We start from the raw sequence: 72,089 nt of genomic DNA on the forward strand, positions 1-72,089 counted from the left end.
GCTTTCCTGATTCTCCTTTTCTTGTTCAACTTCCCCTTTTAAAAAACACTGATAATCATTGAATGCATTAGGTTCTTCAAGCATATATTATACTTAGTGCTTGCTTTCCTCTCTATCTGCTAGAAGATAAGCTTCTTTAGGAAAGAAAGTTCTCTTCAATTTGGTTTATTCTGCAGTATCTTGCAAGTAATACCTAGGAGAGTATATGGCACAGAGTAGGTACTTAATCAACATTTTTTGAATGGATATGAAAAAACATTTATTGGCGAATATACTGAAAGGTTCTTGATCCCTTTGGGAACATACTACTAAACCTTAATCTCCACTCGTTGCAGATAAAAAGGAGGACAGTATTGGACTTTTTTTTTTTTTTAAACAGACAAGTAACAGCATCTATAAAACTAGCCAGGTATACCCCAGCATATACTGTATCAAACCAACTATACAGGCATAATTTGTTTTATTGCACTTTGCTTTCTTGTGCTTCCCAGATTATGTGGTTTTTACAAATTGAGGATTTGCGACAATGCTGAATCAAGCAAGTCCATCGATACCGGTTTGCAAACAGCGTTTTCTCACCTTGCGTCTCCATGGCTCGTGTTGGTAAGTTTCACGGTATTTCAGACAGTTTCCCTGTTGTTGTGGTGGTGATCTGTGGTCAGTGACATTTCATGTGCGTGTCGGTGTTGTTTTGGTGCACCAAGAACGTGCCTGCGTAAGACGACGAACATGACTGATACACGTTTTGTGTGCTTTGACTGCTCCACCATCCAGTCACTCCCCATCGCCCTCTCCTCAGGCTCCCTATTCACAGGACGCAACCATATAGAACTTAGGCCTGTTAATAATCCTATAGCGGCCTCTAAATGCTCAATAAAAGAAAGAGTGAATCCATATGGGCAACCTTCACCATTCTTATTTTTAAGAAATTGCCACAGCCATCCAACTTTTGCAACCACAACCCTGATTAACTGCAGCCATCAACACTGAGGCAAGACCCTCCGCCAGCCGAGAGACCCTCAGTGAAGGCTCAGACGATGTTTAGAAATTTTTAGCAACAAAGTATTTGTAAATTAAGGTTTGTATGTTGCTTTCAGGCATAACTATCGCACACTTAATAGACTATAGCAGAGTGTAAGCATACTTTTTATATGCACTGGCTAGGAAATGAAACAACTCTTGTGACTGCCTTTATTGGGATGTTTGCTTTATTTTGGTTGTCTGAAACCAAACCACAATATCTCCAAGGCATAATTATAATTAACTTTCAAAAATCTTTGCCTTCTTTATGAGTTTTTAATGCTTCATTAAATTAGGCCACCTTACTAGGAAGTTTAGTCTTATATAATTGCCTTTTCAACGTCGTTCTTTTTGTTTTCATATGGAATATCAGATTTCCTTGCTATAATTTTCTTCTTTGCATTGTCTAGTCTCTTTATTTTATGGCTGCTTTAAATAATCCTTCTGTTCTTTTTAATTTCATATTGAACTTCATCTGCCCACTGCCTGGGTTCTTTCCTCTGATGGTATTAGGTCTTCAGGACTCTGCCTTTCTCCCTGCTCATCTCAGTTTTCAGTTCAGTTCAGTCTCTCAGTCATATCCGACTCTTTGAGACCCCATGGACTGCAGCACGCCAGGCCTCCCTGTCCATCACCAACTTCCGGAGGTTGCTCAAACTCATGTCCATCGAGTCATTGTCCAGATTAATGGATTAGATACCTATGGTACAGATATCTTCTGTGTATCAAACTCTGTCTTAGACTTTACAGGACTTTCCAAAGGTAACAAAACACGTGATCCATATTTGCTAGGCCTTTCTTAATTGTGCTTGCTCGCTCAGTCGCTTCAGTTGTGTCCAACTCTTTGTCATCCTATGGGCTGTAGCCCTCCAGGCCCCTCTATCCATGGGATTCTCCAGGCAAGAATACTGGAGTGGGTTGCCATGCCCCCCGCCAGAGAATCTTGTCAACCCAGGGATCAAACCAGTGACTCATGAGCCTTCTGCATTGTGGATTCTTTACCACTGAGCTACTGAGGAAGCCCTTCTTAATTCTAAGTGATACCAAACCCAAAGGAAAGTTGAATAATCAGTTGATTGCAGGGTAGTGCTGGGACTCAGAAACAATTAGGGACTCCAGTACCATCAGTCTTCTCATCTTTTACCATTCCTGGGAATTTTGCTTCATTTTCTTTCCCTGAAGTTTTGCTTTATTCACATGGTAGGAAACCTAGTTTTTGACGACTCACAAATTTTATATTATAGTTTTATGACTGAAAAGAGAGTATTCTGCTGTTCTCTGTGGCTCAAATACTATGTACACCTGGAGGAAGAGTCTTATCATCCTAGCCAGGGTCTGCAGTTTAACTCTGTGAAAAATGTGTTAGTATGATATTGTACAGAAATTGCTGCTTCCATGGAAGCCAAGTGGATGGGTGCTTGCATTTCTCATAAAAGCTGGTGCTGTTTAGATGAATCAATATATCCTCTACTTGAAACCTATAATCTCAGAGTTTATGTTAGAAGAAAAAGACCAAATGGTAATTGAGGGAAATATACATTTAGAGGAAAGTTTATATTCAATCAAGCTGCGTGGAAGGGTTGCTTAAAAATAATGAAGCAGCTATGAGCTGATGGCATCAATTTGAAGAGTTTGGGGAGGTTAGTATTAAACCAGTATCATGTAAAGTTAAATTTTTGAAAGATAAGGGACCCAAGATTATTTACTCCAGTTATTCACATAACTGGAGTGTCTGACCCCTTCAGAATCCTGGAAGTGGAGAGAGAGTTTTCTGTGAACGATTTCTTAAATGTATTTTTCCTATTAAATTTCTTGCCCATGGTACAAAACAACAGCCAGAAAGTCAACAACAAAGCTTTATTTACTGAAACTGCTGATATAACATAAAGTTGTAAAAAAACAAAATCTTCCCCTACCCCATTTTCATTGCTTCCACATCACAGAAAGTTATATAATTATAGAGAGACACATGGGGATTATTCCATTTGATGAAACAGTATCATATTTTACATGTTACTTTGAAAATTGATTTTTCTCTCTTAATGTATTGTGGCCATCCCTTAAAGTCAATAACCATAACCCTAAAGCATTATATTTTCAAGGAGCTGCATAAGTTTTCACAGCAATAAACTAGTACACTTTTTGAAATTAATTGTTACTGGAGTGTAGTTGCTTTATAATGTGCTACTGTACAGCAAAGTGAATCAGCTATATGTACATGTATATGCCTTCTTTTTTGGATTTCCTTCCCATTTAAGTCATCATAGAGCACTGAGCAGTTCCCTGAGCTATACAGTAACTCATTCATTATCTATTTTTATTTAACCCTTCATTTATTGATGTTGCTGAGTATTTCCAGTTTTTTCTCCTTTTCAAACAGTGATCCAGTAGAACGTCCTTTAGTACTTTGAGTTGACAACTTGTACTTTTATTTCAATATGACAGAGACCTAAGACTGTTATTTCTGCATCAAAGGTTATATCTATTTTAATTTTAAAGGATATTACTATACAATTTATAAGGAAGTTGCAGCAATATACGTATAAGAATAGCCATTTTTTCATATCTTCAGAGGTGTGATAGTGTGTTCCATTTTAACTGTGGAAATATAATTTCATCATTTGCTTGCTTTGTTCTGATGATTTTTTCAGTTGGATATGTTATTATGTTTATTGCCAACTGAGATTTTTCTTTTGTGACCTGCAAATATATCTCCATCACTTCATGGCAAATAGATGGGGAAACAATGGAAACAGTGACAGTTTTTATTTTGGGAGGGTTCCAAAATCACTGCAGATGGTGACTGCAGGCATGAAATTAAAAGATGCTTGCTCCTTAGAAGAAAAGCTATGACCAACTAGACAACATATTAAAAAGCAGAGACATTACTTTGGCAAAAAAAGGTCCATCTAGTCAAAACTATGGTTTTTCCAGTAGTCATGTATGGATGTGAGAGTTGAACTATAAAGAAATTTGAGTGCTGAAGAATTGATGCTTTTGAACTATGGTGCTGGAGAAGACTCTTGAGAGTCCCTTGGACTCCAAGGAGATCCAACCAGTCCATCCTAAAGGAAATAAGTCCCAAATATTCATTAAAAGAACTGATGCTGAAGCTGAAACTCCAAAACTTTGGCCACCTGCTGCTAAGAGCTGACTTATTAGAAAAGACCCTGATGCTGGGAAAGATTGAAGGCAGGAGGAGAAGGGGACGACAGAGGATGAGGTGGTTGGATGGCATCACCAACTCAATGGACATGAGTTTGAGTAGGCTCTGGGAGTTGGTGATGGACAGGGAGGCCTGGAGTGCTGCAGTCCATGGGGTCTCAGAGTCAGACACGACTGAGCGACTGAACTGAATTGATCAGTTGTCCCTTGATTTGTTTGTCAGTTTTCTGATCAGTTTGGATGAGTTACTTGTATATTGTGCAGTAATAATTATTTCTGTTACATGTATTGCAAATTTTCTTTAGCTTAATGTATGTAATATGATTTTTTGTTATTTTTTTCTATACATACAAACACACATATTTTGCTATCATATATATACTTTTCCTTTATAACATTTGAGTTTTTGTGTTTTGGAAAACCTAGCAAAAAGATCCCACATAGCTCATTACAAGCTCTCATTTCAAGAGTACAAATATAATTTTGATGAATAAAAAATTATGAAATGAGATAGCTGCTTAATAAATGGGGTTTTCTTAATAGTGTTCATCTTTCAAAAAATGGAGATTATGGTAACTTCAGCAAAATCTTTCCTCAGCTAAATTGTTTGGAAGTTTCTGGTTTGATACAACTGACTCATTTTAAGATAAAGCAAAAAAGACAAAAATAGCAAAATGGCTTTTATCAGTCTCTGTTGGTGAAAATGAGCAAATTTAATGAATCTGTGAAGTAAAATATCTGAAAATACACTTAATGAGAAGAAGGTGAAACTGGCTATGTATACCTTCCAACTGACGTTTGCCTTGCCACGTACGTCTTTCTACTAATTCCTGCATGGCTTTACAGGAAAAAAAAAAGCTAATTCAGCAAAGTGGGTGGGGCGGGGGGTTAATGCTATACAGGTCTTTAAGGGCACACTTGGGAGTTAAGTTACCTTCACCAGATAGAGACAACAAAACTAACTTGACAACACCTGGCAGATTTCTGGCAACAGGGGGACATGAGTGTTATAGGCATGATTCAGAAGAAAGGGAGACAATTTATTTGAACAGTAGAAGTAAAAATCCAAGTCCTTAAGAGACATAGTACTTAGCTTTAAAGTCACATATTAACTGCACAACAGTACTAGCAAGCAGAATATTTTTGAAATTTTATTCTTTTTGTCATCTTTGACAGAGCATAGCACTATGAACAAGTCAATAGGGCCCACTTTCCTTGCCAGCATCTGGAATGTTTGAGTCAAGTTTCTAAGAGTTTCTTATATACAAGTGTAAATGTAAAAACAGCTCAGCATGTCCCAGTGGAAGGGTCTAAGATTTGAGTTCAGTAGGAAGCAGAACTTGAAATAAGATCTAATATCAAGTATCTAAGATCGTATCTTAGATATGATCATATATAAGATCAAATATGAGTCCAACACTAATGATCAATTTCAAAAGTAATCTGGAGCCTGCTCAAAAATTCACCTGAGTTATGAGTTACTTCCCTATGATAACTTCTTTTCCTTGATGCCATCTACTCGATGCACTGCTGTAATTGTCAGAGACTCCATTTTCAAAAATGGTCCATAGGTTCAATCTTTTCCATGTTAAGGGGCCTTTTTACCTTATGCTACTTATTAAACTTTCTATGGTTGTTTTGGCAGAATCCAAATCAGATATGATGTTGAAGAAATGTAATCTGGTAATATAATTTTTTCCCACTAAGGATTGCATGATGGGCCTCCCACCTACCAATGCAGGAGACACAAGAGACATAGGTCTGATCCCTGCGTTGGGAAGATCCCCTGGAATAGGAAATGGCAACCCACTCTAGTATTCTTGCCTGGAAAACTCCATGGACAGAGGAGTCTGGCAGGCTACAGTCCATGGGGTCCAAAGAGTTGGACACAACTGAGCGACTGAGCACACGAGGACTGCGTGTCTCTCGGGTTTTCCCCTGTGCCTCTACACTGTCTTTTCAGAGCCTCCAAGAATCTCTGTTTTAGAGCTCCCGTCATCTCTACCTGTGTCACTGCAATAGCCTAAATATTCTCCTGATCTTCTGTGTCATGCTCCTGTTACTTTTCTCCACACTGCAGAAATCATTATGCATTTTGATTCTGCAAATATTGAGCCAGATCAATACTTCTAAAATATAAATCTCATCATGATTAAAATACTTCAAGAATCTCCCATGCACACCTTTTAATACAGTTTGAACGCTTTGGGATGACTTTCTGCTATAGAGTCGGGCTCCAGTTTTTAGTGCTGGAATTTCTACTAAGTATTAATCCTCATCCCTCCTTCTTCTCATCTGTTTATATCTGGTCAAGCTTGTAGGAGAGCCTGGGTGAGGAGAGCCTGGGTGCTGCCTCCCTTGGTTGACATAAGATTGAATCCGAGTAAGCCGCAATTCACATGTGAGAATCCTTACCCAGCACTGCATCCCAACCACAGTGAAAACCCCCACGTGAGTCCCCTGACCTTGGTCTCTCAAGTCAGTTTTGGGCCAGATTGGGAACCCTTCTCTGTTCCCTCTCAGAGGTCTCATTAGATCATTAATAAACATTTTCATACCCACCTGGTGTATGTGGCATCATCCGTGGTGACATCTGAAGCACATTTTGGTTGAGGGTCCATCTTGTTTATCAGTGTGACTACAACATATTCCAGGCTTTTCTATCTAGTGCTGGCCCACTACATTTTTCTACATTTCATCCAGCAAATGCTTGTTGAGGACCTCCCTCCTATATGCTGTATACTCTCTAGGCATTTGGGAAATGATGGAAAACAACATAGGCAAGATTTTGTATTCTAGCACAGTGAAACAAGCAATAAGCAAATGAATTAATAAATGAATCTCTATAGTGGTAATTACTGTGTCAAAAAGGAGGGTGATGTGATATAATCTGAGCAGGTAAGATTAGATTGAATTGTTAGATAAGGATTCATTGAGAAGGTGATGGGACTTTTCATACTACAAGTAAGAAGTTCTCACTCTTGTGAATGTTTAGGATAAAGGCATTCCAGGCAAGGAAAACAATACGTATAAAGTCCCTATGGTGTGAAAGAAAGGATATATTGTATTTTAGAAATAAAATACAGATTATTTGTTCTGAACATACTGAACAGGGGAAAAACAAAAAAAAAAAGAGGAAAGGCCCAGATCATAGCTTCTGGTAGGTCATGTCAAGAAAGATGAATTTTATTCTAAGTTCAGTGGATAGCTAATGAAGGGTTTGAGCATGATCTGATTTGCTTTTTAACCAATAATCCTGGCTGCTAAGAGGAGAATAAATTATCCTTAACAAGAGTGGGGACAGAGAACAATTAGTATGCCAAGGAAAATAATTCAGGTTAAGAGATGGTGAAGGTCTGGACAACAGTGGTCATATTAGGAAAGAGAAGTGGATAGGTTTTGAATATATTTAGGAAGTAAAATAAAGAAGGTTTACTATTTTACTGAAAAAGGAAGGGCAAGCACCCTTTCCCTGGACATATGAAACACCATGCAGGTCCCGAACACCCCTCTTCCAGGATTTGCACTCGATGTGCCCTATGAAGGGCACACAGCTCTGCGAAGAGTCCTTTCTTGCCTGGCCCTCTCCTGTTGGGCTTCACACAAAAGCTGGTGAATGCTTTTATCACAGCACTTATCAGGGCACATGGTAATTGTTGTTCTCCTCTCTCTAAGTGGGAGGCTTGACACTGTTGGCGTTTAATAAATCTCTGTCAGATGAATGAGTGAGAGCGTCTTATGAGGCACTGCACTGGCAGGGTATATATAAGGCTCTGAGCCTCGCACCAGTCCTGAAGCATTTGATGAGAACTGCCCAAGGCCTGGGACCCATCCGGAGGATTTCTTTTAATTACTTCAGGAGTTCTCAAGAAGAATTATCAGAACATCTTAAATGGTAATGATCTGGAAAATGGAAAGGGGCTTACAAATTGGAAAATGAAAATAGTAACCTCAGAAGCTACAAAATTAGCTTAAAAGGCAAACTAACTGGAGGGAGGAAAGCAAGTCATCCCAAGAGAAAAGATTAAATTCCCCTGAGTACAGGTCAAGTCCTATTTTCTAGTACATTAATCTTGCAGGGTTTTTTTCATTTCCAAAAATTACTTTTTAAACTCTGACTGATGTCCTATTATTTCAACATGTATTTCATACTACAACAGTCCCATGGGGGGAAAAAACCGTATTTTTGAATAGTATGTTAGTTGAAAGTTACACAAAACTGGTATTTCTGATTCAAGTCATGTTTTTACCTTGCTCTGTTGAATAAGTGGATCTCTGGGACTCAATCTCCTCATACATTATAGAAAAACATAAAAATATATAAATAGTATTTTTCATTCTCTCCAACTCTAATACTCCATAGGTTTTAGGAATTCACTCTTTTAGGATGTGCCTTATTGACTTGGTGATGATGTGATAAGAAGCAGAGAACAAAATACCGCTTAAAATATATATAAAATATTAGTGTAGGTATAGTAAATATAGAAATGTAATAATTGGATTTCTGGTGAGAACACAGACGTTAAAATATGTGTCTGCTGAATAGTCACTGTCCTTTGCATTAATGTTACCTTGAATTTGTGGCTAACACTTTTACAGTTTACAAAGTACTTCCATATCCATCATTTGAATATATTATCAAAACCATTGGCTACGACATAAAGCTGCTGCTGTCAGTTCCATTTTAGAGATGTGGACACTGGGGCTAGGACTTCCAGATGGTGCTCGTTGTACAGATCCCCCCTGCCAGTGCAGAAGTCATAAGAGAAAGAGGTTCAATCCCTGGGTCAGGAAGATCCCCTGGAGATCTTCTGGCAACCCACTCCAGAATTCTTGACTGGAGAATCCTCATGGACAGAGGAGACTGGCAGGCTCCAGCCTATAGGGTTGCAAAGAGTTGGACACAACTGAAGTGACGGAGCATGCACACACACACTGAGTCTAACAAAAGTAATATCATAAAACTAGATAACTTTCATGTTGCATAACCAAGGCTTGAACTCAGATCTTTTGGTATCCAGTCTGGATCTCTTTCCCTAACTCTAGAAAATCTCAATGGCTATGATTTTTCCCTGTAATACATTGTGAAATCCTATGATGTAGGACTTATGTCCAGTCCAGTGAAGTAGGTATTTACAGTTCCCACTGACAAATGAGGAAACCATAAATCTGAGGATTCAGGTAGCTTGCTCATAATCTCAGAGGCATCAGGTAACTGAGTTGAGGTCTAACTTTAAAGACTTCCCTAAAGGACCATCTTTCCAAATGCTTGGGAAATAAATACCAAACTTCAAGGCATTTTAAAAAAGACTAAGTAGACTTGCCCAGGTAGGGACAGTAGTGTTAAAAAAACCCATAAGTTAAATTGTAAAGTCAGGATTTTTCCTAGGATGATTCAGATGATGCCATTTTGTGCATGCACCAGACATAAAATCCCATCTATTTATCTCCATGTATCTATGGAGCAAAGATATCTAAGCCTAATTTAGTGATACATAAAAGTAATGGCCGTGACATAAGGATTCATAATATTTTATATTTAGAGACTGCATCATTCCTTCTAGGAAAAATCTGTAGGTATGAATGATTATGAAATATGATGATGTTCTCCAGGCAAATGTTTTTTTTATATCCTACTGCTTCACTGATAATGGCTTATCATATTCTTATACAGAGTCCATGAACTCTATCCCATAACTATGTAAGTGTTGATGTTATACCCAATTTCTCCCTTTTGCTGTGTATCAAGATAACCTTTTCAAATTAATTGCTAGTGATTTGTGAAGTTCATTAATTAAGTTCTGAAAAGCTCAGAATCATCTCCGCCAGACCAGTTGCTTCTAAATCCTCTACAGTTTAGTCTTATAATGTCTACAGTTTAGACATATAAGTTTGCTCTTTTTCGGTAATACAACTTTTTTCTTTTGAAACTATGTTATTCCAAAGTGTCAGTACTGTTGTTCCTTTCCTATTGAGATTGTGCCTTTAAAGAAAACAGTTTAGAAACAGTTTTTGTCTGTTAGTCACCCTTCTTTTGGGGGAGTGTCAGGGCAATCCCTTACCTTCAGTTCAGTCCGTTCAGTCACTCAGTTGTGTCCGACTCTTTGCAACCCCATGAGCTGCAGCACGCCAGCCCTCCCTGTCCATCACCAACTCCTGGAGTCCACCCAAACCCATGTCCATTGAGTCCGTGATGCCATCCAACCATCTCATCCTCTGTCGTCCCCTTCTCTTCCTGCCCCCAATCTTTCCCAGCATCAGGGTCTTTTCCAGTGAGTCAGCTCTTCTCATCAGGTGGCCAAAGTATTGGAGTTTCAGCTTCAACATCAGTCCTTCCAACCTTATTATACTTTAATTCCTTCTTCAGTCTTTCTGATGATGTTGTCTCTTTTTGCTGCATTTCTAGACCTTCTGTTCTCCCTTTCATCTCTAAGGGATTCAAGTTATAGAATCATTTTCCTTGTATGCTTACTAACCTCTCTCATCATATCTTAGAATATTCTAGAACAAATAAAAGGTATTGCATAGAGGGAAAAAATTTCTTTTGTTTATGGGTTAGATTTATAAATTTATTTTATAACTGCAGAGATCATTTAAATAATAAATAACATTGATTAAGCAAATATATACCCAGACCTTTAGATTATCAGGAAGATATTTGCAGTTGTTGTTTCTGCTTCCAAGAAATGAAAATTACAAAAGGAAATATGAGTCACCTACATGGGATTTCACATTCCTCACCTTGCTGAATTTGGGGAAAATAATAGGCTTTGGAGTCAATGTTGTCTGGATTAAAATCATAAATTGATCAAATGTAACCTCGAACACATTCCTCCTTTGCAACCCAGTTTTCTCCTCCTCGTGTTGACCACAAAGGTTTACAGTGAGAATAAAATGAAATCTGTATGTGAAAATGTCAACTACCACAGTCTTTTTGAAAGACTTTTGATGTTATCCTTTTGACTGTTCAGCATCCAACCCTTGGCCTATTAGCTACCTGATCTCCCTTTCTCTTAATGTGCTGCCTAAGTGGGAAAGGAGAGGTGGACCATAAAGAAGGCTGAGTACTGAAGAATTTGATGCTTTTGAATTGTGGTGATGGAGAAGACTCTTGAGAGTCCCATGGACTGCATGGAGATCAAACAATCTATCCTAAAGGAAATCGACCCTGAATATTCATTGGAAGGACCGATACTGAAGCTAAACTCCAATACTTTGGCCACTTGATGCAAAGAATGGATTCATTGGAAAAGACCCTGATGCTGGGAAAAATTGAAGGCAAAAGGAGAAGGGGACGGTGGCAGAGGATGAAATGGTTAGAGAGCATCACCAAGTCAGTGGACATGAATTTGAGCAAACTCTGGTAGATAGTGAAGGACAGGGAAGCCTGGCGTGCTGCAGTCCGTGGGGTCGCAAAAAGCTGGACAGAACTTGGAGACTGAACAACAGCAAAGTGAGAAGGGATGTCCTAGTCCCTGTCTCTTCCCGATGTCTCACTCAAAGTAAATAACATCCTCTACATGTTTCATTGTGGGAATGAGCAAAGGGCATAAGCTTGGCCAAGCAAACTGTTGTCTGCTACTGCTAAGTCACTTCAGTTGTGTCTGACTCTGTGCAACCCCATAGACGGCAGCCCACCAGGCTCCCCGTCCCTGGGATTCTCCAGGCAAGAACACTGGAGTGGGTTCCCATTTCCTTCTCCAATGCATGAAAGTGAAAAATGAAAGTGAAGTCGCTCAGTCGTGTCTGACCCTCAGCAACCCCATGGACTGCAGCCTACCAGGCTCCTCCATCCATGGGATTTTCCAGGCAAGAGTACTGGAGTGGGGTGCCATTGCCTTCTCCGAACTATTGTCTATAGGATAGTAAACATTGAGTTAGTGAACTCAATGGAGGAAATGTTTGAAGTTTGAGTGATTACAGAAGTAGTGATGCTTTATCAATCTTTCTATGGCATGATGGCAATAGAGTGTCCTATTCTTTAAAAATAATCTATATTATGGATATTTCACAGTAGGTGGAAGTTAAGTGTCTTTCAGTAGCTTGACTTAAAATGTCTAGTTTATAAGCTGCACAAAGGACTTGTACAGAAAGCAATGATTCTGACACCTTGACTCCTATTTTCTCTTTGAAGGGGGAAACAATAATATATATCATATTGATGTGGAATTTAAATAAAAAACAGAAAGACTGTGTTCCATATAGGCCTAACAGATTGTGCCATTCCTGCTGCTATTTCGTCGCTAAGTCACGTCTGACTCTTTGCAACTTCATGGACTATATCCCACCAGGTTCCTCTGTCCACGGGATTTCCCAGGCAAGAGTACTGGAGTGAGTTGCCATTTTCCTCTCCAAGGGATCTTCCCTAGAGTTTATGTTGATGAGGTGAAAATGAGGGTCTAAGGGTTGAAAGGAGTGATCGCGTCCCTGCCATTGCAGGAGGCGTATCAAATACGGCAAAGCTTTAAATAAGGATCTAACCTGAAATAATAGAAAGAAGTAGTTTTCTTTTTTCTTCATATATGAAAAACATTTATAGAAAGAGTAAAAGTGTAATGATACATTTTATAGGACAAATTTGAATAACACATGCAACTAAAAGATAAGGTAGCTCTTGGATTTTGATGACACCAATTAATAACATATAGTTATCATGTTTAATTTCACTAGTTCTCTTTTTCTCCTGGATGAAGAAACCATATATCCTCTTTCCAATGCCCATTCCCCACCCAAGCCCATTGCAGTGCTTTCTACTATTGGGATTTCGTCACTAGCTGTATATTTGCATACTGAGTATTGCCATGTTCTATTCTTTCTCATCAGTAAATTTATCAGCACATTAAGAGCAAATTAGAAAGGAAAAACAGTGAAAGGATTCCCACCTGGTTTTCTTCCCAAGAAAAAGAAGTGACACCAATGAGATATTTTTCAAAAGTAAGAATTAATTGACAAAAAAATCTGATCTGGGTCTCTTTGGGCACAATATTGTTATTAGTCTTGGGAAGAATAACACTCAGTTTTGTGTAGATGGTGTAGTCTGAAATCACAACTGTTGACAAGTTTGGGGAAATCATATGCTTTATGAGCAGATTTCACTTTGCCACCTTCAACTGTAAGCTCGATGGAAAATGGTGAATGAAATCTTTCAAGGTGGCAAAGTTGTGTGTAGACTCAGGTGAGCTTAGCAATTTAGACCTGTTTAGGAAGAGTCACTTCCATCCTAACTATCAGAGCATGTGCAAAAATAAATTTGTATTTCAGTGGTGGTCAAAGGTTGTATTCACAAATACAGCCTACTGCTGTGGATGTTCCTGAGCAGTCAGCTGAATGTGCATGAGTGTATACACACACACACACTGACACACACACACACACACAAGTCAGGTATTGGAATATGTGCTTTTATGGTGAGAAAATGTATAGCTTCTGTTAGATTCCCAAACAGTTGTCATGCGTATAAGGTTAAGAACTGTTATTCATCCATGTTTATCTCCCACTTACTAAAATATATAAAAATTCAGGTAAATAATAGTTGACATAATGAATGGGATGCCTTTGAACAGATTTGAAATGTTTCACACATATGCAGGTTTAGCTATTTCTAATAAAACCCTCAGAGTTCATTGTTAACCACCACTGTGTAGCTAGGTTGAGAATCACTGCCCTAGGAAACTACACAAAATCAGAGAAGCCCAGACTTTCAGAGTTGGGTATTGCCGGTGTCCAGCCCCGGCTGATCTAGGGTATTCGAAGAGGGGACGGCATCGGCGAGGATCAGGATACAATAGCTTCAATTAGATATTAATTAGAGATATAAAGAGTAATAGAATGAGGATAGCTCAGCAGGAAAATTCAGTGGAGAAAAGAGGCTGAGTAGCTTGGTTTACACGGGAGACCAATAAAACTTCAAGACAAGAAGTTTGCATCACTTACGTAGGCCACAGGCATCCTTCCGTTCTCCCGAAGGAGAGGAGACACTGAGGCCTCCCCGGTCGGATCTTAGAAGCCCAGGCATAATTAGTAAGCATGGCGGGTTCCACGCTCCAGATGGAGACTCAGCCAGAGTTTGAGAAAGAGAGAGACATGGGGAGACCAGTCTTTTGAGGAACTGATCCCAATTCTTTATTTTCCACAGTCTACTTTTATACACTGAGATGTTATGCAAAAGTCACGTGGGGTTAGCAGTCCTGACTTTTATCAAAGTCAGGTGCTTCATACAAATATATACAGAGGTCTTAGGGATGTTACATCATCTTCTGGCCAGGGAGCCTGCTGACAATTTATGACCCTCTCCTTGTGACAGCGGTCAGTCAACCAGGGCATTTATTTCTCCAGGAGTGATTATTCTTAAAACAGACGCCACCCAAATAAAGTTACATTCATATAGGGCGAGGGTATAGTGGGTTTTAATTAAGGAAAGAATTTACTTAGCCTAAGGTCTAACGTGATTAATATCAAAGGTTAATACTTATTTCTTCTATATATTCATTAATGTGTGTAAGGGCAGGAGATGTGGAGACTTAGCAGCAAACATTGGCTCAACAAATGAAAAACCCTTCACCAATACAATTTCTAATCAGCCCACTATACTTATACTAATGGTTTTCTAACTTTTCTAAGGAACCTGTTTTTAGAAGGTTTAAAGCATCTTGTGCCTCTCATGGTTGGGAGACTGTGAGCAATCACATGTGGCCGGGCAAGCCTGTCAGGCAGGCTAGAGAAACTTCAGAGGAGTTTGTAGGTTAAAACACTCCTATTATGCCCAGGAATTATTATTAACTGGAGCTCTAAGTTAACTCCTTCTCCGAAAGAGGTGGTGGGGGGCAGCCCTCCGTAAAGTCAGAGGTGTAGGTGAGAGCACAAAGTAGTAAAGTAGGCAGGCTCTGGTTTTGGGGGTAGATGCTCGAGAACTTCCAGGGGGACTCCTGAGGCTCGATCCCGCCTTTGTGTATGTCGAGCCTCCTTCCTCATGACCTTTGCCACGGGCAGAGTGCCTCATGCCGGCCCCCAACAGCGTATCACAATTCATTTATTGCAAATAATTTCCAAAATCATTTTGTGCAAAAAAACATAATACAACCCCCTTCTCAAGTAAAATATGCAAAAATCTCAATACATAAATCACACAGAAAAGCAACCATTTTGGCTGAAGTCTGTGGCCTTGGATTGTTCCAGTTCAGCCTCCTCTACACTTCACACAGCACAACTACAGAAGCTGCCAAAGTTCTATTTCCTTTATAATAAGTTATTTTCTACAGTCTTCAACCCAGATAAGCATGATGGTGTGATCACTCACCTAGAGCCAGACATCCTGGAATGTGAAGTCAAGTGGGCCTTAGGAAGATCACTATGAACAAAGCTAGTGGAGGTGATAGAATTCCAGTTGAGCTATTTCAAATCCTAAAAGATGATGCTCTGAAAGTGATGCACTCAATATGCCAGCAAATTTGGACAGCTCAGCAGTGGCCACAGGACTGGAAAAGGGCAGTTTTCATTCCAGTCCCAAAGAAAGGCAATGCCAAAGAATGCTCAAACTACCGCACAATTGCACTCATCTCACACACTAGTAAAGTAATGCTCAAAATCCTCCAAGCCAGGCTTCAGCAATACATGAACTGTGAATTTCCAGATGTTCAAGCTGGATTTAGAAAAGGCAGAGGAACAAGACATTAAATTGCCAACACCTGTTGGATCATTGATAAAGCAAGAGAGTTCCAGAAAAACATCTACTTCTGCTTTATTAACTATACCAAAGCTTTTGACTGTGTGGATCACAACAAACTGTGGAAAATTCTTCAAGAAATGGGAATACCAGACCACTTTATCTGCCTCCTGAGAAATCTGTATGCAGGTCAAGAAACAACAGGTAGAACTGGACATGGAACAACAGACTGGTTCCAAATAGGGAAAGGAGTACATCAAGGCTGTATATTGTTACCCTGCTTATTTAACTTATATGAAGAGTACATCATGTGAAATGCTGGGCTGAATGAAGCACAAGCTGGAATCAATATTGCCAGGAGAAATATCAATAACCTCAGATATGCAGATGATACCACCCTTATGGCAGAAAGTGAAGGGAAACTAAAGAGCCCATTGATGAAAGTGAAAGAGGAGTGTGAAAAAGTTCGCTTAAAGCTCAACATGCAGAAAACTAAGATCGTGACATCTGGTCCCATCACTTCATGGGAAATAGATGGGAGAACAATGGAAACAGTGACAGACTTTATTTTGGGGGGCTCCAAAATCACTGCTTCCCTGGTAGCTCAGACAGTAAAGTGTCTGCCTACAACATGGGAGACCTGGGTTCGATCCCTGGGTTGGGAAGATCCCCTGGAGAAGGAAATGGCAACCCACTCCAGTATTCATGCCTGGAAAATCCCATGAACCAAGGAGCCTGGTGGGCTACAATCCATGGGGTTGCAAAGAGTCGGACACGACTGAGCGACTTCACTTACTCACTCACTCAAAATCACTGCAGATGGTGATTGCAGCCATGAAATTAAAAGACGCTTGCTCCTTGGAAGAAAATCTATGACTAACCTAGACATCATATTAAAAAGCAGAGACACCCAAGTTCCATCTAGTCAAAGCTATGGTTTTTCCCATAGTCATGTATGGGTGTGGCAGTTGGACTATGAAGAAAGCTGAGTAACAAGGAATTGATGCTTTTGAAATGTGATGTTGGAGAAGACTTTTGAGAGACCCTTGGACTGCAAGGAGATCCAACCAGTCAATCCTGAAAGAAATCAGTCATGAATATTCATTGGAAGGACTAATGCTGAAATTGAAGCTCTAAAACTTTGCCCACCTGATGTGAAAAGCTGAATCATTGGAAAAGACCGTGATGCTGGGAAAGATTGAAGTTGGGAGGAGAAGGGGACAACAGAGGATGAGATGGTTGGATGCATCACTGACTCAATGGACATGAATTTGAGTAGGCTCCAGGAGTTGGTGATAGACAGGGAAGCCTGGCGTGCTGCAGTCCATGGGGTCACAAAGAGTCGGACATGACTTGAGTGACTAAACTGAGTGATTTTCTACAATATCTGTTGTAATTGTTTCAGTGTTGAATTGAATGCCCTCAGTATTGATCTTGGAGTCAGGTGAATTTTAAATGGAATAATGGTTCTGGGCTTCTCAGGTGGCGCTAGTGGTAAAGAACCCATCTTCCAATGCAGGAGACATGAGATTCAGCTTTAACCCCTGGGTCAGGAAGATCCTCTGTAAGAAGGCATGGCAATTCACTCCAGTATTCTTGCCTGGAGAATCTCATGGCCAGAGGAGTCTGGCGGGCTACAGTCCATGGGGTCACCAAGAGTTGGACATGACTGAGGTGACTTAGCACTCAGGCACACCATGGCTTTCTCATTCATTAGCTGTGTGATCTTAGGCAAATCCCACAACTACTTTATGCTTCAGTTTCCTTACCTGGGAATAGTGATAAAAATTAATTATGGTGATGATGGTAATAATGCCAATGGTGATTAAAACAATAATGTTGATAATGGTAATACATCCCTATGAGGTTGCCATGAAATTGAACTGAAAGGGCGCTCAGAACAGGTCATTTTCTTAATAATCTAAATTCATTCCTGATGACCCTGCCTGCAGCTGAAAACTATTAAATATAAATATAGTTTTATTAATTTCAATGGGAAAGTTATGAAACTTTTGCTCCCAATCTAAGATGATTTTAAAAAATAGAAGAATATATCAATTGCATAATGAAAAAGTGATAAAAAGTATATGCAAATAAATTACCACGATTTGTAGTTAAAATTTAATATAACATAGATTTAGTTACTGAAGAAGTCAGGGAAAGTTGGATGGGTAATGGATAGTTGTAAAATAAGGTGCAGAGAGTTGTTCTTTACAAGTGCATTATATTTGTTTATATTTCAGCTTTTTTCAGGTGTAATTGGCATACAATATGGTAAGAAATTTCAAGTGAATGTGTATGATTTGATATACATAGACATATTGAAAGATTCCCTTGTCAAGTTAATTATCAATAACACATCGTTCACCTCACAAACTTACATTTTTGGGGGTATGAGAACTTTTAACTTACACTCTCAGCAGATTTCAGTTAACAATATGGGGTTATCAACTGTAGTCACATGTTTTACAGCAGATCTTCAGTCCTTGTTTTTCCTATAGCTGAAAGTTTTCACCCTTTTATCAATCTCTCACTATTTTCCCTACTCCTCAGCCTCTGACAACCACTTTACTCTGTATTTTTATGAGTTTGACTTTTTATAAAAAGATTCCACATGTAAGTGATACAGTGTGATATTTGTCTTTCTGTCTGGCTGATTTCACTTAGCATAATGCCCACAAATTCCATCCATATTGTTGCAAGTGGCAGGATTTCCCTCTTTCTCATGGTTGAGTTTTATATGTCAGATCAGTTCAGTTTAGTTGCTCAGTCGTGTCCGACTCTTTGCGACTCCATGAATCGCAGCACGCCAGGCCTCCCTGTCCATCACCAACTCCCGGAGTTCACTGAGACTCACGTCTATAGAGTCAGTGATGCCATCCAGCCATCTCATCCTCTGTCGTCCCCTTCTCCTCTTGCCCCCAATCCCTCCCAGCATCAGAGTCTTTTCCAGTGAGTCAACTCTTCGCATGAGGTGGCCAAAGTACTGGAGTTTCAGCTTTAGCATCATTCCTTCCAAAGAAATCCCAGGGCTGATCTCCTCAGAATGGACTGGTTGGATCTCCTTGCAGTCCAAGGGACTCTCAAGAGTCTTCTCCAACACCACAGTTCAAAAGCATCAATTCTTCAGTGCTCAGCCTTCTTCACAGTCCAACTCTCACATCCATACATGACCACTGGAAAAACCATAGCCTTGACTAGACGGACCTTTGTTGGCAAAGTAACGTCTCTGCTTTTGAATATGCTATCTAGGTTCTTCTAAGGAGTAAGTGTCTTGTAATTTCATGGCTGCAGTCACCATCTGCAGTGATTTTGGAGCCCCCCAAAATAAAGTCTGACACTGTTTCCACTGTTTCCCCTTCTATTTCCCATGAAGTAATGGGACCAGATGCCATGATCTTCGTTTTCTGAATGTTAGGTTTAAGCCAACTTTTTCACTCTCCTCTTTCACTTTTATCAAGAGACTTTTGAGTTCCTCTTCACTTTCTGCCATAAGGGTGGTGTCATCTGCATATCTGAGGATATTGATATTTCTCCCAGCAATCTTGATTCCAGCTTGTGCTTCCTCCAGCCCCGCGTTTCTCATGATGTACTCTGCATATACATTAAATAAGCAGGGTGACAATATACAGCCTTGACGTACTCCTTTTCCTATTTGGAACCAGTCTGTTGTTCCATGTCCAGTTCTAACTGTTGCCTCCTGACCTGCATATAGGTTTCTCAAGAGACAGGTCAGGTGGTCTGGTATTCCCATCTCTTAAAGAATTTTCCACAGTTTGTTGTGATCCACACTGTCAAAGGCTTTGGCATAGTCAATAAAGCAGAAATAGATGTTTTTCTATAATTGGATATAAATATATAGATAGGGCTTCTATGGTGGTTCAGTGGTAAAGAATCCACCTGCCAATGCAGGAGATGCAAGTTCAATCACTGGGTCAGGAAGATCCCCTGGAGAAGGGAATGACAACCCACTATAGTATTCTTGGACAGAGGAGCCTGGAGGGCTACAGCCCATGGGGTCGCAGAGCCAGACATGAGTTAGCAACTTGTCATTGTTCACTCACTAAGTTATGTCCAACTCTTTGCAACCCCATGAAGTGCAGCATGTCAGGCTCTCTTGTCTTTCACTATCTCAAGATTTGCTCAAGTTTGCTCAAACTCATGTCCATTGAGTGAGTGATGCCATCCAACCATCTCATCCTCTGTTGCCTCCTTCTTCTCTTGCCCTCAATCTTTTCTCTTGTCTTTCACTATCTCAAGATTTGCTCAAGTTTGCTCAAACTCATGTCCATTGAGTGAGTGATGCCATCCAACCACCTCATCCTCTGTTGCCTCCTTCTTCTCTTGCCCTCAGTCTTTTCCAGCATCAGGGTCCTTTCCAATTAGTTAGCATTCACATCAGATGGCCAAAGTATTGGAGCTTCAGCTTCAGCACCAGTCCTTCCAATGAATATTCAGGACTGATTTCCTTTAGGATTGACTGGTTTGATCTCCTTGCAGTCCAAGAGATTCTCAAGAATCTTCTTCAGCACCACAGTTCAAAAGCATCAATTTTCTGGCACAACTAAACAAAAATAAAAATAGATAGATACACAGATATATAGATATATAGAGATGTATACCTAACATCTTCTTATCCATTCATCCATTGATACACACGTAGGTTGTTTCTCTAAATTGCTATTCTGAATAATGCTGCAGTGAACAGCAGAATTCACATAGGGGTTTGGCTATCTCTTAAATATCCTGTTCTCATTTCCTTTGGATATATATATACACACACACATATATATATTATACAACTTCATTCTTTTAAAACTATTTTCTCCAACAAATGTTTAGCCTTTTAGGGATTTTAGTGATTCTACTCTCAATCTACATTTAATAAGTTGATAGCTTAGAAAACAAACCCTTTTATGCCAAAATAAAAGCCACAACAGTGGTGCTTTGAAACACACGAGAACACCATTCATGCAGAGCGAACTGAGGAGTCTTAGTGTTGCCTTGTTATCACACTTGCTGAGCATTTATATGCAAAACAAACTCATTTAAGTTTATTCAAAATATAACTCATCAAATTTATTCTTTATGATATTCTCTAACTGGAAGCTTTGGTTCAAGTAAATTGGTGAATATGTCTTTGCCTGAAGCCATAATGTTGAAATATTACTTTTATACTGTATGTGTTTAATGTGTTTTGGGAAGAAAAAAAAGTCATCATCCGGAAAAAAAAAAAAAAAAAAGAGTCAATGTCCAGACAGCAGAATCACTTATGAGTAGGATGCTTATGCTTTAACTGAATTGTCATCATGTGGGGTTAAGTCTGTACTTCACACGATTCCAGGCACCAGAGAAGGAAATCAACAAATCTAATTGTCTCCTTCAGCACTCTTCCCTTTCTCTTCCTGTATTCCTTCCATCTCTAACTACTACCTTTAAGGCTTCAGCTCCACAGAATAACTCAAAAAGGGCCTACAGTTTCTGTGAACTGTAAAACCATGTCTCAAAACCATGCAAAACAATGTCTCCCTTTCATCTCAGGAAAAACTCAAGCTGACTTTAAATCTGCATCCAGGCTGTGTCTTTTTCCTAAGAATAGTGAAATATTTCATAGGCATGTCATGTTGTTTTTCAGCATCCCTGTGAGGTATAGTGATAAATAGATACTATTGTTCAGATGACGAATCCCAGCAGGGTAAAATGAACTATCCGGGTTTACAAAAGCTGGATTCCAGCAGTGTCACTACCCATCTGTATTGCTGTGTTTCCTCATTTGTGCTTTCCTCAAAGTGTGCACATTGACTGGAGACAGCAGAAGTTCAAACAAACATATCTTTCCCCACAGTATTCTCAGCCTCAGAAGACAAATTATAATTACCAGAAGCATCTGCTTGATATTCTACCATTAGAAACTCACAATTTATTGCTCATTCTCCCTTCGAGTCCTAACATATTCACAGACTCACATAAGGAAGTATCCATACCTAGAGGTCGCTCACTTTTTGAAAGGATACACAGCTATCTCTAGTAGTGGCTCACTACTGGCATTGTGTTCAATGTGGTGGAAGGAGGAGTCCTAAGGGACTCCAGAATTATAATTTGAAACACATTGTAACAGCCATGAGTGTATGCTTTGAAAACTTCAACTTCGGGTTGTCTAATTGACTCATAAGTACCCCAGCTGTGCACTCTGAAATCCATGCTTTCCATGGCTGCTTGCAGCCAATGATGGAGCACAGCCTGATTCCCAAAGCAGACTTGTTACTGGGAGACATGTTGTGACATGATGGCTAACTTTCCTCAGACTGTAGAAAACTCTAGGATGATTCCACCCATCCTTCTTTCTTTTAGGGTAGACTTCTATCTCATTGTGTTGGCTTTCCCGGTCTTTAGTTGTGTCAAAGGAGAAACAGATCCAGACTTGCATAAGGAGAAACTTATTCAAAAAGACTATTGCAATAAGGGGAGGGAAGTGTTGAAATATGGAGAGTTTTCTGAGCTTGAGACTTACAGGGTCAGGCAGAAAAGGGCCTTATTATTATTATTATTTTAATGCTATTGTTTAGTCACTAAGTCATGCCCAACTCTTTTGCAACCCCATGGACTGTAGCCCGCCAGGTTCCAATGTCCGTGGAATTTCCCAGGCAAGAATAATAGAGTGGGTTGCAATTCCTTTCCCCAGGGGTTCTTCCTGACCCAGGAGTGGAACCCACGTCTCCTGCATTGGTTGGCAGATTCTTTACCACTAAGCCACCAGGGAAGTAAGGTTAATGGGTGTTTTATTCAGTTGGACAGTGGTAACAGTTGAGCCAATAATTTAGGTGACAAATAATGGGAATTTGCAGTCTGTGTCTGGTTTTGTCATAAATAAAATTTGGGCACAGACTGTTCATCCACCAGTCTTATCTAAGTCAAGGGTATATTTTTTGCAGGAAGCCATTTCTTGGAACACAAAAGGGTTTCTTAACCATCACAGTTTTCCAGGAGCACAGGGCTTAGGTAAAGTTCAACATTATCAATTGCTTCTTCTTCATTTTGTCTCACAGGCTTTTTGCCAAATAAAAAATTCTTACATATTTAATCCTATTTGCTGTCTGCTTCTTGGAGAACCTAAACTAACACATGTTTCCTATATTCCTTTTCTTACCTTTCCCATTAGTGTAATGCTCTTCATACGAGTGGTACTCAAATTTTATTTTGTAGTAGAATTGATATGTTGAGTTTGCTACAATGCAAATTCCTAAAGACAAGTAGACAAGATTCCTGGATCTGGGGTGGAACAATGAATTAAACATTCATGTTAGTTGATTGTGAAAACCACACTTTGAATAAAACTGCTGAAATCAGTCAGTGCAATGTGGGAAAGACATATATTTTACTAAAGCTTAATAGTAATTTTCAGGTCTCAAACGAATGTGTTTGGTACATTTCCTTGATTGAGACTACTCTGGCCTTGGTGCTTATCCATGGAAATTCTTTTGGATGTAGCTCTATTAGTACTATGGAAATAATACAACATTATGTAACTGGTCTTGAGTTTGCTGTAATTCAGGGGAAGAGTTTCATCAGTGAAAAGTTTTCTCAACCTGTGTTAATCATAATATGAATTGCACACATTATTCCCTGCACCTCTGAGAATATTTCAGTACAGTAAATGAAGGGCTATCCATTTTGTACTCCAGAAATTCATATTATGATTAGTTTAGCTCATGATAGTGAAGAATTTAATGGTTATATGCCAAATTTAATGAGTTTCTGGAGTGAAAAATGTTTTTCTTTGTGAGTTAGGTAAATCTGTTAGATGCTAATTCAAGAAATCCAAGTAATCAGATTAAGATATAAGTCCCAACAACAACACATAATGAGTCACACACTGTTATAGAGTTGGAAAGACGTTAGACTCAGAACCAAAGACTTTAAATCTAGAAGAGTCAGTTACTACACACACACACACACACACACACACACACACACACACCAAATAAGGAAAACAAGGATCCCAGTTTGTGAGTAAACATAATTATGCTTTTTAGCTATTAGTATAATTCTGGAATGACATAAAAGATAGTGACAGGGGGTTCTCAAAATTTTGTCCTTCTCGTGATGTGACCTAGGACATTTATAGAATAAGTGCAATGCTAAGGTCAAACAAAATCAAATATAAAGAAAAAAACATTTCCATGGATGCATTTACATATATAGAAATCTGTTAACCTGGATCCTCTTTAAAATTATAGATAAATTAATTAATGATGATTTATTTCTCATTGATCCTACTATCAAAATTTACCTCTGATATAATTGTAAATATCAAACAATGCCCAGAAGCATGTTGACATATTCAGATCCATCCGCTTGCAGCTCATTATTATAAGGCAATTCTTCTGTCTTTTCTTGATTTCCCCTGACAACCTGGAACTTCCCAGAAGTGCAGCTAGTGCTGAGCAGTGAAGCTCACTGTTTAAAACTGGAATAAAGAACAGGTCTGTTGTTTCAGACTGGACACTTCTGAGGTTCTGGCTGTTGTTGGGGGTATACATCTAAATAAAAAGACTTCCTGACTTAGGTCATTACTTCTTTAATGGTTGACCCATCCTAGGAATGCCCACAAGCCACCTTCATACGTTCATACCTTTTACCATAAAACTAAAGAGACTAGCGTGGATGAAAGTCATTTCTGTCTGGGACTCGGGAGTTGCCTTCCTGCCTTAGTTTCTCTTCATATTCTCAGTCATCATAAAACTACTAAGAAACCTAATATGAAACTTCAGGAATGACTCATGTATCTCCACATCCCTTTCAAAACTCTTAGAGAACAGAATAATTGTTATCTTATCCCCAAGAAATTTTATTTTTCTGGACAGTCTCTTCTGAAATTTGTGAACATCTTAGATGTTCCAGTTTCACCCTTATTTTACTTATATTCTCAGTATAATCTTGATGTCCTTTCTTCTGCATTCAAATGCAAGGACAAACAAACAGAAAGAGATGGTGGTTGATTCCCAGGGGGAGTCTTGCCCTCTGTACTATAATGACCTTTGAAATCCTTACTTGTCATTGAAGGCACCATTGGCTGCCTGGCTAACATTCAGTCTTGAGTTGCACCCAGCTAAGAGCCTTTCCTGATATGGGACTATCACCGTTATCACTACATTTCCTTTCTTCTAAAAACTCCTGAGTAGGAATGTTGCTTTTTTTCCTTTGAAATCTTGACCTCTCAGAGGAATGCATGCCTATCTATGGGACTCCATACAATGGTAGGCAATTGTCATCTGAGTGTCTTAAGTGTACCTCAGTTTTAATTTTGTAAGAAAGACAGTGGGTGATTTCTACTCCTAGGAACCCTTCCTTTATTAGAATTATCTTCCTTGAGATATCTATTCATCTCAGGAAATACCATACAACCCAGAGTTAGTGTTTGTTTTACCTTGTTTCTACTGATATTCTTAATTGCTATGGAAATGTCCCTATGACTAATGTAACATCATCCCATTTAAATTTCCTCAGGGCAATGGGAAATATTTTGCTTCCCAATTAGGTTGATCTCCTATGACACTCTTGCTCATTATGGGAGTGACCACCAGCACCAGGAGTCCCACAGGTCATTCTATTTTAATCAATTTAAAAGACAGATTTTAAGAAAATATAACCCTTTTCCTATCTGAATAACTAATTTGTAAAAACGTCAAAAGAAGTTTGTAAAATGGAATGATTACAACTGAGTACTAAATCAACATTCTAAAGGACAAAGGATGAAATATCTGAAAGTCAAATTGGAGAGGGAAGTGAAACACATATTCACCATGAAAACTAGCCCACAAGTCTTCTCTCTTTTTAATCTTGATGGAATTTTTATCTTAGGGACATCATTTCTTTTCCTGCCGTAGTATATTGAACATGTCCATTCCTCCCTTTCCCCTACCCACTCCCATAGGTTTCAACAATTTGAATTCAAACGGAGATAGGCTGGTGTCTCCATTCATTTCCACATGCACCCTGGACTCTATACAAGAATTTGACTATTGCTTTCTCTGCCTGCTTCTAATGCTGCATCTTCAGCATTTCTTCTCTCCCCTTTGCCAAAATAAGATTTCTGTTTCATAGTACATGATTTTACTTTGGATTTATAGCATCATCTTTCTCAAAAGAATATTAAGACCATGTGGGACACTACAGTTATATTCTCCATTGCACTGAGGAAGGAGCCTGAAGACAAAACCAACTGCATTTAGGAATTTTCAACTTTCCCACTTTTATCAGTTCATGTTATATAAAAGGGAATAAATGGCATGTTAATTGTGCTCTCAGATGATACTAATTCGGGAATGTTGCAAAAACAGGAGAGAGAGAATAATGGCACTGGAGGGACTAAAGAGGTTTAGCTATGTGGGTGGGTGGAACCAAGAGAGCGCAAATCACCCCAGAAAAGGTTCCAAGTAATTTAAACCTACCCTGTGTTCATGTGCATGTGGATTTATGTGGGTTTCTATATGCACCTGTTCGGTTACACTATTTAAGGTTAAACACGTATAATTTTATGGAGAAAAAGCAAGCTAGCACTGGCCATAATAACATAGGGTACCTACTGCTTCCTCTCTGCAGTGATTTGGCCATGGTATTAGCTTGTATCAAATAAAAAGTTCCATTTTCTTATTTATAACATGAGGGGCTTGCATAAAATTCATGAGTCCTCCAGGCTTTAAAAGTACATGAATAAACATTTGAGTCATAGTTTCTATGGCATCTAGATTATAGAACATGGAACAATTTGGAAATAAAATATTGACTAAATTATTTCCTGATGTTCTTATTCTTCAGGTGCCCCTTTATGACTTCTTTGCATCATCCCATTTTTCATCAGAAATTAACTTTGCTCAGGCTCGAGCCACACTGATGAATTCTGCCAAAAAGCTTACAAATATTTTGACCTCATGATACCGATGGGATGGGGGGCTTTCTTATTTGGAGGTAAAAGAGGGCTCTGAAGTCAATATCCACAAGTTGATCTAAGGATGATCTGTCTAACTGTAGAAACTGAGCTGCACCCTGGGGAAATTTGATTATTATAAATGTAGGAAGTAAGAAATACCAAGAGGCCAATTACTTGAAATGGATGAGCTCCAAGTGGTTAGAAATAAGCAGAGTTTCTAGGACAGTAAGTTCACTGATACACTGATTCACTGCCCCAGGAGGATGCCACCTACATACATCTCCCTCTGAGTCACTGCTTGATGAGGTTAGGACAGATTGGAATAGGGATCAAGAGACTAGAAGGGAGTGTGGTTGGACTGTTGTGTTTGAAAGCAAGGGAATGAAAAGATCTGATATACCAGAAAATTAAATTGTTTTCAAAACATCACTGAGCAGTATCTGCAGGTGGAACCTTGTCTGTTGAAAGGTACTTGGGTATTTTGGAAAGAAATATTTTGGGTTTTGACCTTTCTCTTATTAACTGGTTTGTAGGAAAACCTATTCAGAAGGAGCTACCAACTTAATCTAGTCCAGGGGATGACCAGTAATTACTGGTATCTCCTAGTGGCTGAAGGAACATTGGCATCTGTTATATAGAGCTGGCAGGGATCTTTAGGACTGAAGACTATAGATCTCTATACTCCAAAATCACTGTGGATGGTGATTGCAGCCATGAAATTAAAAGACATTTACTCCTTGGAACGAAAGTTATGACCAACCTAGATAGCATATTCAAAAGCAGAGACATTACTTTGCCAACAAAGGTCCATCTAGTCAAGGCAGTGGTTTTTCCATTGGTCACATATGGATGTGAGAGTTGGACTGTGAAGAAAGCTGAGTGCTGAAGAATTGATGCTTTTGAACTGTGGTGTTGGAGAAGACTCTTGAGAGTCCCTTGGACTGCAAGGAGATCCAACCAGTCCATCCTAAAGGAGATCAGTCCTGGGTGTTCATTGGAAGGACTGATGCTGAAGCTTAAACTCCAATTCTTTGGCCACCTCATGCAAAGAGTTGACTCATTGGAAAAGACCCTGATGCTGGGAGGAATTGGGGGCAGGAGGAGAAGGGGCTGACAGAGGGTGAGATGGCTGGATAGCATCACTGACTCGATGGACATGAGTTTGAGGGAACTCTGGGAGTTGGTGATGGACAGGGAGGCCTGGCGTGCTGTGATTCATGGGGTCGCAAAGTCGGACACAACTGAGCGACTGAACTAAACTGAACTGATGCCCCGTTTCAGGCTTCCCAGGTGATGCTAGCGGTAAAGAACCCACCTGCCAATGCAGAAGACATAAGAGATGCAGGTTCAATCCCTGGGTTGGGAAGATCCCCTGGAGGAGGGCACGGCAACCCACTCCAGTATTCTTGCCTGGAGAATCCCATGTACAGAGGAGCCTGGTGGGCTACAGTCCATGGGGTCACATAGGGTCAGACACAACTGAAGAGACTTAGCATGCACACATGCATGCACGCCCCATTGCTCCTGGTGGCTCAGTTGGTAAAGAATCTGCCTACAGCGCAGGAGACCCTGGTTCCATCCCTGGGTTGGGAAGATCCTCTGGAGAAGGGAATGGCTATCCTCTCCAGTATTCTTGCCTGGAGAATTCTATGGACAGAAGAGCCTAATGGGCTACAGTTCATGGGATTGCAGAGGGTCAAAAATACCTCATTAGTGAGTGACTAATGCTTTAACTTTCACACACTCCATTGCTCCCAATAGTTGGTCTTTAATATCTTTTACAGTTTTAGGTCATGACGAAAGGAACCTCGAATAAGTGGCTTCTCTTTTGTGTGTTTTTGCCTTTCTTCCACAAGTAAGTTCTTATTTTGTTAAAATTACTGTGGGTTGAGTCTATCATATTGGAAATTATTGGTTCTTTCAATCCCTTTATATTCCATGACTGAATAGCCCATCTTGAGGTTGCCTGAAACTCCAAAGGGTTTGCACATATCAAACCTCTCTGTTTTCATTGTCTGACATGAATCTGAGCAAGCTCTGGGAGTTGGTGATGGACAGGGAAGCCTGGAGTGCTGCAGTCCATGGGGTTGCAAAGAGTCGGACACAACTGAGTGACTGAACTGAACCATATCTTTGAACACTGCCATCTATCTATGACCAATACACAGAGGAATGAATAAATGTGTTCTCATTGGCTTATTAGCCTGTAACATTTTTCAAAGCAAGTATAAAATAGGAAGGTATGATGATGATGAGAGGATGACAGATACTTATTTTTGGCTATATATTATGTGTAAGATGTCTCTTTGTTGACCACTCACACAGACACATACTTACATACGATTAGTTAATGCTATTCTTGCTTCCATTTTACAGTTAAGGAAACTAGATGCAAAGAAATTAGCCAAATTTTCCAAGACTACACATTTTTTATTTGCAAGTGTTAATACCCATCTCAAACTGGCCTAAGTCATTGCAAAATCTTTGGCCCACATTATTGCAATGTCTGTTGGTGGTTCTGTCTCCAGCCTAAGATGGATTCAGAGGCTTCAGTTATGAATACAAATTTGCTTTCCCTCCATATTTTGCTCTAATTTCTTTTGTATTTTTCTATATCATTTAAACATAGACTCCCTCAATATGCTTTCAGTAATGGCCAGGATAGCTCTAAGCTTGTATTTCACTTTTAATGTGCAATCAGAAGAAAAGACAGAGCACCTCAATCTCTGTAGCTTCAGAAAAGGCCTCAGGATGGGCGCTGATGGACCAGATTTGGATCATGTACCCAATGAGCCGATCACTATGGCCCTAGTTTTGTAGTACTTCAGTTTAGTAGGGCATAGTTATATACCTCTGAAGTACAGACTGCGGAGGAGTGACCTGCATATAAATCACATATTTTTTCCCCTATCAAAGCAGGACTGTTCATACAGGGAGGGTTTAAGGAAGGGAATGCACATGAGTAGTCGTAATTTATACATTTTAGCATCCTCTACTGTCAGTCAGATGGTGTGAGATCTAGGATTTAGAAATGGGTAGGAGAAGTTAATGGCACCCCACTCCAGTACTTTTGCCTAGAAAATCCCATGGACGGAGAAGCCTGGTAGGCTGCAGTTCATGGGGTCGCTAGAGTCGGACACGACTGAGCGACTTCACTTTCACTTTTCACTTTCATGCATTGGAGAAGGAAATGGCAACCCACTCCAGTGTTCTTGCCTGGAGAATCCCAGGGAGGGGAAGCCTGGTTGGCTGCCGTCTATGGGGTCGCATAGAGTCGGACACGACTGAAGCGATGCAGCAGCAGCAGCAGCAGCAGCAGCAGGTGGCTCAGACGGTAAAGAATCTCCCCACAATGCAGGAGATCTGGCTTCGATTCCTGGGTCTGGAAGATCCCCTGAAGAAGGGAATGACAACCCACTCCAGTATTCTTGCCAGGAGAATTCCATGGACAGAGGAGCCTGGCGGGCTACAGTCCATTTAGTCTCAAAGAGTCAGACATGACTGAACGACTAACACTTTTGCGTCCTGTCCATGGCTGTTTTACTGGTTGAAGTGAGATACATGGTCCAGATCTACATGCATGAACTAGGGAAACACACTTTACCCACAGAGGGAGGAGGAGATTCAATAGTATGAATAATCTTGAGGTGCTTTGAAGAACCTAGAGTGAAAGTGAAAGAGAAAGTAAAAGCATTCAGACCTGTGCTATTTATTGTTGTTTTAAATGCAACTTGTTAGAAAAGCAACTAGTAAAGTAAAAAAAAAAAAAAAAATTAGAAAAAATAAAAATAAATAGCTTTTATTATGTTGAGGTATGTTCCTTCTATTCCTGCTTTCTGGAGAGTTCTTATCATAAATGGATGTTGAATTTTGTCAAAGGCTTTCTCTGCATCTATTGTTTATAATATCCAGGACATGGAAGCAACCTGGATGCCCATCAGCAGATGAATGGATAAGAAAGCTGTGGTACATATACACAATGGAGTATTACTCAGCAATTAAAAAGAATACATTTGAATCAGTTCTAATGAGATGGATGAAACTGGAACCTATTATACAGAGTGAAGTAAGCCAGAAAGGAAAACACCAATACAGTATACTAATGCATATATATGGAATTTAGAAAGATGGTAACAATAACCCTGTGTGAGAGACAGCAAAAGAGACACTGATGTATAGATCAATCTTATGGACTCTGTGGGAGAGGGAGAGGGTGGGGAGATTTGGGAGAATGGCATTGAAACATGTATAATATCATGTATGAAACGAGTCGCCAGTCCAGGTTCAACACACGATACTGGATGCTTGGGGCTGGTGCACTGGGACGACCCAGAGGGAGGGTATGGGGAGGGAGGATGGAGGAGGGTTCAGGATGGGGAACACAGGTATACCTGTGGCAGATTCATTTCGATATTTGGCAAAACTAATACAATATTGTAAAGTTTAAAAATAAAATAAAATTTAAAAAAATTTAAAAAAAAGAAAAAAGAAAAATAAATAAAAATGCAAAAAAAAAAAAAGAAAAGCAACTAGTAAACCTAGAAACCTAGAGGTCACAAGCCAAATGCAGGAAGTGTTGGTAATGGAATTGAGATCATATAATGGTAAATCTATGAAATAATATTGTTTCTAACAGCCTCTGAGACATGCCTGATGTGTTGCAAGTCGCTTCAGTCATGTCTTCTCTGTGCGACTCTGTGGACTGTAGCCCACCAGGCTCCGCTGTCCTAGGATTCTCCAGGCAATAACGTTGGAGTGGGTTCGTGGCCTCCTCCAGGGGCTCTTCCCAGCCCAGGTCTCTTACATCTCCTGCATCGGCAGGTGGGTCTTTCACCACTAGGGCCACCTGGGAAGCCCCTGAAACATGGCTAATACATATTTACATATTATTGTCTGACATGGATATGATAATCAAAAATGCTCTTTTGTGTGTTGGTGGTGGTGGGAGGGGGAGAAATATATTACGCTCTGGGAAAGTATTTTAAGCTAACATTGAAGGAGATATGGAACTCTGGAGTGAAAAATTGCTGTGACCACTGACAGCTGGGGAGCTAAATGCAACTGTTTGTTGAGGTGTGAAGTAATAGCTATCAAAGTCTTTTTATTCTAGCATCAATTCAGGACTCTGAGGCTTAATAGATAGATTATGTTCTACTGGCTTTATGTATGACTAATAGTTTAAATTCATTCTATTCAAAAGTTCTTTCTATTCATGAAGAGCTACAACCTGATTTTTTTTTTTAAACCAGTTTTATTTTTCCATCCTACCCCAAAGCCATGGAAAGCCAGTAAGGGCGATTCTGACATTATCTGTGTTCAAGAAAAAGGCAATATTATTCCTTTCAATATTATATTGCAGTTTCAATATAATTGAAACTGCTGACACTTATTATTAAGAGAAAAAGGGTCAGAATTTCAGATGGAATTGAAAGTGATAAGTTTGTTTCATTATTGAGGGTGAGAGATGTTGAATACATTTGATTTTCTGTTCAATAGGAAGTAAATGTTTCATGTACCAGTGTACCTAGTATGGTTATAGGTACTTTGGAGGAAAAAAAAAATAGAAAAAATAGAAGGTACAATTTCTAACCATGGTGGAGCAAGAAAACTGCAAGTGTCAGTTGCTCAGTCATGTTTGACTCTTTGCCAGCCCTATGAACTGTAGCCCACCAGGCTCCTCTGTCCATGGAATCCTGCATGCAAGAATACTGGAGTGGGTTGCCACTCCCTTCTCCAGGGGGTCTTCCCAACTCAGGGATTGAACCCTGGTTTCCTGCATTGCAGGCGGTTTCTTTACCGTCTGAGCCACCAGGGAAGACACTGGTGGAGAGAGAATATGCTCAAAAGGAAAGAGATGTGCTAGGACTCAGAAATCCTGAATTTTACTAGGAACTAGATTTTGGAGTTTAAAGGGATCATATAGCCTTTCTAACTTTTTTAGGATGCTATTTCTTTATCTTGAAAATTAGACAGTTTATCTAGATTTACTCCAGTGACAGCTCTGACTAAAACATCAGAGAAAGTTAAGGAGTTTTCCTGCCTAACTGGAAAGGCATAAGACATATAAAGGCTTCATGTTTTCAATAACTGTGTGTTGATTGCCTGCTAGCTTGTGGTAGGTTTTATTCTCGTTGTTGGGAATATCGTCATATAAGAGGAAGTCTCTGGCCCTAGAGAGCTTAAATTCTGGTGGAGCGACTGTCAGTAAACAAGTAAGCAAATAATTATATGATTTAGTTTTCAGGTATTAATAAATACCATAAAAAAACAGGTTTTTAGAGAGTAACTGGGCAGGAGAGTTTATTTCAGGTAATTAGGAAAGTCCTATCTAAAAACAAAAAAAAGAAAGTCTTATCTGAGAGATAGCAATGGAGAGTTGAATTAAATTATCAGATTAGTTTTGCAATTATTTTGGGAAAAATCATCTTTCTAGCAAATACAGCGAGCCTGGGGTCAGACTGTATTTGGTATATTTAAGGAAAAGCAAAAGCAATACCTTAATTACACAGCATAATCTAGATGTAACAAGATAAAGCATAAAGTGTATTCTGTGGCATAACATAAAGGTGTGCTGAATTAATCAGAGGAGGAGGTGAGCTGAATGATGCCTGTGATCAAGTCTTTGTTTCATTTTTGTTGTCTCATTGGTCACCAAGTTCTGGGTATTTTAACTTCTTAACCTCTTGTACTCATCCCTCATTTTTATTCCAATATCTGGACTTGAACTTAGCTGGACTGTCCCAGATGGCTTTGAGTCATATTCTACCCCAAGTAAACCTAATTATATAATTCCGCTTCTAAAAAAATATGTATTTTAGATATTTCTGAGCCCTATCAGCCTCAGAAAAATCATCAATTCAAACTACTTAGCATAAGATGACTATTATGATTTGTCCCTGCTGACTTCTTTACCCTCCTCCAGTTCCAAACTTCCCTGCTTACTCTAATTCTGTGTCCGTGCTAAACTAGTTAATTTAGTAAAGCAGCAGAGGTAAAGAAGTGTTAGTCGCTCAGTTGTGTCCAGCTCTTTGTGACCCCATGCACTATAGCCTGCTAGGCTCCTCTGTCCATGGGATTCTCCTGGCAAGAATACTGGAGTGGGTTGCCACGCCTTCCTCCAGGGGATCTGCCCACCTCAGGGATCAAACCGTCATCTTCTGCTTTGCAGGCAGATTCTTTACTGTCTGAACCACCAGAATCCCAATCTAGTAAATCACTCTAATAAATCTAGATTTACCTGTGACAACCCTGATTTCCAGAATGGCGTGCTTCCCCATAGGCTTATCTGATCTCTCTGTCCACCCTTCTGTCTAACTTCGTCCACATGCTTTAGGAACCAGTTTGGGTGTGTCTCTGTTGGAGTCTTTCTCTTAATGTTACAATGTGTTTCTGTAGCTCTTAGCATGCTCTGGAAGTATGTAGAGGAATTGTCTTCTCATCACCTCATTTGCTTCCCTAGACTGTGAGTTCCCTGAGAGTCTGCGAAATATTATTAATCTCTGTATTCCTGGCATCCAGTTCAATGCCTGGCACCTGGTTCAATAAATGTTTCTAAAAATAATGAATATGGGACATAATACATGGAGTATTTAATTTTAAGAGCCAGGCTGTGTCTTTAAACAAATCAGTTATTTTGCCCCATTTATTTCTCTTCCCTTCCTCCTGCTTTCCATATCCAAATTCATGTTTTTGCAGAAATCCAAGTGATTGTTCCATAAACTGGTTTTTCAGGCTACATGAGAGAACCACATACCATGTAGAAGAGTGGTTTTTGTTAAGGATGAATGATTATTTTTTTATTTAAACTCTACTCATGGATGTTCCATTGGTGGGCATTATTATTGCATTAGCAGTCTTTTGAGTTATTTCATTTGCTCCCATGAACGATGAACATTTTGCTTTAGTATTTTCATGTGTAGTTCAGCTCTTATGAAATGTGGCAGGATTAGTTTTCTCACTAAGGTAAATGGCCATAGATTAATTTAGACTAAGAAGCATCTCATCATCTTTTTGATCGTTATCACCATAGTAATTTTTTCATATTGTTTCCCTGTGTCCTTTAATTACTGAGTATTATTTTATCCTTTTCCAAGAAGTGAAAAGAAGGGAACCTGAGAGAAGACTGTAGGTCTTTCCTACTGCTCTTCACAACCAGGGAGGTAGGTGGCTTTATCTCCATTTTCCAGCTGACACAAATGAAAGTCAAAGTTTAGGGCAGCCAGTTGGTGGAAGCTATAGAAATGAACCTAAACAATCCTCTTTTTACTCAATCATGTTCCCTCATTAAAGAGTGACCTAAAGCAAAAGGTCTATATAGTCCCATGTACAGTACCCCATAAAAATAACACATACATGTATACACAAAAATTAACTACATTCTCTAAATGGCAGACTACCTTACTGAGAAGGTCTGGAAAATTATTAAGAACACTTTCTGATATTAGCCTGAAGGCAATGATTCATAGATATCCACAATTTCTCTGAGCCAATTATGAACTCATATTTATAACAGAAAGTAAATTTAGAAACATGATGTAAGCAACATCTACAGCTGAAAGAACGAAATTATTGATTTATTTTGAAATAGCCTTTTCTGATTCATTATTACTAGTAAGAAAAACACATGGCAATGCTTGATCTTGGCTTATTCACAGTGGTCAATGGCATCATCATTGTCAAAATTGCCTTCTTGAATGTGAAGTTGTTAGTGAATAGTCTAACATCTAATATTTATCGATCTCTTGCAATATTCCAGGTAGTGTGTTAGAGTCTTTATTCCTATTTATTATCAGTATATTCCTTAAGGTGGGTGCCATTTTCTGATGAAAGAAGTCAGGCTTAAAAATAAGTAACTCATTCACGCTGTACATACTAAAAAATGACAAGGCAAGACTTGAATCCAGTTCCTCTGACTAGGCAGGCAGAACTCTGACTTTGTTCTTTGTTAGAGTTCTAGAGAATGCACTTGAACTGAGCTCAAGTGCTTAGTTCCAGACTTGGTACTGGCAGACTATGTGAGTTCAGGCAAGTCACTTTCCTTCCTTGAGCTTGTTTTCTCTTTTGGTAAGGGGGATGGATGATGAGAACAATGATTTCTGATGTGTCTGGCAACTGAAGAATTAAATGATTGAAATGCCAGAAATGAAAGCTCATTAACTCACAGCAGGATAATTTCCCAAGATCATCCTGGCATAAATATCAGTACTGTTATACCACAGTACTTTTTAAATTAAAATTTATTTTTACTTAATATTTAGGTTATTCTAATTATCATCTCCTATAGAATTCCTTCAGAGTACTCATCACATTTTATTAATTCCAAATTTGGATGCACAGAATACAGTGTGGAAATGTATTTATGGAATCTGCAGGACTGGATATTTAAATGAGAACTGTCCTTGAGAAGTAGGCATTCTCTTCCATATTTTTCCAGTGAAGAAATTACATCTTTGAAAGCTCAAAGGATGACGAGAAATTTTTAGATAGATAGTCTGACTACTTGCAACACTGATTTCCTAGGTCTGGACTTGCCATGTTCTGGGGGTAAATATATTTATTTTACTGACGCTTCAGTTTTAGCAGCACCTTCCTCTGTGAATTAGGAGAAAGATGATTAGTATCTTGTGATGTTTTGTAAATCCAAGAAGAAGAAATTTGGCAATGACCATAATGGTTTGGAAGGTACTGATATAAGATAATTTTTTCAAATGCCAAAAGCTCTAGATATAGTTCCAGTTTCTTGATAGTTATTTTTCCTTGTCTCTGCATAAATATGTTCATAATGTACTGCATTCATTAGCTATATAATTACTTTTTGCTTCCAACTTAGAACAAAATTCATGAGAAAGGAGTTTCTCAGGATGTGGATACAGATAATAAGGTAATGGTAATGAGGATTTCACCTGATTGTGTTTCTAGATTTACTGAAATAGTCTCAGCATCCTCACTCTTCCCCCTTTCCTTGCCATCATCTTAACAGCAATATGAAAAAGGATTGCTTGCATAAATCATTGGCTTATACTAGTCTTTGTTGAGTCTCTCTACAGATATTATTTCATTAATTCTTCACTGTAATTCTAAAAGGAAAATACGGTTTTCACCACTACAAATGAGGAAACTGATGATGAGGGAGATTCAAGAGGGAGGGAATACGTGTGTACTTAAAGCTGACTCGGGGCTTCCCTGATGGCTCAGATGGTAAAGAATCTTCCTGCAATGCAAGAGACGTGGGTTTAGTACCTAAGTCTGGAAGATCCCCTGGAGAAGGGAGTGGCTACCAACTCCAGTATTCTTGCCTGGAGAATTCCATAGACAGAGGAGCCTGGCTGGCTACAGTCCATGGGGTTGCAAAGAGTCGGACACGACTGAGCGACCAACATCGCGTAACCTGCACATAGCTGACTCATGTTGTTGTACAGAAGAAACAAACACAGCATCATAAAGTGACTATCCTCCAACTTAACCCACCCCCCAAATTTACCTAAGAACACATAGGTTACTAGCCATTAAAGAGTGATCAAGTTCCTTTTGACTTACAAACTTACAATCTTTCCATGATGCTATATTATCTGCAAACTGAAACACAGTAGCATGATAATCTTGCTGTCTTAGCAACATCTGTCTTCATAGGCAACCCCCAATTGCATGTCTATAATATATTTTTATGCATTTTTATTGAAGTAATTATCTATCTATACATCTTATCTATCAATTGTAATATATACAAATATATCCACAGCTTAGTAAAATTTTATAAAGTCAAAACATGCATGCTACTAATATTCATATCAATATGTAGGAACTATCCTCATCCAGCAGAGTTTTGTAGACAGTGCTTAATTCTCAAGCAATGCTGCGTAATGCCATCTCTAAGGTATGGCCACCCAAGGGAGCTCTCTCAAGACTTAATGGTATAGGGTTTTTATTGAGAATGAGTCAGTCATGGACCCACATGACTGTACTTGGTTACTCAATCTCGATTTCCAGCCCTACCAGAGGTCAAACTGATATAGTGTGTAGCAAAGCCCCCTCCAAGATCACATCGTTAGCATAAATGATCTGGCATGGCTCATGGCCCTGGGTATACGGATCCTCTAATCAGGAATAGTATTCCAAGGACTTAGAGGTTATCACCCAGGAGCCAGACCTTTGTTTGGAATGTGCACGGTTTGAACACCTATGAATTAACTATTTGTTGCTAATTCTTTATTGCATACCAGGTCTCCTAAAAATAAATGTTCTTAGTCTTTGTTTACCTGAAAAATCTACTTTATTTTTGAAAGTTATTTCCACGGGATATAGAATTCTGGGCTGATAGTGTTTTCCTCTCTATATTCTAAATGTATCGCTCATTTCTCTTGCATAGTTTTGAATGATGAATCTACTATAATTCTCATCATTGTACTTCTGTAAATGTTTCTTTTTTCTTTGAGACTTTCAAGATTTAAAAGAAAAAAAAAAACTTGTGGTGTGATAATTATGTATCTAAATGTATGTGTGTGTCTGGGTACTCACATGCACATGTGCCTACATTTGGTCTATTCATCCCGCCTGGAATTTTCTAAAATTCTTGAAGTAATAATTAACATACCCGGCTTCCACATCTCTTTGATTGCTCTTTATAGTTTTCCTTGCTTTTGTTATCAGTATTTGTATTATGATATAATATGATATGTCTAGATGCCTTTTGTTATGTGTATATACTGCGCTGGTTCACAATGTGTCTTGAGTCTGTGCTTTTCTCACTATTTTGTAGCAATCTCATCAGGCTGTGCCTTGTTATCTTCCTAGTGTTTATCCAGATGGGTTTGCTGAGCTTCCTGAAACAGTAGCTCTGAAGTTTTATAAAAGATTGAAAACTTTGATTCACTAGTGACGAATATTAATTGACCTTTCCTCCTTTTTCTCTTCTCTACCTCTTGTGCTGTCCTATTTCAGACCACCCACAGGTCACTGAGACTCAAGTCATTTTTTCACATTTTTATTTCTTGTCCTTTCTTTCAAATATAACTTCCATTGCCTTGCTTTCAAGGTTACTGGTCTTTTCTTCTACAGAATCTAATCTGCCATTAAGCTCTTCTAGTGAATTTTCACTTGTATGTATCATGTGTTTTAGCTCTGCATGTTCTTTTGATTATTTCCCAGAGTTTGAATGTTTCTGTTTGCTAGGGTTCATATTTTTACTTCACATCTTTGATGATATTTACAATAGCAGTTTTAAAGTCCTTGTCTTCTACTTCCATCGTTTCTGTTATCTTGGGGCCTGATCTTACTCACTGATTTCTCTTTATTTATAAATAATACTTTGTGAGTACTTTGATATTTATAGTAACATTTGTCTGATTCTTTGCATATCACTGTTTATTGGGAATATGTGTCACTATGCATATAATATTAAGGGTTTGGATATTTTTGGCTTGCCTTATCGATTGTGAGACAGGCTTCCCTGGTAAAGAATCTGCCTGCCAAGCAGGAGACATGGGTTCAAACCCTGTGTGAGGAAGATACCCTGGAGAAGAAAATGGCAACCAACTCCAGTATTCTTGCCTGGGAAATCCCAAGGACAGAGGAGCCTGGTGGGTTACAGTCCCTGGGGTCACAAAAGAGTAAGACATGACTTCTCGACTAAACAGCAACAACAACAATATAGATTGTGGGAATTTTGTTTTTGATGAGTAACTTAATTTAATTGTAGTTCAGCTTAATACTTTCAAATGCTCCTTTTGGAGCTCTCTGAATTTGTGTATAGACTATATCTGCCATGTCCTATAAGACTTTCCATGATCTGGTTTATAACTGTGTCTTTTCTTCCGTATCCCATATTGATTTGACTTTGTTCCATCTGTTTCAGGCAAATTTGCCTTTCTGCTATTCTTTTTTTTTTTTTGCGGGATCTTAGTTATCCAACCAGGGGTTGAACTTGCAGTGAAAATGCTGAGTACTAAGCACTGGATAACCACAGAAATCCCCTTTTTTGCTATTCTTAAAATTTGCCAAGTTTGCTTCAGACTTGGTTCTTTATTCTTGCTTCTCTCTTGTCCACAATACTCCTGTTCAACTTATTTTTAATGCTTGTACCCTCACTTCAAGATTTGTTTTGTTGTTATCTCTTCAGAGTGTATTTCTCTGACTACCATTTTAGAAATAGATAATTTCATTCTCTCACCTAATCACAATTTCCTTCCTTATTTTTTCTTCATAGCAAATGTTACTACCTGGTATAATAAATTCATTTACCTAAAGCACCCTGCCTGTAACATGCACTCCTGAATTTTGTCTTTTTCATATGCATCCCAAGTGACTAACAGGATGCCTGGCACATTCAAAAAACATGTGTTCAATGAGTTAATAAATGATTTCCTAGTTTCTTATGCATCAGATAGTTAGGAAAATACCTACCCTGGAAATCTCATGTTTATTTTTCCTGAGTGTTAAATAAAATATGATCTGTGTTCGACATGTTTGTTATTTTTTAATATTCTCTTTCTATATTTGGGGAAATATTTGATTTACCTGTCTCCGGGGTAAACAAGGACCTACATATTGCTCTTGAAAGCAAAAGAATCAGATATTCATTTCCTCAAATATCTTAGGTGGGGCAACAGCTGTTCTGGTTTTATTGAAACTAAAGAGTTCCCTGATTTTTGAGGGTTTTAGTGCACATATACTTCTGCACTATTTTGTAGAAATAGCATCATGCTGTGCTTTGTTGTCTTCTTAGTATTTATCCAGATTGGGGTTTGCTGAGCTGCTTGAAGCAGTAGCTCTATAAGTTTTAGAAAAGATTGAACATTTTGCTACTACCTTGGAATCTGACTGTGTAGTGAGTGGTGTAAAGAAGTCAGTGGAGAATTCATTCCAGCCACAGCAGGAATATCCAGTGTCCAAGAACTGTGATGGAGGCAGCAGTGGTTCCTGGTGTTCAGTGCCAGTGGTCTTCTGACCAAACTCACCCTATATCACACTCTTCTCTGTGAATTAAGCCATCTACCTGCCTAATAATAAATATTTTCCCCAAACCTTCATTTCTGGTTAATTTAGTAAAGAGAAATTTCTGTTGCTTGTAGGCAAGAACCCTGGATGATATATTCTTTAAACAATTTATAAGAGACAAGTTGTTGAAAAATATAAAAGCATTCATTATCATTTTTTATTAGTGCAGAAGCTCAGTTGAACATCTAGATAGCCAGTGGGAAACAACTGCAAATACTAGGAGTTTTGCTGAAATGGGTATTGTGTGTGCTTTAAGGAGTCTGATGATAGCAACTCTCAGGCTGTGTAGGAAAATCACATCATTTTCTAGTTGTTATACTTGTTATCTTCTGGTCAAATACATTCCCATGGTATAAAAAGCAGAGATGAGTTTCAGTTCAGTTAAGTTCAATCGCTCAGTTGTGTCCGACTCTTTGCAACCCCATGAATTGCAGCATGCCAGGCCTCCCTGTCCATCACCAACTCCCAGAATTCACTCAAACTCACGTCCATTGAGTCGGTGATGCCATCCAGCCATCTTATCCTCTGTCGTCCCCTTCTCCTCCGGCCCCCAATCCCTCCCAGCATCAGAGTCTTTTCCAATGAGTCAACTCTTCGCATGAGGTGGCCAAAGTATTGGAGTTTCAGCTTTAGCATCATTCCTTCCAAAGAACACCCCAGTTCCCTTAATAAAATATATTTTAAATGTCAAGGGAACCAAGGAGTTGACCTTCAGAGTTGACTATTAAGGCGGCTGTGTCTACCAGGGGTGGGTGGGAATAGCTCATCATAGCATTTCTTGTAAACTGGAAGATCTTCCTGTTGCACGATTTTATATTGTTCCTCTTTGTCATAAAGAGAAGCTTGAAGAACATTTTAGAGGGAATTTGAAAGGTTGTGTTTTTCAGTTTGGGTTTGATGTTAAATGAACAACCACATAAGCTCAGTGACATATAATAGAAAGTGTTTATTACACATCAATATGTGTTCAGTGGGCTTCCCTGATGGCTCAGATGATAAAGAATCTGCCTGCAGTGTAGGAGACATGGGTTAGATCCCTGGGATGGGAAGATCCCCTGGAGAAGGGAATGGCTATCCACTCCAGTATTCTTACTTGGAGAATTCCATGGACAGAGGAGCCTGGAGGGTTACAGTCCATGGGATTGCAGAGTTGGACACAGCTGAGCAACTAACATGTGTTCAGTGTGGGCTGAATAGGTGGCCCTGCTGCTTTTGGCTTGTCTCTGTTGGAATGACTAGGGTGACTCAGTTCTGTGCCATGTGTCTTGAAACCCAAGTTTAGACCTGGCACATGGTCAATCTCACCTTATTAAACCACACAGGTAAGCTCCAAAACCAGAGGCAAAGCAGGTCACCCTGTGTACAGGGAAAAATTCATTAAACTGTTTCATGGCAAAGGACCGCCATGGATCTGGGGGTGGGTGGAGAACTGAGTCATTACTTCAATCTGCAATCGTGTGTCTTGTACCTTCTGAATGTGTAAACTGGGCTTATGCTGGGAAGTTACTTAAACGGGTGAAGGTGAGTGTTGTCGCATTGCCTGATGTTTCCTTGGCTCTACCAATTTATGGATCCTACCTAAGTTACCTTGAAATCCTTGTCCTAAAGTTCTCTTCATAGGAAAACCAAACAAGCCAGACTATCATCTCTTGGCCACCCTCTGTCATCCCTTATTTATTTCTCCTTCCTTGCTTTCATTTGTGCATAAAATAAAACTTACCTCATTAATGTAAATTTTGTGCAAGCCATCTTTTTAGTCCCTAGAGACAGAGGCGTACAAAAGATAAACATGGTTCATGTTCTCATAGGCTTTAAATTCTAATGATGAAGACAGGCATTCATATGTGATAAATGCAATTAAATTTTAATTATAATTCCTTCCATTTTTTCTCTTATTCATTCTTCTCTACTATTGCCTTACTGCAATCAGTAAACTTTCTCTGCAACGCCTTTGTGTTATACTTACTGCTTCCGTTTGGAATATTCATCCTACAGATATCCATATGGGTGACCCACATAGCTCAGAATGACCCAGGTTGCTCAGTGGGTAAAGAATCTGCTGGCAATGCAGGAGACACAGGAGACATAGGTTCAATCTCTAGGTTGGGAAGATCCCTGAGTTGAGAATATCTCCTGGAAGAGGGCACAGCAACTCACTCCAGTTTTCTTGACTGGAGAATCCCCATGGACAAAGGAGCCTAGTGGGCTATAGTCCATGGGGTCACAGAGTTGGACATGATTGAAGCAACTGAGCTCACACATACTCCTAAATGTCATAGCCTCTACTAAAAAATCAGAGGGGCTATCATGAATGACACACGTGAAACCATTCACTTTCTTCATTCCTGCTTTACGAGTCTCATTATAGAGACTGTATGTGAGCATTATATTTTATTATATATTATAGAGACTATTACATTATATTTATTAAAGTATATTATGTATATATACATAATATATTATATTATAGAGACTGTATGAGTATTTATCTTAAAGAGATGGGAATACAAGACCACCCGACCTACTTCTTGAGAAACCTATATGCAGGTCAAGAAGCAACAGTTAGAACTGGACATGGAACAACAGACTGGTTCCAAACTGGGAAAGGAGTACGTCAAAGCTATTTATTGTCACGCTGCTTATTTAACTTATAATGCAGAGTACATCATGCGAAATGCTAGGCTGGATGAAGCACAAGCTGGAATCAGGATTGCTGGGAGAAATATCAATAACCTCAGACACACAGATGACGTCACCCTTATGGCAGAAGAAGAACGAAAGAGCCTCCTGACGAAAGTGAAAGAGAGAGAAAAGTTGGCTTAAAGCTCAATATTCAAAAACCTGAGATCATGGCATCTGGTCCCATCACTTCATGGCAAATAGATGGGGAAACAATGGAAATAGTGACAGATTTTCTTTTTTGGGCTCCAAAATCACTGCAGATGGTGACTGCAGCCATGAAATTAAAAGATGCTTGCTCCTTGGAAGAAAAGGTATGACCAACCTAGACAGCATATAAAAAAGCAGAGACATTGCTGACAAAGGTCCATCTAGTCAAAGCTATGGTTTTTCCAGTGGTCATGTATGGATGTAAGATTTGCACTATAAAGAAAGCTGAGCACCAAAGAATTGATGCTTTTGAACTGTGGTGTTGGAGAAGACTCTTGAGAGTCCCTTGGACTGCAAGGAGATCCAACCAGTCCATCCTAAAGGAAATCAACCCTTAATATCATTGGAAGGACTGATGTTGAAGCTGAAACTCCAATATTTTGGCCACCTGATGCAAAGAACTGACTCATTGGAAAAGACCCTGATGTGGGGAAAGATTGAAGGCAGGAGGAGAAGGGGACGACAAAGGTGAAATGTTTGAATGGCATCACCGACTGGATGGACATGAGTCTGAGTAAACTCCGGGAGTTGGTGATGGACAGGAGGCCTGGTGTGCTGCAGTCCATGGGGTCGGAAAGAGCTGGACATGAATGAGCAACTGAATTGAACTGACGTGTTCATTATCTCTGTCCACCATCCTTCTCAGATAATGAACTCAATGAAAGCCAGGACTCAGGTTGATTTTTGTTCTGATCTTTTGTGTACTTTCAACAGTGAGTAGCATATAGTAGTCTTCAACATTTTAAAAACGCCTTATGCCTATATGTCATCATTACTAAACTTATAAAGCAGTGCATTCTTATTCTTATGCTTGCTCAATGATTATGGCTACTAAATTGGTTAGGTGACCACCATAGTGTTCCTTCTTTGCTGATGTTTTATGAATTGACAAGAACCAGACAAAAGTGGTTTCCCAGCCTTGGTTGTAGGGTTCTTGGACTTTCTGGCTCCTATATCCAACTTTAATAACTACATATGTAAGAATATGCAGACATATCAATATTAAATATTTGATTAGGTTAACAGGAAATTTACTCCTCAGATTCATTTTGAACCACATCTCCTGGCAGTATAACTCTGCCAGAGCCAGAATGCTAACCATGATCTTAACTCTACTCTTTAAGTCCAGGGAAGGAAAACCAAGCTACTTTCCCACAGTTAAAGATCACTGTAAGTGGAATAAAAATCATGGTTCCTTACTATTATAATTAACCAATCTACCTTCTTGAGCAAGGAAAAGTATATTCAGCAATGAAATAGGACACTTCAAACAAATCTGGCACAATTTGACACAAAAGGCAGAGATAGCAAAGAAAGAACAAACTGCATTTCAGGAAAATTAAAAACACTTCTATGCATCTAAAGACATTATCAACAGAGTGAAAAGGCAACAGAGTAAAAAGCAACTCACAGAGGGGAGGAAATATTTATAAATCATGTTATCTGAAAAGATTGATTCAGAATATATAGAAGATGGTAACGATGACCCTATATCTGAGACAGCAAAAGAGACACAGATGTAAAGAACAGACTGTTGGACTCTGTGGGAGAAGGCGAGGGTGGGATGATTTGAGAGAATAGCATTGAAACCTTTAAATTATCATATGTGAAATAGATCTCCAGTCTAGGTTCGATGCATGAGACAGGGTGCTCAGGGCTGGTGCACTGGGATGACCCTGAGAGATGGGATGGGGAGAGAGGTAGGAGGGAGGGTCAAGATGGGGAACACATGTACACCCATGGCTGATTCGTGTCAGTGTATGGCAAAAACCACCACAATATTGTAAAGTAATTAGCCTCCAATTAAAATAATTAAAAAATAATGCTTCAGAAGAATCCAAAGAAATTCAACTCACCAAAAAAATGAGAATTAAAATGAATAAAAGTTAAAAAAATAAAACACAACAACAATTCTGATATTAAAATTGGCAAAAGACTTGAATAGACATCTTTCCAAAGAAGATATACAAATGGCCAAAAAAATACTTGAAAAGATGATCCCTAATTATTGTTGTTGTTTAGTTACTTAATAGTGTCCAGTTCTTTTGTGACTCCATGTGCTATAGCCCACCAACTCTTCTATCCTTTGGATTTCCCAGGCAAGAATACTGGAGTGGGTTGCCAGTTCCTTCCCCAGGGGGTCTTCCTTACCTGGAGATCTAACCTGAGTTTCCTTTGCAGGCAGGTACTTTACTGACTAGGCCACCAGGGAAGCCCCACTAGTCATTAAGGAAATGCATTTTCCTGTATTTCCTCCGTATCCTTGCCAACACTGTTTTTTTTTTTTGTAGTGTCCATCTTAACGGATAGAGATTTTATTTGCATTTCATATGGAAATTAAGATTAAGATGACTACTATTAAAAAACACAATATATATCTTCTGGCAAAGTAAATATCAGAATATTATTAACACTAACATTTTTTTTTAATGAAAAGTGGTTTTTACATGTCTAGACCAGCACTGGCCCATAGAGCGTTCTATGATAATAGGAATGTTCTCTTCTGCTTTATCCAATATGGTAGCCCTTAGGGCCTGTGGATTTGATCACTTGAAATGTGGCTAGTGAGAACTGAGAAGAAAGATTTTCAATTTTATTTATTTTTAAATTAAGTTAAATTCAAATAGCCGCAAATGATCAGTGGCTACCACCTTGGATAACAGATCTGTACTATATAAGGACATCAGACATGTGAGAATCAGGAAGATACGGATGGAGGAGAGGCTGCTGTGCCTGATCACAGTATTGATCTTGGTACATCTGGAACACCTGCTCTTCCTTCTGGATATGGCCCTGTCATTAAGGAGTGCTGAAGACAATGGAAACATTGAGAAATTATCCTTGAAGCTAGTGTTTTAAAAGAAGTCTCGAGTTAAATTCTGAAATTGCTCTCAGGTCTCAAAAACCACACTTGCCCTGCCTTGGATGTATTCTTCCTTCACAGAGCCCAAGTCCAGCAGGATCTTAAAGGAATTTCATCACCATCATCATCATCATCACGTTAATAAACAACAACAGCATGCATAATTATAGCAGCTAACGTTGGTTTAGTGACAGCCAAGTGCCATAATCTCTGTTTTATCTTATTTAATGCAAGAATCCTGTGAGGTTGGTGCAATTATTACTAAAAAGAATATGAAGCAAAGGTATGAAAAAACTAAGCCACTTAACGAAAGTCACATAGCCAGAAAAAGTAAGGGGACTGGGCTCCACCCTCCTTGTCTTGCTCCTCCACACCCCTGCTCCTGCGGCCTGACCCATTATCACCATCATCCCGTTCATGTCAAAGGGAACAATCGAAGCAGAGGGTCAGGGGATACTCCATCAACCTTTCTAGGTAGACTCAGGCAGACCTCAGACTCCCACTGTGATTCTATTGCCACCTAACTTTTTATTTGTTTTTTGCCTTATTCATTTAATTTCTCTGGACCCCAACTGCATAATATCTAAAATGGGCATAACAATCCCTAGCTCACAGTAGATTTGGAAGAACTGAACAAGACACTGAGCAGTGTCATGTAACTGAAAGTGACTAGTGAAATATAAAGAAGGATGCATGTTTTCTTTCTGCTGTCACTACTATTGCTAGGTTTATTACAGCACCAGATGCACAGATGTTATAGTACCTTCACTGCCACTGGCAGACATGACGTGCTGGTTTTCCTGGTTTGTCTCTCATTTAAATCTGTCCATGGCAGACACTAAATACAAGGCTGATAATCTAGTTTGGTTTCCCTGGTGTTTCAGCCTTCAGGTTTTACCCAATTCTCTGTTCTTTGTGAAGTGTCCACCTTTTGGTTCATGTTATGCTTCACCATCTTGTTATCACTTGGAGGCAAGAAGTGGGCAAGCAGAGGTGTCGAGAGGTGAGAAAATGAAGAATATGCTTACTCAGGGCAGTCTGAGTCAGTAACATGGCAAGAAGGGCCTGGATGGGGGTCAAAAGTTATCCTTGAAGATGAAGAAGGTGGAAAGCATGAAAGGCAGGCAGTGTAGGGGGCAGAAGAAACCAGAGGATCCACAGCAGGATAGCAGGGGGTCCCCGCAAGCATCAGGGTTCCGGGCTGTAATGGGTGAAGCAACAGCAAAGGGACTCACTGTCCCCTTTTTGGTGGGTGAGGTCTGGAGCAAGGATGGAAGGATTGTGTTTAGAGTGGCTTTACATGAACTTTCCTGGGCGTGACTGGTTCCTGATAGCAGGCTAACAGGAAGCTATTTGAATTTTAAGAGAAAACAAGCCTCAAGGTAAAGCGTGAGGGTTTCAGTTCAGCTGCAGGAAGAACATATCACTTGAGGCCTGTTTTCCTAGCCATCCTGAAATTCCACCGCTGGGTGGTCTGCAGCCCTGCCTGTGCGGGTGCCAGCTCTTTGCATGCAGGGACTCTGGCCTTCTGACTAAACATCGAGTGTGCCTGGATGCTCAAGCAGAAAATCGAAATGACTCTGGGTCCAGTTCGAACCCTTCCTGTGTTTCAGCTGTCTTGCTTTTGTAGAAACAAATTCAGAATCTTTGAGAGTTTGCCCATCTGCTCAGACATTCTGGCTAAAGGCCTCTGAACCTGATTTCTCAGGAGCTGAGCTCAATCTCTGGAATCAGCTAGAATGCGAGAGCTGAGAGCATTCCCAAATGTGAAAGGCTTCCTCACTTTTATTATGTTCATTAGAAGGTTCCACAAGTCACAGGGGCATCTGAATTAGCTTTTAATGATGAACTCCACTAACAAAACCTAAAAGAGTGGGTGGAATGGGAATGGAATGAAACCACGGGATCCCTGCCTGACATCTCCACACCGTCAATCATTAGCTGGTGCTTGAAAATAGAAGAGATCTGTGTGGGAACAAAACGGAGAGTGGGCGGGTACATATTGCGAGTACATATGCTGAAGTTAGGTTTGGTTTGCATCCACACCACAGTCTGTGTGACCATGGACAAGAAGTTAACTTTGACTCCATTTCTTTAGGTTACAATGGAATTATAGCAAGAAGCATTTTTTTTATTAATTATTTTTAATTGATTGATGATAGCTTTGTTACAGTATTGGTTTGATTTCTGTTCTACATCCACATGAGTTAGCCATTAAGAACATGAAGCATTTTTGAAACCATCAATTGTGCTAAATGTATATAAAGTATTTAGCACAGTTTCTGATACTTGGCATTTAATACATTATCTGATTATTGTTGTTCCTGAATTATGTTCTTTTGTTCTTTTCAAGTTTATACTAATTTATCAATTTGATGCCCTCTGCCTTTTCCCCACCCGTCTCCCTTCCACATCTATGTCATAGATGATCTTATCAAATGCAACCTGTATCCTTATCTATCATGAGAAACACCTCAGGACTGGGGGGTCAAATCAGCATTGGGTTAGGATATGATAGAAATCTTAGGTAATTCCTCAATCTGATTAAAATTCATATGTTAGGGTGACACCTTAGGATGGAAGTGTGAACTAGGTCTGTGAAATGTGGATCATGACTTTCAGCAGTAGAAGGAATTTGTGCAAACTTTGCCAGGTAACAGGCTTCCCTGGTGGCTCAGTGGTCAAGAATCTGCCTGCCAATGCAGGAGATGCAGGTTCCTGAGTCAGGAAGATCCCCTGAAGAAGGAAATGGCAACCCACTCCAGTATTCTTGCCTGGGAAATCCCATGGACAGGCGCCTAGTGGGCTACAGCCCATGATTCACAAAAAGAGTCCATGGCTTGCAAAAGACCCGACTTAGTGACGAAACAACAACAGCATGCCTGGTAATAGACTCCTCATTCACACAGTATAATGATTCACCTTCTTCTCAGTAGACATGTTCCTCTCTGGGAAATTAAGGCTCACTAAATTTTATTTTAAGCATAATTTTTCTCCCTTTTTAGTAACAACCGTCTTTTCTGGTTCTCATTGTTTCAGTTCTGCTCTTCAGTTAGTATGAGACAAAACTGTCAAAAAAGATGAAGGTCATTTTAACGTTTTCTGAGGTCACGCACCAAAGGCCTGGAAGAGAGCAGCTGTTCAAAAATATCTACTCTTCCTTTCTTCTCTTTGGTGAGTCACTGTGGGACTCATGAGGAAGAGAACCAGTCTTTAAACTCAGAGAGAACTAGATGTCTGTCTTACTACTCAGAAATTTGGTGGCCTGAGCCAATTGTGCAATCTTTTACATTAGAGCTCTCATCTGAACATGCAAAATGATAAGCTGATGTCTGCGTGTTGAGGTAAGGGGAGCCTGTCAGGGAGTCATCCAGGGACTCTCACTCCCCACATGCTCAAATATTCGTATTTTCTGAAAGCTCCCCAGGTGGTTCTGCTGTCTACCCAGGATTGAGAACTTGTGATTTAGATGGAAGTAACATTAATTCCTTTTCCTTTATTTCAATGTAGACTGAAAAGGATCCACTATTTTAACTTGCACTAAGGCATAATTTATTTAAATAGAATCATATTATTTCAGAATTAGAATATGCCTTAAAGGTCACTGTCCAAAATCCTCCGTGATTTTATTTTATTTATTTATTTTTTATAACTTTCTTGACAAATGGTCATTCAACTTTTCTTTAAATGCCTTCAGTTATAAAAAAAAATCTACTGTTCTATTAGGGGCCTGGGACTAACAGATACAAACTAATATATATATATATATATATATATATATATATATATATATAAAGATAAGCAACAATAGCATACTATATAGCACAGGGGATTATATTCATTATCTATAGGTAAAAACCTATAATGGAGTATAAACTGCAAAAAACACTGAATGACTGTTCTCTACACATGAAACTAACACAATATTGTAAACCTACTTTACTTCACTTAAAAAAGATTGCTGTTCTATTAGAATTATTTTTATGTTATCTTGTTTTTTAATTTAGTTTGAGCTCTCTTTTCTTTATAGCTACTCAGAAAAAGTTGAGTCTCATTTATACAGGCAAATTTTTAAATATTTGAAGATGGCTATAAGATCCCCTTGAGTCAGTTCTTATTCATGGTTAGTAACCAAAAAGTGATTTCCAAACTGATGATCAGAGCTCGGAGAAACTCTAAAGACATATTGTTTTCTAGTCCTTTGGGGTCGCAATCACCACAGTGGATCCTTGGAGTCAATCATTTTAACAAGTTCTTCAGGAATTCTGTACAGGAATCTTCACTTTCCAGTAGTTATCAACTGGGAATAATTTTGTACTTCAGTGGACACGTGGCAATGTCTGGAGACATTTTTGGCTGTTATGACTGGGGAGGGGGGCCACTTATATCTAGAAAGTAGAAGCCGGTGGTGCTGCCAAGCATTAAAAAAGTACACAGGAGAGCTCCCACAGTAAAGAATCATCCAGTCCAAAATGTCAGCAGTGCTGAAGTTAAGAAATCCTTATTCCATTCTTATACAACATAGCTTTGAGCCTGTTCACCATCCTGATTGACTTCTTAGCTTCTGTGTAAATGTCTCCTAAATGTAATGCATAGAAAGGACTGAACACGATAAAGACCAGAATTTTTTTTTTTTTTTAAAGAAGAGGTTAAGAAGCAATGCATCACTTTACAGAGTGGTTTATTAACAGCAAGATTTCAGGTGTTCCTGAGGACACAAGGAACTGAGAATCTTTTATTGTTGTTGTTTGGTCCCTCAGTCGTGTCTGACTCTTTGCAACCCCATGGACTGCAGCCCACCAGGCTCCTCTGTCCAGGGGATTTCCCAGGGAAGAGTACTGGAATGGGTTGCCATTTTTTTCTCTAGGGGATCTGCCTGACCCAGGGATTGAACCTGCATCTCCTGCTTGGCAGGTAGACTCTTTACCACTGAGCCACCTGGAAAGCCCTGAGAATCTTTTAGATGCCGTTAAGTATCATAGGATTTCAGTTCAACAAACATATTCATGACCCTAGGCTGCCTGTGGAAACTGGAAGGTTTCTTTGAACTGACTTGGCACAAAGCTTTCTCTCTTCTTCTTTGTCTTTTTTATTATCTTCCTATGAAGAAAACTGCAAAAGGACTTCTCACATTGAGTCATGGGGGTTTCCTTGATCTGAGTAATTTAGGATCACACCTGTGAAGCAGTCTTTGGAAATTAGAAATCTCTTTTCTGTCTTTGCAAAAGCTGATATTCTAGAGACTACTGTCTTTAGAGTAATTTAAAATACATTTAAAATTTAATTTAAAAATAAAAGTTGAGCAATAGCCTCATTATTGCAGCCTATCTCTACCCTTTCCCTGAAACCTTGAAACAGATGGTAAGATTTGGTGGGGGAGGTTCAGGTAGTCATTTGCTTAAGAGAAGTGAAAACTGCAGAATTATATACACTGGATATACAAACAGACATTGGCCCAATCATATGTAAAGACAGAACTCTTACCCATAGTCTGAAGCAAGCGTCCCAGGACATTATCATGATCTGCAGTAATCAGCCTAGAAGCCAGCCTACTATAAATCAGTCTTGCAGGAAGTCAGACCACTATGTCTGGCTAAACAATGACCCTGTAACAATTGGCCTCCAATGGCTGGAATTTGATTAATAACTGACACCTTTACAACATTTGTCCCTGGACAATCAGAAATAGCTAAATATACTGTCTAACTAATTGTGTAGTCAGCTCCCCTCTAGCTTGTACACTCCAACAGACTTCAGAGCTTACCTGAAGTCTTTCCCTTTTTTCACTAGAAAGCTTTCCCACTTCTCTGGCTGCCTTGGAGTCTCTGACAAATGTAAGTGATGGTAGCTGATCCACTTGATAGAACAAGCTCTAATTAAATAGCTTCTGCTTATTCTCATTGATTGGTCTTTATTTGCAAAAGAGTTTAGTATTTTAAACAATATTCATCCCAGTAAGTACCATTATGTCATTTAATCCTCATCTTAACATTAGAGGAAGATAGCATCACCGACTCAATGGACATGAAGTTTGGCAAACTTCAGGAGATAGTATAGGACAGGGAATCTTGGCGTGCTGCAGTCCATGTGGTCTCAGAGTCGGACACGACTTAGTGACTTAACAACAAAACAATAACAAGATTGAATTCAGTTAAATGGTGAAAAAATAGAGGTTTACAATAGTTTCAAAGAGTTACCCAAAGCCCTAGAGTCAGTCAGTAGCTGTGCTGGAATTTGAACCCAGAATGTTTTATCTCCTTCCTCCCCTCAAATACCTGTCTCACACACTTGATTCCCTAGCTTCTAATTTCTGGATTTGTATCACATTTACAGCTCTTACTTATCCCTAGGATTTGAAGCTTGGCTTTTCATGCGTGCATGCACGCTAAGTCGCTTCAGTCGTGTCTGACCCTGTGCAACCCCATAGACGGCAGCCCACCAGGCTCCGCATCCCTGGGATTCTCCAGGCAAGAACACTGGAGTGGGTTGCCATTTCCTTCTCCAGAAGCTTGGCTTTACTTCCTCTCTAATGATTTTGGGTTCTTTGCCCCAACTCAGTTCCCATTGTGTCCAAGTTTTGCTGGCCCAGCTTGCTTCTTATGACCTGGATAGCGGCAGCCTGTCCCCAGGACAGGTAGGGCAGGTGCTCTTCACAGGTTTGCCTTCTCTCCAGGAGAGAGATGGAACATTCGGATGTGTGTGTTTATTCTTTGGTTAATGAGGCCACCTCTGGGGAGAGATGGCTCACTCAGTAAACTATTGCCTGAAGTTCTAGTATAAGCTATGCTGAGCATTCGTTTCACAATTGCACTTCAATCACTTCCCACCCACAACAGTTTTGTTGAGCTCTTTCTCCTGCCACATTAAAATTCCTAAATGAAATGTGCAATTGGAAAGCTTGATATGGGACAGAGAAGAAGTGAACAGAAGTGATTTTCAGAAAGGAAAGGGTGAGAGACCTTGGCAGCCCGCAGTGAGAGTAAATCAAACGGAAGTCAAAGCTGAGAGGTGTCCTGGAATGTCAAAGAAACAGGCAATGGGGCCTGGGAAGATGGAAAAGACTTTAATAGAATGACTCCAAGCTGTGGCTCTGGAGAGGAAATTTCCTTTTCATGCTCTATAATGATATGGAAATAGATCTGTTTAGTGAGGCTCATGCTGGGGAAGAGAAATGAAATGGGGAGCTTTCTGAAAGATCATGAGTCCTTCAGCTTATCATCAGCCTGAAAGTGCTCCTCAAACTCATTACCATGCAGCAATCTTGCCCTTTAAGATTTTTTTTTCAGCACTGATGGCTAAACTTGACCTTTTATGTAAGCATATGTGAAACTGCCAGGACTCTGCCGCTGTTGACTAAAGAAATGACAGAGATGGGACTGAAAAAATAGATGTACCTTTAATCATTTTGCATTTTACAAGCTCAGACAATAAAAACGGCCATCAATCCTCAGAGAAAGCATACCCTGGAAAGAGGGAGTGCATTAAGGAGTAAATATCACTGGTTTTATTAGACACCAACTGCTGTTACAACCTGGTTCTAGAATCAGTCTCAAAGACCAGACTTTGCAAAGTACCAACTAGTTGTGTCTGCAAGAGAAATCCAGCCATTCTGGTGGAATTCAGATGCTGTGGTGCTGTCTGGGGGTGCTTCTTTCATATAGGATCAGCAGAACTGAGATGGAAAGTAACCTTATGGTATTTAACAAGGTTCAAAGCACAGCAATTACGCAACTATTGAAGTTTTGCCTTCTTTGTATTGTCTCTTACCATTTAATGAATGGTTTGTCAAAACGTGCTACCATGTATAAAGGTTTTGAAGTTGAGATCTCATTCAGAAGAGCATTTTGAGACCAATGAGTGATCTGAATACTGCAAATGACATTCTCGGGACAAAGATAAAGGAAAAGTCAAATTAGAAATAGAGTGTTTTCATGGTTTTAGTAGTAGTAGCAGTAATTGCTGGGCTTCCCAGATGCCACTAGTGGTAAAGAATCTGCCTGCCAATGCAGGAGATGCGGGTTCAACCCCTGGGTCAGGAAGGTCCCTGGAATAGCAAGTGGCAACCCACCCTCGTATTCTTGCCTGGAAAATTCCATGGACAGAGGAGCCTGGAGGGCTACAGTCCATGGGGTCACAAAGAGTCACACGACTGAGTGACTGAGTACATACACACACACACACAGTAATAACTACCTGTATTGAACACTCAATATAGGTCAGGATCTAGAACAAATAACCTCTAGTAATCATTTAGATTGATGTCTCTGTGAATTTGTGAAAGTCGTTCAGTCATGTCCGATTCTTTGCAACCCCATGGACTATACAGTCCATGAAATTCTCCAGCCCAGAATACTGGAGTGGATAGCCTTGCCCTTCTCCAGGAGATCTTCTCAACCCAGGGATCGAACCCAGGTCTCCTGCATTGTGGGCAAATTCTTTACCAGCTGAGCTACAAGGGAGGCCCAAGGTCTTTTGAGGACTTCCTTGGTGGCTCACATGGTAAATAATCTGCCTGCCAATACAGGAAATATGGGTTCAATTCCTGGGTCAGGAAGATTCTTTGGAGAAGGAAATGACAACCCACTCCAGTGGAGAATTCCTGGAGAATTCCTGGGCATGCCTGGAGAATTCCATGGACAGAGGAGCCTGGTGGGCTACAGTCCATGGGGTCACAAAGAGTCAGACACAACTGAGCGACTAAGCACGCTCTGAATTTATCTAGTAAGTTGTCATTTAGGAGCACATATCTACTGCTTTGAAAGCTCAGGTCCTCTGTAGTACTGAGCTGGCTAGTAGACCAAGAAGCTGCATTACCGGACATACAGTGAAAAGACTACAATTTGAAACCTGGAGATTTGAGTTCTAAACTGTTACAGCTCTTCAACAGACTGCATTGTTCCTTGCTTACCTGGTATACTTTAGAGAGGCAAGGAGAAGTTCATATGAATGAGTGTGTAAAAATGTCTTCAATGCATGAAAGGCTAAAGAAATATAAAGGTGATACTAACTTTTAAGATATTAATTTAACTAACCTGAATACTGACTTAATATTTTCCCTTTTTATATTGATTATACCCATTATATATCTTTAACTATGACTGTGGATCTTTTTCTTGAATGTCTGCAGTGTTTATTCAATGTATTGTGAAATTATATAGTTAATGCCTAATGATTCATGACTGCTGTCTCCTCACACTCATTGAGCTTACATTCTAATATTTATGTAGCCCCACCCAGGTGGCACCAGTGGTAAAGAACCCACCTGGCAATGTAGGAAATGTAAGAGACATGGGTTTGATCCCTGGGTTGGGAAGATCCCTTGCAGGAGGGTAGGGCAACCCACTCCAGGATTCTTGACTGGAGAATCCCATGGACAGAGGAGTCTGGCAGGCTATGGTCCATGAGGTCACAAAGAGTTGTACATGACTAAAGTGACTTAGGACGCACCACTCATTATTCCAATTTTGATGTCTGTTAGGATCCGTTGGTCTTGTTTTGAAGAAATAGAAAGCGGTGTTATGTTGAGTAGCAGCAACAAATCAAGACTAGAAGGTGGCTAGAAGTCAGAGAAAACACTCTAAAAGACCATGTTTAGGAAAGCTTAGGATAAAAGTGCTAGAGAAGATTTAAGTATTAGATGTTGCAGGGTACCAACATCAGGAAACATGTAGACCAAATGATTTTCATCTTTGTGCCACATTTCTTATGATTTAAATTCTATAGGACAAGCATTATTGGTCTAGATCAAGTAATATATCTACTTCTTGGCCAAAAAAAAAAAAAAACGTTAAGCGGTCTTTGGTTGAGAGTCCCAGAGTACTATATCCAAAGGAAAAAGGATGAATTCTTAAAGGAAAAAAAAAAAAAAAAAAGTCAATTTGCTGTTAACAGAAGGAGAAATTAATCCTGAAGGAGCCAAAATCAACAGAACTCTACAACTACTAAACATAATATACCTGCCCCAAATTATGTTTTATCATGTTAATCAAATAGGATCTTAAATATATTAGTTACTTTGGGCTGCTGTAACAAAACATCATAGCCTGGGTGGCTTAAACAACAGAAATTTATTTTCTCATAGTTCTAGGTGTCAGGAAGTCCAAGATCAAATGGTGCCTTCCTTCCTAGCTTGAAGAGGGCTGCCTCAGCCTCACATGGCCTTTCCTGAGTGTGTGGGATTGGGGAGGAGGGGGAGAGCAAGAGAGCTCTTCTTCATATAAGAATACTAGTCTTATGGATTAGGGCCCAATCTTTACAACCTCATGTGTATGTTTTCTCAGTTGTGTCTGACTCTTTTCAACCCCATGGATTGTAGCCTTCCAGGCTCCTCTATCTATGGGATTTTCCCAGCAAGTGGGTTGCTATTTCCTACTCCAAGGGATCTTCCCAACTCAGTGATCGAACCATCTCTTACGTTTCCTGTATTTGCAGGCAGATTGTTTACCACTAGCGACACCTGGGAAGGCCCTTTACAACCTTGAATGGGAAACTTATTAGCTCAGTCATGTCTGATTCTTTTCAATCCCATGGACTGTAGCCTGCCAGGCTCCTCTCTCCATGGGATTTTCCCAGCAAGTGGGTTGCTATTTCCTACTCCATGGGATCTTCCCAACTCAGTGATCGAACCATCTCTTACGTTTCCTGCATTTGCAGGCAGATTGTTTACCACTAGTGACACCTGGGAAGGCCCTTTACAACCTTGAAAGGGAAACTTATTAGCTCAGTCGTGTCTGATTCTTTTCAATCCCATGGACTGTAGCCTGCCAGGCTCCTCTCTCCATGGAACTCTCCAGGCAAGAATACTGGAGTGGGTTGCCATTTCCTTCTCCAGGAGATCTTCCCCATCCAGGGATTGAACCTGGGTTTCCTGCATTGCAGGCAGATTGTTTACTGTTTGAGCCACCAGGGAAGCTACAACCTTACTTAAACTAAATTACTTCCTAAGGACTGTATTAGCTTCCCTTGTAGCCCAGTTGGTAAAGAATCTGCCTGCAATGCAGGAGATCCAGGTTTGATTCTTGGGTTGAGAAGATCCTTTGGAGAAGGAAATGGCAACCCACTCCAGTATTCTTGCCTGGAGAATCCCATGGACAGAGGGACCTTGCAGGCTACAGTCCATGGGGTCACATGACTCAGTGGCTAAACCGCCAAGGACTCTATTTCCAAATCCCTTCACATTGCAGGGGTCAAGGCTTCATCATGTGACTTTGATTGGGGAAGGGTACAATGCAGCATGTAAATTTTAGATTGTGGAGGGAAAAAGAGTAGGCAGCTATACTAAACAAGGATGTTACCAAGATTTTCCATGAATATATGTTTGCATTTTAAATCGTTCATTGTATTGTTAGTTTGCATATAAGCTGTAGGTACTCTGGTAGATTAAAAGGGGAGACATTCTACTTTGCTACTCATCCCTTTGAGAGAGCGCATCACTGACCTCTCTTTGAGTCTGTGCTGACCTTAATAACTAGCTTAAATAAAAAGCATGGATGGAGGGACATCTTGGAATTTGTAAGATGCAGCTTCTATCAGTCTTTTGGATTTTCTGTGAAAGAAATCCATCTATGCCAAGGCTGTCCTGCTCTGAGAAATCCAACCCAGAGAACAGGTTCTGAAGGCTGAGTCGCTATGTGGAGTGAGGCAATGTGTAAGGCACTAAATTGTTGGATGTATGTATGAAGAGGCCCTCTTGGGAGTCGATCCTACATTTTTGGCTGCCTCCAGCAATGGCACACGGTGCATAGACAAGCCAGCCAGCCAAGCCCATCCCAAAATTCTTACCCACAAAAATCGTGAGTGAAAAACTATTGTTTTTTAAGCTACTAAGTTTTAGAGATAATTTTGCACTAAAGTCTTAAGAAAAAACATCTGTGTGAGAAAAAAAAAATGTTAATATCTAATTTCTAAACATTTTTTTCCCCCCAAGAAAAATGGTTTTAAGTCTAGAAGAGCTCTTAAAATGTTGGCAAAAGGTTAAAACCTCATTTGAGAACTATTGTATCTTCATGATTTCTAAGGTTCTCTATGACAATAAAAATAGGGGGAAATTTCCCCAGGATATACAGTGGCAAAGGAATGGAAAACCAGTAGTCTATGGTTGATGGGATAATTGCCTCAAGGGAGAGATTTTATTTCCACATGAGTAGAAGAAAAGCAGAAAGAAACTGAAGGAAAAAACCTGTAACATTTCTATATTCTTTTGATTAAAGCTTGTTTCCTCTTTTCTAATAATGAATTTCTTCAGAGAGGTGAAACATAAATGATGCCTCTTAGAAATCATTAATGGAAACTCTACCTGGCATTCAGATGGAGAAAGACTCTTCTATGGACCTATAACTACCCATTAATTTACATTTGGCATGACAACAAAGTTAAAAGTTTCATTTTATTAAAAAGTAAGTAGGAATTACCACTACCTTCCAAATAGGATAAAAACAAACACATTTGCTTCAAACTGCAGAAAATAGGGGGGCTATAAATGTTCTCTTTATTAGGCCTTTCAAATGGAATATTTTGAAGAAAACAAACAACAATTGTAAGATTATAAAGAGAAATTAGCATTTTGCTTGAGAGAAATGGCAATTAACAATGATGACAATGTGATTTATACTAATTGAGATTAAGTCAGACAAAATGGCAACATTAGTAATCATTTGAAGTGCTGTATTACTCATTACACTGTGCTTTGTAAACATCTCTCTTGAAATTAAAAAGTAATTAGTAGCATTTTAGTCATTTAATTCAGTCTAATTAGGATTTTCTAAAATCTACAGACCTGCTGTTGAAAGCCTTTCCCATTTTGAATTGAGAAAACACATTCTTTAAAAAAAAAAAAATCAGCTTCAAGTGCTAACTCCTTTTTTCTTGATCTCTAGTCTTCTAGTGATCATAAAAAAAAAAGAGAGGAAAATGGTTTAATTAGAAGCAAGAGGTAGGAATTTACTTAAATTGGGCTAAATTAGAAGAATTCAAACCATCGTAATTCATGGAAGGTGCCATTTTAATCTAAATTCTTTTGAGTGGAAAGCATGCATGTTTTGTCAGTTGCTAAAAGGAAGGAAATACTTTTTTTTTTTACTAGTTTAGTCTAGCTACCTTTTCAGAATATGTGTCTAGAGAGAGGGGAAAAAACAAAGCTTTAGTCAGAGTTGTTATTTGGATGGCATTTGGAATATAGAAAATTAAGTTTATCACTAAGACTTTATGCCTGGTGATAACATTTGTTTTATGTACTTGATGGAAGGAGGGACTCAAATCTCACCCTTTGGGGCATATGTAAATTGAATGACAAAGCAAGCAAAGATTGTCTTTCTCTCTGTCAAATTCTGTGGTAGGCTACTTTCAGGCTGGATTTTCTTTTGTACTTGATGGTAGTGCTAACTATGAAGGTACTGGTTGGAAATGATGGTAGGCTTATTCGTTTCTTATTGCCATTGCAATGAATTACCACTAAATTGGTGACTTCAAACAGCACAAATTTATTATTTTACATATGTAAAAATTAGAAGTCTGAAATACATCTCACTGGGCTAAAATCAAGATATGAGCCGAACTGTGTTCCTTCTGGAGACGTTAGGGGAGAATACGTTTTCTTGTCTTTTCTGGTTTGCAGAGGTCACTTGAAGTCTTTGGCTTATGACCTCTTTCTTCAAAGCTGGCAATTGCATCACTCTGACCTCAAGTGCTTCTACTGTTATCTCTCTCTGACTCCCTTCTTCTTTCACTTATAAAGGACTCTTGTGATAACGTGGAGGCCACCTGGATATTTCAGAACACTCTCTTCCTGACTCCAGTTAACTGAGTCTTGAGTCCCTCTGCAGCCTAAACGTCCTCTTGTGTGTCACAGCATACTCACAGGGTTCAGAGGTTGGGGTGTGGCCACCTGTTCTGTCTACCACAGTAGAGAGCTACTGGATAGCATTAGAAGCTAGAGAAAGCAGGAATTCCTAGATCCTGCTCAGATCAGCTCTAGGCCTGTCTATCTCAGACTTTTCCAAGGATGCTACACACATCCTTTTTAAACAATGGCAGATGGGAAACAAAGGACCATTCTGATAGAAGTACATGGACCCCAACCATCAGTACTGCAATAAAGAAGGATGAGCAATATGGAAACATTTCTTTTCTTTGGTGAACTAGTCCAAAATAGCTCTGATCAGAGCATTCCTTTGTCTCTGTAATTACCTCCCACCTGATCTGTGTCTAAATCTGCATCTGGTATTATCACACCCATGCATTCATTCATTCATTCTGTCTCCAGATACTCATTGAGCATGTGTTATATGTCAGGCACTATTCTAGGTTCTGGAGATATAGCAGTGAATAAAACCCACCAGGAAAATCTTGTCCTCAAAAGCTCACATTCAAGTGTGTATAAAGGATGGCAGAAGCTACACAATGAACAGAGACTGCGAACACAAAATTTGAAAATGGTAGTAAGTAAAGCAGAGACAGGGAGACAGGAAAAGAACAGTTATATTTATTTAAACGATGTGTCCTGGAAAGATCTCACCAAGAAGGTGAATTCTGTGTGATGATCATAAGGAAGTGTGAGTTGGTCACGTGGATCCATAGGGCACGAGCAATCTGGCAGAGAAGAGCAAAATGGCAACCCACTCCTGTATTCTTGCCTGGAGAATTCCATAGACAGAGGAGCCTGGTGAGCTACAGCCCTTGGGGTTACAAAGACTCTGACATGACTGAGTGACTTTCACTTTCAGATAGTCACTGGCATCTCAGTTCTCTTAACAGTATATGAAGTAAGGCTAATTTTATTCACTCCCTTGTAAGCATGAAAGTTTGCGTGTTAAATTACCTTATACTAGTAAAGCTTGAAAAAAGAAAAGGAAAATTTAAGGCTTATTGGGTGTTCACAAAGAACACATTACAAATGCTTTAAAGCATTTTGTATGCATTAGCTCTTAATCCTCACGACAACCCTACGAGGTAAGTCCTATTATTTAACCCACTTTACAAAGGAGCACACTGAAGATAAATAACTTCCATGAAGTCTGATACCTAGCAAATAGGGGTACTTGGGTTTGAAGCCGGGTAATGTTCAGAGTCTGCCCACTTAACAAATTCAATGTATAGTTTCTGAAGTAGAGATAGAAGGATGGGAATGGTTTTTAAGAGCTGTAGATTGACTTGTAGTCCTGCTCATGCCCTCTGCATATGAGTTAGTGTCACTGCATGCAGAGTCTTGGTTTCCAAATTCTTTAAATTGGGAATGTGATGGCCTGAACCTCTGATCTCATGGGTTTTGGTGAGGATCAAATGAGACAACGCATGTGACGGCTGTCTGAAGTTGGTAGAACTGTAAGGTGGTCCTACCCTCATCACTCCTATTGGAGAGCCTGGAAACAGAACTTGGGTCTTTGAAATAATCTAAAGCAGAATTATCCTTCCTGCTTTCTGATTAATAAACCTTGTCTTGTTGAAAACCCAGGAGCTCACAATCTCTTTTAGTTTCTTTGTACCAGAGAGGGCTTTCATAACCTGCCCTCCTGGATGTAGGGAGGAGTGGTGTGTCTCCTCTGACTCCTGCACCTAGAGTCTCTGTTTCTAAGCTCTGACTGTGCTTTTAACACAAAGCAAAGGATCCATTCAACACCCGTGCGTGTGTGCGTGCTAAGTCTCTTCAGTTGTGTCCAACTCTTTGCAACCCCATGGGCTGTAGCCTGCCAGGCTCCTCTGTCCATGGGGATTTTCCAGGCAAGAACACTGGAGTGGGTTGCTGTGCCCTTCTCCAGAGGATTTTCCCAACCCAGGGATCAAACCCAAGTTTCTTTATATCTACCCGTATTGGCAGACAGGTTCTTTACCACTAGCGCGACCTGGGAAGCCCATTCAACAATTAGACTGTTAAGAAAGATACCCGATCAACACAGACCAGCTTGCAGCAGCGGTTCTGATTTTTCTCAACAGATCTCGAAGCTTGTGTCACACATTCTGCCTGGTTCTTCCATATCTCTCCCTCTTGTCCTATGTCATCTCCTTCACAGGAATCCTCCCTTTGTATTTTGATACTAACAAGACCTGGCTTCTTCAATTTAATCCTAAGTGTTCTTCAGTCTTAGTGTATTCTAGGATTGCCAGTCTGTTTAAAACATTCAGTGAAGCTCCAGGTTTCTTTCCTTGGTGTCTGACACTGACCCCCTCGTGTGGGGCCACTGAGCCATAGCCTTGGTAGCTAGTATTTCCTGTAGGAGAATGCATCACATGGGTAATGCAATCTTCACTGCTTTCTTTATTGTTTTAGTTTTAATAAGACGATGCTTGTTAGTTGTAATTAGATGTCAATTTTATTAACTTCAGTGTTGTAACGGGATAGCAAAAAAATGAATACATGCTATAAATGCTAACTTCTATGGTGTGTTATTTAGAGTCCCCAAATAAATTAAAGGTAATACATTGACTTCAGTTAGTGAGTAGTAGAAATGAGAAGAGGGACTGAGTGTGAGAGAGAATTAAAGGGACTTGCTATTGCAGAGGAGCGGAGGAGTCAAAAGGCAATTCAACCCAATTAAATTGGATTTTAAAGACCATAAGGAGACAGACTGGGGCCTTAGGGAGGGAAGAATGCAGTCATTACGACAGTGAAGGACATGGACACTCCAGGTACAGAAGGAAAGGGCTTGGAGGTGCCATGGCAAAGGAGTGATATCATTCGAATGGTAAACACAGGGCACCCAAACAGAGCCTTGTAGTGCTTGAGGAAAAGACGGGGAGATTTCTAAGGAAATCTCTCTAGACTGTGTCTGTATATGTGCTGTCAGAATGTGCTCTCTAAGTCCCCCTGACTGTCTCAGACCATGAGATAATGGATTTCAGAAACTAGGGAGTAAAACAGGTTTTTTTCTTTTTTTTTTAACCTTGGCACTGCTGACATTTTGAGCCAGATAATTCTTGTGGGACCACCCTGTACATTGTGGATGTTTGGCAGCGTTTCTGGTCTCTACCCACTCTATGCCAGCATTAAGCACCCTCCCAACTGTGACAACCAAAAAAGTCTCCTAGTTTTCCCTAGGGGACGAAATTGCCCCTGGTTGAGAACCACTGGGATAAAGGAATAAATATTGCTAGTGTTATTGATATTTTGGGTGCCTACTTTGTGCCAGTCACTGCTCCAGGTGCTTCTCTTATGTTTTATTTAATTTTCAAGTGGAACATAAGGCATTATTGTCTCCATGTTGGAAATAAGAAAATATAATTTGAGAAATTAAGCAAGTCATAGCATATATGCCATTTTAATTGACATTTATTTAAGTAGCTCTTGAAGATGGTTTGGGTCCTAACTTTCTCTTGCCAAACTCGATTATACAGTTGACATTCTAGTACTAAGATTTTTCTTTTTTCCTACTATTTCTTTCCTTCCTTCCCCACACTGTCCACATAGAATACAGTGGCCACCGGTAATGAACTTAATATTAAAATAATAATGTGAATCAGGAAGAGGGACTCAATTTAAAGCATCAATGATCTTACCATAAATGAATCTCCAGGTTATATGACTGAGGTAGTTACTGCTTGTGGTTTAACCACTTTTCAGATTATTGGGGCAACATGAAATATACAGAAAAAAGTTCTGATCAGTTTAATTCAGTGAAACAAGCAAAAGCTGAGAGTGAACTGTGTATCAGGCATGGTAAAATATGTCACAGTTATTTATGTTAATTAACATTTAATCCTAAAGAACTGGGAGCAACAAGTGAGTTGGGAAGTTTGGGTACTTTTACTGCACTGTCTGCTCAATTCCATGTTAATTTAATACTTTTATAGTACAAGTTCAAGCACTGTTTCTGATTCACTCTTAAATTGCACAAATGTAATGAGAGACGACACTATCACTATGATCTTAAAAAAGAGACTTGAGGTCACAAATGTTAGAAGCCGTCCCTGGGTCAACACAAATTCTTTAGTCATGGTGGCTAACACCATACTGAGATCGATCTCCAGGACAATATTTATGGTCAGGTTTTAATGTATTTTCTAATGTTGAGTGGCACTGTAAAGTAAAAACTAAAATAATATACTCTAAACAAATAGGTGAAATCTTACCATAATCTCACTTTCAAAGTGTAATGCTAATTCTAAATTTCCATAGAGATATTAAGTATTTATTTTAGATCCATTATTTCAAATATTTTCTGGTTATACTGTTCTGTAACTTGCTCACATTGTTCTTCTTTGATTTCTTTTATATCTTTCATCGATTCTAGAAAACAGTTTTCTAATAAAAAATTTGAAAAAAAAAAAAAAAAAAAAAACTTAAAAAAACAGAAAGAGTGCTGCTATCCTATGCCCCAAAGGTAACATTTTGGTTTATATCTTTCCAAATGTTTTTTTAATATTATGTGTACACACCCACTACACATACTGATACATACTTATGTATGTGTGTGTATGTCTTTTCAAAAATGGGATTGTCCTTTTTCTTCTGTGTGCTTATTTCATATTTTCATACACTACCATTCAACATTAGAAAATACTAAAACGTTACTCAATATTAAAACTTGACTTTTTATTTCTGCATTATTTCTAACAAGTAGTAATGTACACTAAAGAAATTTCTAGCTTTTCTCTACTTGTATACATTATTTTAATAAGTAATTTTTTTCTCAATTCGTATCTGTTTGTGTAGATGTATCTTTAGGATATATTACTAGAAATGAAGATGCTGTGTGAAAGGAAACAAACCCATGTAAAATTTGAAACTGGAAAATTATTACCTTGAAAACTATTGTACTAATTTATTTATGAATAAATACTAATCTACTCATATTTATATGAATACCTTTTTCCCTACAATCTCATCAACCCTCTACAAAAATGGTACCTCATTACTGCTTTAATTCACATAGAGTTTGTTTATGAATGATGTCAAAGATCTTGTATTTATGTCATACTTCATATTCTGCAACCCTATTCTGCCTCTCTTTTTTTCATTTTCTTCTTAGTATTTTTTTTTTCTGGTGTCTATTTTTAAATTTATTTATTTATTTATTTATTTATTTTTGTTCTTTTTTTTTTTTTTTTTAATTTTATTTTTAAACTTTACATAATTGTATTAGTTTTGCCAAATATCAAAATGAATCCACCACAGGTATACATGTGTTCCCCATCCTGAACCCTCCTCCCTCCTCCCTCCCCATACCATCCCTCTGGGTCGTCCCAGTGCACTAGCCCCAAGCATCCAGTATCGTGCATCGAACCTGGACTGGCAACTCGTTTCTTACATGATATTTTACATGGTACAATGTCATTCTCCCAAATCTTCCCACCCTCTCCCTCTCCCACAGAGTCCATAAGACTGTTCTATACATCAGTGTCTCTTTTGCTGTCTCGTACACAGGGTTATTGTTACCATCTTTCTAAATTCCATATATATGCGTTAGAATACTGTATTTATGTTTTTCCATCTGGCTTACTTCACTCTGTATAATAGGCTCCAGTTTCATCCACCTCATTAGAACTGATTCAAATGTATTCTTTTAATGGCTGAGTAATACTCCATTGTGTATATGTACCACAGCTTTCTTATCCATTCATCTGCTGATGGACATCTAGGTTGCTTCCATGTCTTGGCTATTATAAACAGTGCTGCGATGAACATTGGGGTACACGTGTCTCTTTCCCTTCTGGTTTCCTCAGTGTGTATGCCCAGCAGTGGGGTTGCTGGATCATAAGGCAGTTCTATTTCCAGTTTTTTAAGGAATCTCCACACTGTTCTCCATAGTGGCTGTACTAGTTTGCATTCCCACCAACAGTGTAAGAGGGTTCCCTTTTCTCCACACCCTCTCCAGCATTTATTATTTGTAGACTTTTGGATCGCAGCCATTCTGACTGGTGTGAAATGGTACCTCATAGTGGTTTTGATTTGCATTTCTCTGATAATGAGTGATGTTGAGCATCTTTTCATGTGTTTGTTAGCCATCTGTATGTCTTTTTTGGAGAAATGTCTATTTAGTTCTTTGGCCCATTTTTTGATTGGGTCGTTTATTTTTCTGGAGTTGAGCTGTAGGAGTTGCTTGTATATTTTGAGATTAGTTGTTTGTCGGTTGCTTCATTTGCTATTATTTTCTCCCATTCTGAAGGCTGTCTTTTCACCTTGCTAATATTTTCCTTTGATGTGCAGAAGCTTTTAAGGTTAATTAGGTCCCATTTGTTTATTTTTGTTTTTATTTCCAATATTCTGGGAGGTGGGTCATAGAGGATCCTGCTGTGATGTATGTCGGAGAGTGTTTTGCCTATGTTCTCCTCTAGGAGTTTTATAGTTTCTGGTCTTATGTTTAGATCTTTAATCCATTTTGAGTTTATTTTTGTGTATGGTGTTAGAAAGTGGTCCAGTTTCATTCTTTTACAAGTGGTTGACCAGATTTCCCAGCACCACTTGTTAAAGAGATTGTCTTTAATCCATTGTATATTCTTGCCTCCTTTGTCGAAGATAAGGTGTCCATATGTGCGTGGATTTATCTCTGGGCTTTCTATTTTATTCCATTGATCAATATTTCTGTCTTTGTGCCAGTACCATACTGTCTTGATAACTGTGGCTTTGTAGTAGAGCCTGAAGTCAGGTAGGTTGATTCCTCCAGTTCCATTCTTCTTTCTCAAGATCGCTTTGGCTATTCGAGGTTTTTTGTATTTCCATACAAATTGTGAAATTATTTGTTCTAGCTCTGTGAAGAATACTGTTGGTAGCTTGATAGGGATTGCATTGAATCTATAAATTGCTTTGGGTAGTATACTCATTTTCACTATATTGATTCTTCCAATCCATGAACATGGTATATTTCTCCATCTATTAGTGTCCTCTTTGATTTCTTTCACCAGTGTTTTATAGTTTTCTATATATAGGTCTTTAGTTTCTTTAGGTAGATATATTCCTAAGTATTTTATTCTTTCCGTTGCAAGGGTGAATGGAATTGTTTCCTTAATTTCTCTTTCTGTTTTCTCATTATTAGTGTATAGGAATGCAAGGGATTTCTGTGTGTTGATTTTATATCCTGCAACTTTACTGTAGTCATTGATTATTTCTAGTAATTTTCTGGTGGACTCTTTAGGGTTTTCTATGTAGAGGATCATGTCATCTGCAAATAGTGAGAGTTTTACTTCTTCTTTTCCAATTTGGATTCCTTTGATTTCTTTTTCTGCTCTGATTGCTGTGGCCAAAACTTCCAAAACTATGTTGAATAGTAATGGTGAAAGTGGGCACCCTTGTCTTGTTCCTGACTTTAGAGGAAATGCTTTCAATTTTTCACCATTGAGGATAATGTTTGCAGTGGGTTTGTCATATATAGCTTTTATTATGTTGAGGTATGTTCCTTCTATTCCTGCTTTCTGGAGAGTTTTTATCATAAATGGATGTTGAATTTTGTCAAAGGCTTTCTCTGCATCTATTGAGATAATCATATGGTTTTTATTTTTCAATTTGTTAATGTGGTGTATTACATTGATAGATTTGCGGATATTGAAGAATCCTTGCATCCCTGGGATAAAGCCCACTTGATCATGGTGTATGATCTTTTTAATGTGTTGTTGGATTCTGATTGCTAGAATTTTGTTAAGGATTTTTGCATCTATGTTCATCAGTGATATTGGCCTGTAGTTTTCTTTTTTTGTGGGATCTTTGTCAGGTTTTGGTATTAGGGTGATGGTGGCCTCATAGAATGAGTTTGGAAGTTTACCTTCCTCTGCAATTTTCTGGAAGAGTTTGAGCAGGATAGGTGTTAGCTCTTCTCTAAATTTTTGGTAGAATTCAGCTGTGAAGCCGTCTGGACCGGGGCTTTTGTTTGCTGGAAGATTTTTGATTACAGTTTCAATTTCCATGCTTGTGATGGGTCTGTTAAGATTTTCTATTTCTTCCTGGTCCAGTTGTGGAAAGTTGTACTTTTCTAAGAATTTGTCCATTTCTTCCACGTTGTCCATTTTATTGGCATATAATTGTTGATAGTAGTCTCTTATGATCCTTTGTATTTCTGTGTTGTCTGTTGTGATCTCTCCATTTTCGTTTCTAATTTTGTTGATTTGATTTTTCTCCCTTTGTTTCTTGATGAGTCTGGCTAATGGTTTGTCAATTTTATTTATCCTTTCAAAGAACCAGCTTTTGGTTTTGTTGATTTTTGCTATGGTCTCTTTTGTTTCTTTTGCATTTATTTCTGCTCTAATTTTTAAGATTTCTTTCCTTCTACTAACCCTGGGGTTCTTCATTTCTTCCTTTTCTAGTTGCTTTAGGTGTAGAGTTAGGTTATTTATTTGACTTTTTTCTTGTTTCTTGAGGTGTGCCTGTATTGCTATGAACTTTCCCCTTAGGACTGCTTTTACCGTGTCCCACAGGTTTTGGGTTGCTGTGTTTTCATTTTCATTCGTTTCTATGCAAATTTTGATTTCTTTTTTGATTTCTTCTGTGATTTGTTGGTTATTCATCAGCGTGTTGTTCAGCCTCCATATGTTGGAATTTTTAATAGTTTTTCTCCTGTAATTGAGATCTAATCTTACTGCATTATGGTCAGAAAAAATGCTTGGAATGATTTCTATCTTTTTGAATTTACCAAGGCTAGCTTTATGGCCCAGGATGTGATCTATCCTGGAGAAGGTTCCATGTGCGCTTGAGAAAAAGGTGAAATTCATTGTTTTGGGATGAAATGACCTATAGATATCAATTAGGTCTAACTGGTCTATTGTATCATTTAAAGTTTGTGTTTCCTTGTTAATTTTCTGTTTAGTTGATCTATCCATAGGTGTAAGTGGGGTATTAAAGTCTCCCACTATTATTGTGTTATTGTTAATTTCTCCTTTCATACTTGTTAGCAGTTGTCTTATGTACTGTGGTGCTCCCGTGTTGGGTGCATATATATTTATAATTGTTATATCTTCCTCTTGGATTGATCCTTTGATCATTATGTAGTGACCTTCTTTGTCTCTTTTCACAGCCTTTGTTTTCAAGTCTATTTTATCTGATATGAGTATTGCTACTCCTGCTTTCTTTTGGTCCCTATTTGCATGGAAAATATTTTTCCAGCCCTTCACTTTCAGTCTGTATGTGTCCCCTGTTTTGAGGTGGGTCTCTTGTAGACAACATATGTAGGGGTCTTGTTTTTGTATCCATTCAACCAGTCTTTGTCTTTTGGTTGGGGCATTCAACCCATTTACGTTTAAGGTAATTACTGATAAGTATGTTCCCGTTGCCATTTACTTTATTGTTTTGGGTTCGAGTTTATACACCGTTTTTGTGTTTCCTGTCTAGAGAATATCCTTTAGTATTTGTTGGAGAGCTGGTTTGGTGGTGCAGAATTCTCTCAGCTTTTGCTTGTCTGAAAAGCTTTTGATTTCTCCTTCATACTTGAATGAGATCCTTGCTGGGTACAATAATCTGGGCTGTAGGTTATTTTCTTTCATCATTTTAAGTATGTCTTGCCATTCCCTCCTGGCTTGAAGAGTTTCTATTGAAAGATCAGCTGTTATCCTTATGGGAATTCCCTTGTGTGTTATTTGTTGTTTTTCCCTTGCTGCTTTTAATATTTGTTCTTTGTGTTTGATCTTTGTTAATTTGATTAATATGTGTCTTGGGGTGTTTCGCCTTGGGTTTATCCTGTTGGGTACTCTCTGGGTTTCTTGGACTTGGGTGATTATTTCCTTCCCCATTTTAGGGAAGTTTTCCACTATTATCTCCTCAAGTATTTTCTCATGGTCTTTCTTTTTGTCTTCTTCTTCTGGAACCCCTATGATTCGAATGTTGTAGCGTTTAATATTGTCCTGGAGGTCTCTGAGATTGTCCTCATTTCTTTTAATTCGTTTTTCTTTTATCCTCTCTGATTCATTTATTTCTACCATTCTATCTTCTAATTCACTAATCCTGTCTTCTGCCTCTGTTATTCTACTATTTGTTGCCTCCAGAGTGTTTTTAATTTCACTTATTGCATTATTCATTATATATTGACTCTTTTTTATTTCTTCTAGGTCCTTGTTAAACCTTTCTTGCATCTTCTCAATCCTTGTCTCCAGGCTATTTATCTGTGATTCCATTTTAGTTTCAAGATTTTGGATCAATTTCACTATCATTATTCGGAATTCTTTATCAGGTAGATTCCCTATCTCTTCCTCTTTTGTTTGGTTTGGTGGGCATTTATCCTGTTCCTTTATCTGCTGAGTATTCCTCTGTCTCTTCATCTTGTTTAAATTGCTGAGTTTGGGGTGTCCTTTCTGTATTCTGGCAGTTTGTGGAGTTCTCTTTATTGTGGTGTTTCCTCGCTGTGTGTGGGTTTGTACAGGTGGCTTGTCAAGGTTTCCTGGTTAGGGAAGCTTGTGTCGGTGTTCTGGTGGGTGGAGCTGTATTTCTTCTCTCTGGAGTGCAATGAAATGTCCAGTAATGAGTTATGAGATGTCTATAGTTTTGGGGTGACTTTGGGCAGCCTGTATCTTGAAGCTCAGGGCTGTGTTCCTTTGTTGCTGGAGAATTTGCTTGGTATGTCTTGCCCTGGAACTTATTGGCCCTTGTGTGGTGCTTGGTTTCAGTGTCGGTATGGAGGCATTTGATGAGCTCCTGTGAATGAATGTTCCTTGGAGTCAGGAGTTCCCTGGAGTCAGGGTTTGGACTTAAGTCTCCTGCTTCCGATTATCGGTCTTATTTTTACAGTAGTTTCAAAACTTCTCCTTCTATACAGCACCATTGATAAAACATCTACATTAAAGATGATAAGTTTCTCTACAGTGAGGGTCTCTCAGAGAGGTTCACAGGGTTACATGGAGAAGAGAAGAGGGAGGAGGGAGTTAGAGGTGACCCAAATGAGATGAGGTGAATCAATAGTGGAGAGAGTGGGCTAGCCAGTAGTCACTTCCTTATGTGCACTCCACAACTGGACCACTCAGAGATGTTCACGGGGTTATACAGAGAAGAGAAGAAGGAGGAAGGTAACAGAGGTGGCCAGAAGGATAAAAGGGGGGAATGAAAAGGAGGGAGACAGATCCAGCCAGTAATCAGTTCCCTAAGTGTTCTCCACCGTCTGGAACACACAGAAATTCACAGAGTTGGGTAGAGTAGAGAGGGGTTAGGGAGGAGACACAGGCTGCCTGGTGGAGAAAAAGGAGGGTCCAAAGGGAGAGAGAGCAGTCAAGCCAGTAATCTCACTCCCTAGTGAAAAATGGGTCCTGAAGATTGGGTCCTTAAAGGTACAAAATTGGTAACAAATACATAAAAGCAAAAATTAAAAATCTAGAGTAGAGTTTGGAATTTCAAAAATACGATGTTAAAGAAAAGAAGAAGGAAAAGAAAGAGAGAAAGAACGAACAAACGAAAACAAACAAGGTCGCGAAAATTATAAAGAAAGTACAAGTACAAAATTGATAACTAATACCAGAAAGCGAAAATTAAAAATCTAGAGTAGAGTTTGGAATTTCAAAAATACGATGTTAAAGAAAAGAAGAAGGAAAAGAAAGAGAGAAAAAACGAACAAACAAAAACAAACAAGGTCGCGAAAATTATAAAGAAAGTACAGGTACAAAATTGATAACTAATACCAGAAAGCAAAAATTAAAAATCTAGAGTAGAGTTTGGAATTTCAAAAATACAA

Source organism: Bos indicus x Bos taurus, chromosome 15 (genome assembly GCF_003369695.1).
Source record: "Bos indicus x Bos taurus breed Angus x Brahman F1 hybrid chromosome 15, Bos_hybrid_MaternalHap_v2.0, whole genome shotgun sequence".
Lineage (NCBI taxonomy): Eukaryota > Metazoa > Chordata > Mammalia > Artiodactyla > Bovidae > Bos > Bos indicus x Bos taurus.